The 54491-nt window shown below is 39.2% G+C and overlaps 5 protein-coding genes and 1 non-coding gene across 7 annotated transcripts; 1 reads left to right on the top strand and 5 right to left on the bottom strand.

Moving 5' to 3' along the window:
- Positions 1–1806: 1806 nt before the first annotated feature.
- LOC133996320 (synaptic vesicle glycoprotein 2A-like) lies at positions 1807–16534 on the bottom strand. 2 transcript variants are annotated; one of them, XM_062435867.1, is made up of 13 exons: positions 15925–16534; positions 14422–14602; positions 13140–13291; positions 12581–12714; positions 12348–12437; positions 11036–11143; positions 10392–10429; positions 9832–9891; positions 9568–9732; positions 9299–9432; positions 4265–4471; positions 4015–4174; positions 1807–1990 (listed from the first exon to the last, which is right to left on the bottom strand). In XM_062435867.1, the coding sequence occupies exons 1-13, from the start codon at positions 16532–16534 to the stop codon at positions 1807–1809; spliced, it is 2223 nt and encodes a 740-aa protein (XP_062291851.1). The 2 variants fall into 2 exon arrangements, with proteins under 2 accessions (XP_062291851.1, XP_062291852.1); XM_062435868.1 differs by lacking the exon at positions 10392–10429 and having other exon boundaries at positions 9832–9920.
- Positions 16535–23440: 6906 nt separating this feature from the next.
- Positions 23441–28166, bottom strand: sf3b4 (splicing factor 3b, subunit 4). The gene is made up of 6 exons (XM_062435971.1): positions 28111–28166; positions 26808–26936; positions 26168–26710; positions 24952–25113; positions 24563–24724; positions 23441–24076 (listed from the first exon to the last, which is right to left on the bottom strand). The coding sequence occupies exons 1-6, from the start codon at positions 28142–28144 to the stop codon at positions 23913–23915; spliced, it is 1194 nt and encodes a 397-aa protein (XP_062291955.1). The 5' UTR covers positions 28145–28166; the 3' UTR covers positions 23441–23912.
- A 1620-nt stretch (positions 28167–29786) lies between these two features.
- On the bottom strand, positions 29787–39445 carry lix1l (limb and CNS expressed 1 like). Its single transcript, XM_062435776.1, has 6 exons — positions 38937–39445; positions 35682–35845; positions 35403–35543; positions 34454–34549; positions 34188–34265; positions 29787–32869 (listed from the first exon to the last, which is right to left on the bottom strand). The coding sequence occupies exons 1-6, from the start codon at positions 39283–39285 to the stop codon at positions 32618–32620; spliced, it is 1080 nt and encodes a 359-aa protein (XP_062291760.1). The 5' UTR covers positions 39286–39445; the 3' UTR covers positions 29787–32617.
- A 4233-nt stretch (positions 39446–43678) lies between these two features.
- LOC133996996 (type-4 ice-structuring protein LS-12-like) lies at positions 43679–46940 on the top strand. The gene is made up of 4 exons (XM_062436527.1): positions 43679–43763; positions 45282–45351; positions 45453–45576; positions 46534–46940. The coding sequence occupies exons 2-4, from the start codon at positions 45303–45305 to the stop codon at positions 46745–46747; spliced, it is 387 nt and encodes a 128-aa protein (XP_062292511.1). The 5' UTR covers positions 43679–43763; positions 45282–45302; the 3' UTR covers positions 46748–46940.
- A 241-nt stretch (positions 46941–47181) lies between these two features.
- On the bottom strand, positions 47182–54256 carry LOC133996994 (polyadenylate-binding protein 1A-like). Its single transcript, XM_062436525.1, has 14 exons — positions 53479–54256; positions 51782–51975; positions 50858–50973; positions 50535–50674; positions 50289–50383; positions 50030–50167; positions 49529–49624; positions 49024–49390; positions 48810–48920; positions 48558–48703; positions 48373–48457; positions 48022–48152; positions 47810–47909; positions 47182–47600 (listed from the first exon to the last, which is right to left on the bottom strand). The coding sequence occupies exons 1-13, from the start codon at positions 53669–53671 to the stop codon at positions 47817–47819; spliced, it is 1905 nt and encodes a 634-aa protein (XP_062292509.1). The 5' UTR covers positions 53672–54256; the 3' UTR covers positions 47182–47600; positions 47810–47816.
- On the bottom strand, positions 49706–49842 carry LOC133997090 (small nucleolar RNA SNORA5). Its single transcript, XR_009927244.1, has one exon. It is a non-coding gene; the product is annotated as a small nucleolar RNA SNORA5 (small nucleolar RNA).
- Positions 54257–54491: the final 235 nt, after the last annotated feature.

Below are 54491 nucleotides of genomic sequence, written 5' to 3'. Positions count from 1 at the left end.
CTTTAAGAGTGCTTGAGTCCAATTTAGATTAAAGTCACAATAAGTGCTTTTGTAAAACTGCTTTTAAACTACTCATGTTGCCGTTGGCGACAGTAAAGCATCATTACACTGCTGAGTACAATAAGTAGTAAATTTTCATTTTTTGGGGCACAAATGGATGCAGTGAAGGAATGACTGAACAGGAGCCCTTAAAATTAAATTAGACCAGTGATTTGTAATCTCTGTTTGTGCCACACGGCCTAATCAATAGGAGTCTCTTTTTTTACTGCTTCTGATTTGTGCTTGTGAGTATAATTTAGTCATATCAGGACTTTCAAGGGGCATAAAACACAAATTGAAGAAAGTACCGAAGACAGCACAAACAGAAAAAAGCAATTCCTAGACAATAAAAGGCAAAAATAATCAACTTGTTTTGTGACTTGCTTTCATTTTAAGGCTACTGCAGCTATGCATTTGGTATGACGCCAGACCCGAAATATCAGAATATGATCCTGTATGTGCAATAATTTGGTGCAGTGGTGCTAAAATATAATACCAACTGTAAACATAGTCTAAGCATTTCATCACACCTGAGCTACTGCATGATCTAATGTATGTGATAATTAATTAGACTTAAAATGTGTGACTGCTGCTTCATGCATTCTGCTGTTGGATCAATAAAATCCCCAATGATTGGATAGTATGGTCTACATGGCTGCAAGGAAATAAATCAGACTCATTCTCTCTTCTTCACACACTCGCACACATGCAATCACACACAAGCACACACTCACATGCTCACACAGCTAATTTAGGCAAATATTACACAACAGTATTGGCTCTCGCGTTAGCACTTGACCAAAATCCGTCCCACAAAAGTCCCAGTGTTGCAGACACCATCACACTGTCATAGCTTTACTGTTTAACTACAGGGAGGGAGAAACATTAGTTTGGACGTTTAACACCGAACACTCAGGAACTGGATCAAACTATTACCATTTACAACGGAGAATCCTGTGAAATGTATCTCCTCCTGTCTCTTTTTTGAGGAGTAGACCGGCTTAACGCAGGGACAACAAATCTGTGAAGTTAACTCTCTGTTTCTGGATTAAATTCAGCCAGCCTCACTGGAGTGTTTTCATGTCCTAGCAGCTCTCACCGGGTCTGGCTTTCAGTAGGCAGTGATCAACAGTCATGGGCGCTAAATATATATTAATATACTAAAAATATATTCATCCTGAAAATCATAGTATGATATTTTCAAAAGAAACTGAACTGTTGCAGTGACGTCACAGCAAATTAAAAAGCACCACTGTAAGTCATTCAGTGAGTACAGACGAGAAAGAAAAACACTGCAGTCATATTTGAAAACTGACAACATACACAGACTGAAAATTTTCACTTGATCCCCCAGTTGTGGCTTTTTTTTCCAGTTCTCATTTCTTCATTTGAACGCTCTTGTCTTTTCACTGGGCTGTATATCTGTAGGAATTTTAACAAGTTATCCTAACTGCACATTTCCATTTCTAACGCAAAAAACACTGTGCATGTACTCTTTTGTAAAAGATCTGATATTTTTACAGCACGGATAAACTGTTATCCTTCAGATGTGTTATTTATTTCTACGTCTGTGTGCTCTTCTGGTAATCACTGTGTGTCTATAAAGACTTTGAATGATGCAATCCATATTTCAAAGGATTCTGGGCTTACAATGGGGATGGCAGTCTTGTTGTCTGACGGGCAGCGCTGAAGCTCTCAGGGATGTTCGGCTCTGGTTTTATACACACACTCCAGCGGTGTTCTGCTGCCCACTGCTGGTCGTCTGTTTTACTGCAACACTTGGCCTCGTGTTTCAGGCAACTTCGTCGCAAGGAAACTACCTGCAGCAAGCGCGCCAGAGGCAAATAAGATGGGTACTGCCTTGGTGATGCCAACAAACGACTGGAAGATGCTGATGCCCAGGACGGCCGCTAGTTTACAGAGAGCGTTAAGGAAGCCAAACGCTGTGGTTCTGAACACAAGAAGAGAGGAACAAACATTTAATTCATTCATTCATTCATTAAATGATACACTGACACAACTGTACATATACTTACAAAAAATGAGTCAAAACAGGAGGTAAAACACTGTTATTTGTTGATTTAAATGTCAATTTGTACAATTATTTTGAATATATAATAATGAATAATATGCTGCTGTTATTTGTGCATATACTGCACTGCTGGTAATACTGATAGTACTTCTATCAAAATGCCAAAAAATGCTGTTGCAGTGATGAAACAAAACTTGTGCATTGCATTTCAAACAAAGGGTTTTGTTTCCCTTCACAGACTCCACATATAAAAATGGACACAAAAGAAGGGTTCCCTTCCAAAAACCACAACTCAATTAGTTTTTTAATACTCATCAAAGCAAGAGAAGTCATTATAGATGAAGAATATTTTACTGAATGGCCTTTAAACCGTAATATAACCAAGAACATATACATGAAATGGACTTCATCTTCTGTCTAACCCAAACCAGACAACAAACAAAGCCTTTTCTCTTCAGGGAAACCATCAAACCTTCCTGTTTCTATAGCTGAAGACGGCGTCCCTGATTGTACATTTTTCTTCACATAATGTTCAACACTACGGTAGGAAGTAAGAGACAACAGGCTCGTAATTTAAGTTTGGAAAACAACATCTTCAACATCGTATTTCTTATCTTATATGCCAACACATAATCTGCCTTAAGTGAATGTTTAATAATGTAAGTATAATGATTAATAAAACTAAATTAAGTTTACAAATCATACTTGAAAGTACTTTAACTAACTCCTCATGCAACAAATCACTTTTGATTGAGAAAATGTGGCTGTGAGTGCAACATGTTTTGTAAATTACTCTGTGTCTTCTCTTTATCATTACGTTACAACTAACTTTACTTTATTACAGCTACAGAGGCCCTTAAAGTGGACTCACACTAGACTCACACTAGGCAATCGTACCGTGCCCAAGCACTTTTGCCCCCTAAAATCCGGATTATTTGGCTAGTGTCATTGCAAGTGTACCGTGCTTGAGTATGGTAGTACGGTATTGTATAATACAAATCTGCATTATATAAACTAACGAAATTCGTTAAAGTAAGTCATTAGGCGACTTCTAAGTCATTAAACTAAGTCTTACTTTTACTGGCGTAAAGAGTTGAATCAGTACGTCTGCTTTTACTAGAGTCTTTTTTACACAAGTATCTAGTACTGCATACTACACAGGTATGACTCAGAAGAACAAGCTTGCACTTTTTAATCATAATGCGTTGTGTTAAATGACTGGCTGTGTTGTGTTTTACCGGCGCACAGCACGCAAACACACACCTGTGCATGTTTTATGAGAGTAAACTGTCTATATGTTTTTGCGCAATGTGTGGGAGGTAACCGTGCTTGAGTACGGTACGGTTGGGATAATGTGAGTGCAGGCCAGCGGGGGACAGGGGAGGGGGGACATCCGTGCTTCAGCACGGTACAGAACAACTGGCCCTAGAGGGATTACAACTTGAATTGGTATAAATTTGAAAGAGGAAACAGATGTGCTTCTCCTGCACTGAAATTCAGTTGAGTACCCCACAAAAGAAAAAACAAACAAACAATGTCTGTATTTTCTATAACAGCAACGTCAGAAAAAAGGTGGCACTGAAGAGAAAGAGTCACCTCATGTGTTGATCTTTTGGGTAAATGTCTTTTGTGTATTTGCAGCATGAAGTCTTCAGATAATGCAATAATCTCTTTTTAAAAGGACACATCATGTGATCACCAATCAACAGAAACAACTGCACCTGTACAGCTGCAGGAAGATCCTCCACTCACCCACAAAAATAATAAATAAGATCTATTATATATTGTCAGGAAAACATGTCATCACTGGCTTTAAATAATACAGATGTCTGTGACCAGCTGTACTTTGTTATTTGTTGGTTGATGACATGGAGGCCAGCTGTGCTCTCTTCACCATAAAACAAAAACACATACATCAGTGAAAACAGCTCCTCTCGTGTTACCTTTTATCCGAAGGGTAGAGCTCCACCGTTATCACATCCAGGGCGTTCCAGGAGGCGATGCTGATGCCGCCAAACAGACACAAGAGGGCGATCATCCCTGACTCACTGTTGCCAAACATCAGGAAGAAACAGCTGATACAAGAGATGACACTGGATCCCGCTGTTTGCAGAGAGGAGTCAAGAATTACATTAAGTTAAAACAGACTCAACAGTCATGAGTGCATTATCTGCACTGATTAGATTTACCTACCCAGCATCCTCAAACGCCCGATTTTGTCCATTAATAGAGCTGAAACGATGTTGCCAGGCAACACCGCAAGCGTGCCAAGGAAGTTAACAAAGTATATCATGTAGGCATTGTTGAAGTCGTCGCTGAAGTCCAGCATGCAGCCCTCCTTGTTGTGGAGAAACGTGCTGTTCGCCAGTTTACAGTTGACAAACCTGTATTTGAACAAATCTGAGGAGAGAAACAGTGAGAAAGGGGTGTGAATGCTTTGTGATGTTTGAATCCTTGAGGAGTTGAACATGAATATAAGGGTTTCATTTTAACAGAGGATGGGAGGAACCTGCCATCCTCAGTTTTAACAGTGTTATTTCCTCACTAAAATTTCTATAAACCATGTTCCCTGACTGCACAGCTGCCAAAATTCCAAGAGAGGACGTGTCAAAAAAATCCCGTATGTATTTAAATCGGCTTCAATTGTTACAGTACGCTGGTAGCAATGAGCTTACAAGCAGCAGTAAGGGATTTACATGTATATTTAGTCATTTGGCAGTCGCTTCTAGGGAGAGCGATTTACAAACCAGGCAAGACAATCAAGCATTAGAGGACAGTGACGCAAAAGAGCTGCGGTACAAATTCTCAAGTTGCTGACCAGGTTCAAGTGCAATGAGAAAGAAGGTAGTAGAAAGTTAAAAAGTAGTTAAGAAATACTCTACGCAACAAAGTGGTAAAAAGTTTAAGGGGCTCAGGTGTCGAGGTGTTAATTTGCTCTGGATTTCTCCTCTCGATCAACATGCAGCTTGGAGGATGTTGGAGCTCTAAACAGCCTGAGAGGAAGACTGCAGACACTCCTCAGTGGAAAAATACTCTCAACTCCTCTGCATGATTTCCCAGAAAAGAAAAAGTAAAAATAATGGGAATTATTTATGGCAAAGCTCCAAATAAAGACAGTAAAGAGCAGTAAGATTCTGTAGAAGATGCTGTAGAAAAAGATATGTTATTTATCATATCAGGTGTCTGTCAATGACACAAAACATGATTTTAACAGTTATATTATTAATGATAAAAAAAAGATTTACATAGCTATACTATCTGATTTTGACTTCATTGTATTTCCCTCACTGCCAGGCCTGGACTGGCCATTGGGGCCACCGGGAGTTTTCCTGGTGGGCCGTTCAATAATGGGCCGGCAGTGGCTGCCCTTTTTTTTTTCTTTTTTTTTTTTCTGCGTCTCGCAATGGTAATTCTCACACATCAAATGCATACTGATGCCCAGTGGCTTGTGTCTTGTCTGTCTACCTGGCTGGCCCAATGATGGGCTACACAGGCCCAGGAGTCCCACCCATGCACGTTCTAGACCCCCCCCCCCCCCCCCCCCCCCCCCCCCTCATCCAATCAGCTTTAATGATGACCAATTGTTATGACAGGTAGAGAAAAAGACAGAGATAAATAGCGCAGCACAACACGCACGCAAAATGGAGAAAAAACGAAAAGGTGGTGCCGAAAAATTGCGAGAAAAAAAGAAAAAAGCACTAGCTCAAGATGCCGCGAAGAGTGGTAATATTTTAAATATGTTCGCTGCGCGGGCCGGCGTCGCCTCAGGGTCTACAGCTGCAGCTGCGGGTCCCTCTCATCAGGAAGAGGAGGAGGGAGAAAGTGAGGCTCCTGCTGCCATGGTGCTAGAGGAGCTTAGTGGTGGTGATGGCAGGTGTGTGCTAGGCTAACACGTTGTGGATAAACAATTAACACCGTTAATTGTAATAAACATTACTTGACACAATCGCAAACTCTGCATAGCGTGGAGTGTTAGTGTACAACTACATCTAGTTATCTAAAGTATGGGAAAATGATAACCATATTCATATGATTAATTGACGCGTTTATTAACCACTATTTTATATTAGATGTGGTTTGAGCATGTATAAATGCTATTTTCACAATTTGTAACCTATAATTACATTCCCCAAATCAGAATTAAAGTGTTTTATGTATCATCATGCACCTTTCTTCTGTACACAGTCCAATTTGGTCAGGATATGTGATACAATAAAAAGTATATACAGTATTATTGAGATATTAAATATATTGCAATATACTGTGATTCCTTGGGATTTTAACTGTAAATTATGTATCAAAATTAAAACTTTAACAATAAGATAAGCTCAAATGTCTGATAATCTATTTTAATTTTTATTGATGGACAATTGTAAAGCAAACATATGCTCATGAAAAGTCATGACAAACTGAGCTATTTGTGTTAAATACAGTACCAAAAAGTTACAAAAGTAATATGTATAGTCATGTAAAATATTAACAATACTATTACAAAATTATAAGTATTTCCTCTTCTGTCATACTTGTCAGTATGTTGAGCTATAAAAAGTGTTAATTGTTCAGAATCAGAATCATTATACTATTATTTTCCTTACTTTAGTCAACTAGCTAAAGTTCTCTTTGCATTCAGACTCATTATTTGGACTTATTCCACACTATTTCTCTACTCTTCATGTCCAGGTTTGACAGCAGCAGTCCCGGTAGATCATCTCCTGTGGAGATGAGCTTACCAGAGACCCCAAGCCCACCTGTAGATTATTTCAGTGTTAATAGTGTTAATAAGGGCTTGTGTGTTTAAATGTACATCAATTGGGCGAGTCGGCATGGTATCTGCGCACGGATTGTAGTGGGCCACTCTGGTCCAGGGTCCAGGGCCGAATTTTTGTCCCAGTCCAGGCCTGCTCACTGCTGTAACCTAACCTATGCCCCTGCATAAATGATTACATTTCCTAAAACAAGTGGAAAAAAGCAGTTCAATGATCTCTCAGCAAAAGAAGCCAGGACATTTATGCAGTCACCACAAAACCAAATCCTCCGTCAGCTGCTGTTTTTGATCAAAATTCCCCTTTTAAGGCAGCATTTAAACATAAAAACTGATTCCAACACAAGCATTTTTGTCCTGCAAAACATCTTAAAATATACAGTAAAATCTCCTTGACTTTACAAGACCCCGCTACTTTATTCTCTGTTTATACTTTGCTGTCTGCAGCTGCACAAACACAATCATATTTTCTGAAGACACTGCTGAAATTGCTTCCATACCAATAACCAATAACAGCTTTATGAAAAGTACTTGGGGCATAAGAGTGCTGAATGGTCATAAAATTTTAGATGCACAAATGACATAAAGATAAAAGTATGTGTCATTGGCTTCGGGGATCAGAAGATGTTGTTGCTGTAAAAGCTGCCAAGACAGTTACTGTGATGTTGATGAATCTCAAACTAACTGTCACAGCTCAGCATCTAATAGATCATTATATACGCAGAGAAGCAGCTTCTCTAGTTTTCTCAGACATGGATCAGTGATCAGAAATCAAAACCAGACACAGGCAGCTACAGCAATAACCCACCACGGACAGTTTTCTTATAACCGAATGGAGTTTAAAATTATTTCAACATACAGATAAAATAGAGCAGCAATGTGTTTGTTTCTGATTAACGAGTAAACACATTTTTCAATCTGTTTTCCTTGAATCACAGAGCACTGTTTGACATGTAGCTGTCATCAAGCCATCTGGATGGAGGGCTGGATTTGTTTACGTTGCTACGGTAACACTTCTGCTGCAGTGTAACCATGGGAGACCGGCAACAGATGTTTCTATGGTTGCAGTTCTGCTGAAAATAAGGTTTATCTTTTTTAGGTGTGTGTGTGTTTTTTGTGCTATTACCACTTTTGGCTGCAATGAAATAATCCAAAATTCAGATTTCATCACTTATTATTTTAGTAACTTGCTGAGCTGCTGTATCATAGTGATCATAACACAACAGATTGATTAAAACTAGCTCTAAAAGATCATTTGATTAGTTGATTTCGGCAACAGGTTAGATAATTCATTCATTTTTTAAGACATTTACAATCTTGTAATCTTACAATTTCATTTAGCAGATGCTTTATTAGTCCCCCACTGTGGGACTAATAAAGGATTATTTTAAAGGATTATCTTTATCCAAAGCAAAAATACACATGAGAGTTAATACACAAGCAAGGAGCTAGTCAGGAGAGAACAATGTGAGTAAATGGTATAAAGCTGAGTTCAGGTCCAAAAGGCAGTGCATTGAGTGCCTAGAAGCAGATCATTGATTTGGGGTTTTTTTTTATCATAAATATCCATCAGGTGTGGGGGTGTTTGTTGAAGAACTCAGTCTTTAGCTCTTTCTTAAAGATCCATTAAAAAGCAACTATTCCAAACATGCTCCAGTTCTTCAAAGGTGCAGATTTGCTCCTTTCTCTGTTTTATATCACTTTAAAGCTCCTCTAATCAATATCAACCCATATCAACAATAGATCAAATATAATAGATGAAAAAGTGTAATGTGAAGGATTCACGGGTAGCAAGACAATTATAACCGACTCTGTGATTTCCCCTCAGCTCGACAGAGCATTTTAGCATCTTTTAGCTCAGCGTTTTGGTTTTACAGCCTGCAAACTCAGTGTTCGGATTCACTGACTGCTCTCATAGCGTAATTTCCAGCCAGAGCTGGGAGCTATTTTCCTGCAAAAAAGCTCTGACAAAACCCACTGTGCACTAACTGCCCAACACTAAACAGCAAACAGTCACAGTTAGAGACTGGCAGATGAACATAGTGGAGTATTTAGTACCTACAGAGACCGATATTTGCCTCAGGAGTTAAAACGAAAGTGAACATTGGACATACATTTGTCAATTTGCCAGGAATACGACTCCAACTGATTGTTAATGTTTTAGTGAAAGAAACTGTTCATCATATCAAATTTGCTGCCCAAAAATAGCCCCCCCCCAAAAAAAAAAAAAAAAATTTAAAGCAGGTTTAAATTGACTATTTGGCCAATTATGGGATAAAACAAGCAGGTTCAAGACTTGGGCTCTTTGAGGTTGTGACATGTATTATTCTTGACATTAAATAATTCAAAAATAATTGCAACATTAATCAATAATTAAAGTAATCATTAGGTGCAGGCTCACCATGACACTGACCACCTGTTGCACATCAGAACTGAACACACAGTTGATTTCTGATTATATTTACCTGTGTTATAAAACAAACTTGCAATGAAGGTGCAGTTTTTGAAGACAGTGTGTATGGAGGTGATGTCCTCGAAGTAGCACTCCTCAAACACAGAGTCTTCAAACACCATGGATTTCATCTTCAGGTTGAGGAATCTGGGAAACAGGTTGTATATATTTTCAGTTTTTGGTTTCAAATCATTCAGTATTCTTCTATTCTTGTCATTTATTATTAATATTGTCAGTACTGTATTAAACTACTCAAAAACTGCAGCTCGCACTAGCACTTACTTATCATTGAAGTAGTATCCTTCGCGATGCACTTGGTTTTCCAGGGTGAAGTTAAAAGTGACGTGCTCCACTCGTTCCTTGGTGAAGGTCTTTGTGCGGGATTCATATTCCTGCTTCTGGATGTACTTGATCATGTCGGGGAACCACACCGTCAGGCCGTAATAGCTGCAAGGTTGTGAGAGTCGTGACAGATGAGATAAACCTCTAAAGTGACCGTGATTCAGCATACAGTAACACTTGAGGTTATGTGAGTCTTTAGTTTACCTGAAAGACATGGTAAACCAAACAGCCATGAGCATGAAAGTCGTCCGTTTATATTCTGGGCTGAAGCAGGCAAGAATGTTATTCTTCATCTGCAACATGTGAACAAGAAAACACACAATTTTTTGATGAGGAAATCTCGGGAGACCAGATTTAAACTCATCATAAGGGTCTCAATCCGTTAATTTCTGTCAAATCAAATGACAGGATTCTGGCACAAATTGCATATGCTCAAACTTTTCACCTTTGACTGTTTAAACGTGCATTGTGTAAATGAGGAGGAGATGAATCTTGGATACGACATGACAGCAACCAGACAGGTTTTCCTGAAGCAGTGAGGTGGTGCAGACTATCCTTTAACTAACAACTTAAGTCTCCAACAGAGCAGTGCTTCAACTTCAAGAGGGGGAGACTCTCAGTGAGCATTAAGAAGAAACAGACTCAGAAGAAGATGGAGGGTGTAGGCGTCTATGTGAAGCAGAACGTAGGCTGAGGGCAAATTAAAATCAGGCACAAAGCTGGAGAGCAGTGGTGCTGCAACAATGTGCAACATAATGAGAAACAAGTTGAAACACATGAAAGCAAAATACAAATATAAAATCTGTCTCACTGATTTAGCCACTAATGCAATAAAAAACAGGAAAAAACACCATATCTTAAGGAGTTTGTTACACCAAATTCAAATATAGAGGACAAAAAGCAGCAGAGAAAGTCTGCATGTGGATATGGCTGAAAAGACTTGAGGCATTTAGTTTATGTTCTACATAAATCAGCCATCAAATCAGACCCAGGTCAAGAGGATAAAATAATTAGTAAGGATGTAAGCTGGCGTTGTAAACCTTGTAGCTACCATGACGCCTACGCTTCCATTCACGCTGTCCACGTTCCCACTGAGGACTTTTACAGCCAGCCCGAGCTATGAAAGACCTCAGCCATACTCTTGTATAACGAGTGTAATTCTGAAGCTTTTAAGAAGCAAAGATCGTAGATATGATCTCCCTGGTGGTTTCATGCTTTCAAAATCTGGTTACAGGCATTTGGTTACAGTGTTGGTCCGTAAGTGCCTGCATTACAAATCTTGCTGTTCAAATGAACCCCAGAGAGGGCCTCAAAGCCACTTCCCTTTCAATTATCTGAAACTGAATAGATTGCGTGTATAGGAATAATATTTTTAAGCACAAGATTTTTTCCAGTCAACTTCACTCACCTGTTGGGAGAGGCTCATAATCTTCAGCCTGTAGCGTTGCCAGACCGGAGTGTCGGTGCCAGTGTCCACCAGCTCATCCATCTGTTTCACCGTCTTGATTGTGGTGACCTTGGAAGGAAAAGATGCAAGTCATCCAGAGACTTCAGCCAGACATCACTGACTGAATTTTGATGGTCGTCACAGTTTTCTAAAGACTACAAGCTGCTTTTCTTATGGGATTCTTCCTGCGCCAGAGAAGGCTGTCAGATAGTTTTCAAAATCCTGTTTTTGTCCACCAGTTTCCGGTTTGGTTTACTTGCTAATATCTCTGAAACAAAGTCTTCTGAGAGAGTGAGAAAAGAAGAATTGATTCCAAAAAACAACATGTTGCAACCATTCTGCAAAGTAATCTTTACAAGCAGCAGCAGAGTGCTTTGCAAGCTTTTTTTGCACTGATTTTCGTCTCCCGGGCCACATAGAGGAGGACAGCAGTTGCTACTCAGTGCTTGTAAAAAATAACACCTCTGACGAACTTTTGGGTCATAAAGGAAATCATTTATATCTTTATTTATTGTCCGTGTTCTCCTTATACGATGCTAGAATTGAACTATAAAAGAAAGGGCAGTAAAGTGTGTATCTATCACAAAGTCTATACGTATAAACCAAACATATGTCCTTGGAAATAACAATGGTACTTTTTCCCTTTACACTAGAAAGCAACAGCATCATTTAACAGCATTTATTGTTTACCTGTCAAAGATTTCTGGAGATTAAAACATTTCTTAATTAAAGTTTGGGATTTATTGACACAGTGGGCCGAACCTGCGTTTTTTCACAATCTGCTGGAAATGTGCTACATTTGGTACCTTTAACAGCATGTTGTTGTTTTTTTCAGGTTTTCAATTGTAGATAAATTTAGAAAAGACATTTGGAGGCACATTTTGTTGCTTGAATGATGCTTGGAGATCATTTGTCTGTTCTCCTGACTGTAACATTCATTATCAGATACATTTTCTAAGTCATAAGTTCAGTTCCTTTTTCACTCCATCAAACAGCAGCCAGCAGGCTTAAGTACCTACCATAAAACAGCATCACAGTGTGCTGGAAAAGAGTGTGATCATAGCTTTAAAAGGCTCGGCCTGATTCATGTCTAAGTTTTAAATCTTTTGCAGCTGACAAAAATAAAACTGTGTTTGAATTTCTTTCTGTGAAGGTCAGTCATTGCTAAATGACTTTAAGGGGAATACATTAAGTAACAGGTCTATTTGATTGTCTGCCGAGGTGACCATGTGAGCGCTGGCTGTTTTTCTCACAGATACTGTTTGATACTCACAGAAAACACCTTCTCTGGGTATCCCTTTGCTCGCATGTTAGTATCGTGAACTTGCTTCAGAATCATCCAGCCTTCATCATGTTTACCATTCTGTTTAGGGAAAAAAAGTAAGGGTCATGTTGTGCACAACCGCTCTGTGTGTGAGGTCCCCATCAATGTTCAGAAGAAGCATCACATTCATATACATGTATGGGTGAAACCAGCCAGCACTGTCATAAAGCACATCTGCTAACCTCTAAGTAGAAGCGTGGGCTCTCTGGCATGGCACTGAGGGCAGCGATGGCTGCAACAGAAGGAAACGCACAGACTAACACAAACACACGCCAGCTATGGAACTGATACGCCGAGCCCATCTGGAAACTCCATCCTGGAAAGACAAAAAACAAACCAACAGGAGGAAATGAGCTCACACCTTTCCTCACACTTTTTTTTTACAAGTTTTCTATATAAATGTGCAAGTTCATCAGACAATATAGGAGTATGTATGTATGTATCTACTATATAGAGCAGAGTTTGGATTATATTTAATTTGATGTGGCACAATATGAACCATGCTCTTCCCTCTTCTTTCCTCCAGGGAAGTTAGAGGTCAGCTGCACTGCAGCGTCTCTGGGAAGATGCTTTCTAGCAGAACAGCTTGAACCTACATTTCTCTACCAACCAGTCACCCTGCTACCAAACCAAGCCTTCACTCTGTGTTCCTTCTTTGTTTGCTGCAAATATCGACATTTAAGTGTAAATCAAAATGAGGATGATTGACTAGCATGGGTAGTTCAGATACTGTTTACTCACCATAATGTGGGATTATAGCCCAGGCCATTGCAGATGCATATATTCCCCCAATCATCCAGAACATGCAGAGCCAACTGAGGTGCTCGCCACGCTTCTCTTGGGACAGGAATTCAGAGTAGTAGGAAAACACGATGGGGATAGAGCCGCCAATCCTGCAAAGATCAGAAACCAACTGAGCCCAGAGCTGAACAGTCCGTGTGTTTAATTGCAGGGATCCGGTTTAGACTGTGAGAATAACAGCATTTTGTACTTAGAAATAAGAGGCAAATTTATTTATTTCACATTAAATATCCTGCCAGTGCCACTTGTTTACTTTAAACAACTGTATGATGAACTTGACAAGCATGATAAAAGAGTAGAAATGATGACTTCAAACTCCTGTATATAAGAATAGAGCAACTGAACTGTTTGCAAGTGAAGGCAACACAGTTGGACCTTTAATTTACTGATTTTACTAATTTACTAATTAACTTTAGTTTGTTTTGTTTGGTCACTAAAGCTTTAACAGGATTTTCTATCTGTCTATGCTCCTATTGCTTCTTCATCGCAGTGCGAAACTAACTCTTAAAAGTTCGGTGGGAAAGTGACGAATTTGAGCACTAAAGGAAATGATTTCAGCATCTCAATTTGCCAATTCACTAAACCAGAGAAACTGCTGTTTTTAATGTTTTCAAGACTCTGCTGCCATAAAAGCAGGAGCTTTGTTACAAGCTGACAAGGGTGAGTGGATAGTAGCAAAATATATCCATAGTCAGTTATAATAATCCATCTACTGTTTAACTCTATATGGTGCGGTCAGATGTAAAATGCTGCGTAGCTTTTATTTACACTTTTACAATCTTCCACTGCTAGCTAAAGATGACGGTTTTTGGCAGGAAAATGCAATTGATTTTGTGAAATACACACTGAAAACAGATATATGTTTTGATATTTTTATATAGGTACTCATTTTTCATTTTTTCATTGATAGTTACTCGATTTCATAAGTGTGTTAGTTAATAAAAAGAGTTTACACTACAAACGGAGAATCCTACTTTTATTAAACTAATATTTCACCACAAATTTTCATTCTTTAAGAGTCTTTATAATGTAATTATATTTAAGTGATTATGAAATGACTTTTAAAACAGATTATTGACCTTTTGTGAAGTCCTTGGACCGGCCAGATTGTACACTGAACATTACTCTATGTAACCTCAAACATATCCAGTGCTACAGTAAAGCAATTAATACATCAGATAAGAACAAGATTTAAAAGAAAAAAAGTTATGTTTGCAATTACCCGACACCTGAGAGGAGCCGGCAAAACAAAAATGTGCTGTAGCCCTGGACGAAGGAAGAGAAGAAGGAAAAGACACTGTTGATGGAGAGAGAGATGAGGAGAGACTGCCGACGTCCTATCCGGTCAGCCATAGCTCCCCAGAGGAACGCCCCGACCATCATCCCAAAATATACAATCAGACCTGAAGAAAGAAGAGCATGTGAAGTGATCATCTAAAAGTCTAAAAATGTCAGTTTGTATGAAAACAGATGATTTTAAAAACATTTTAATGTAGATTTTCACAAGTACTGCCACAGATGTGAGTCTGTCCTATTTTTTTAGACTCCTACTGTGAGATTTTGGGCTTGGCAGGCTCGTGATAACTCTAGCTGCTTTCTCAACAAGGGTAGATGGGAGCTTAAATATGAAGTGTGACGCAGCTCTCTTTTTGTAGTAATGTTAAGTAAGACATTATTATATATATTTCTAATCATCAACATATTTCATTATAACACCAAAACCAACTATATATTAGTCCATTTCATAATACTTTCAGACTTCCCTGTCCTGTGTGACCACTGTAGTTTTTTAGCAAAGATTATTCGAACAGGAAAAAACTGAGCATTTGTGGGTGGCTATTTTCAGCAGTGGATTAACACACAGTTGGTGTTGAATTGGGTACTTCAGCAGTACTGTATTTGTGGGATAGTGAAGGAACATGTCTCACTGATATGCTTTTAAAGGATACAGCTGGTGATTTACTATATTTTTCTTGCTATCAACCAATTTCATGTGCAGAGCCAAACCAAAATTTAATCAATTTAACATTCAAGTATTGTGTTTGTACCCAAAGTCTGATATTTCATATTTATCTGTGCTGTAGACCTCCATTGTTGACTAAACATTATTAAAAACACGTCTGTGAGCCACACTGCCGCACTGGTTGACATGTTACCTTGCCCTGAAGATTACAGTCAAATTACTTTGTTTTGAAATGGTGGCAAAGACTAATAACCACAATCATGTTTTCAGTCTCCAAAGAGTAGTTCTGTGTACGACAGACACCACTGCACATAAGTGGGAATAAACACAACACACAAGCTCTTGACTTTGTGCTGAAGTTCTTTGAAAAATTAACCATATAATACAAAGCCAAGTGGTTGTGATATGTAGCACATCAAGCTAGCCTTTTCCTACACCAAACTACTCTCAAGAGACTGAAAATGTGATGCTGTTATTAGTCTTGGGAGTCTTTTCTAAACACATTAACATGACTGTAATCTTCATGGCAAAAGATAAAGCCATATCCTATAATAGTTTTTTAACAATGGGTCGTACAGCACAGAAAAATCAAGTTATGGGTGATAATAGTTAGTAGGGTCATGTCATCGTTGGTTTTAGTCTTCTCATGAAATGTTTTTTTAGAAAATATAAAATTATCCTTCGAACCAAATAACTTGTGACACAGTACAGCCAGAACCTCTACAATAGAGGGAGGAGACTCAACCTGTAAAAGAGTCTTACCTAGCATGCTTTTGTTAGGTTCAGACAGGCACATATCCTTCTCAGCGCTGGGGAGGACGAACCCGACCACAAAGATCTCCACACCATCTGCCATGAGCGCCAGCCCCAGCACGAAGTACAGGGTCCACTGGAATTTCCCGTGGCCACACTCTTGTAAAATGGTCTCATACTGTTGAGCCAGCTCTTCCTGGTCCTTCCTCCTCTCCGCCTCGGACACCCCAATATCTCTGAACTGCTGAGCACCGGCCCCCACTGAGCCTGGACCTCCAGCCAGACTGCCCTTGCCTGAGTCAGCTCTGGGGATTCCTTGGTATTCGCCCTCGTAGATCTCATCATCCTCATCGTGTCCCTCTGTGGAATCACTGTGGCCGCCCTCGTCGTCATTGGCTGCCTGACTGTCTCCACGGTAGTAGCCTCCGTCTTGGCTCCCCTGCGTGGGGTAATCATCATCATCATCCTCTTCAAATCGGTTGTAGGAGCGCTTGCTGTACTCATCGCTCACCCGATCCACTGAACGGCCGACCTTCTTTGAGGCTTGCCGCTTGACTTCTTTGGCAATGTCTTTGGCACCTTTTATAAAGGCAGTCCGGTTTTGATAGCCGTCCTCCATTTTAAAGAAGTTCAGAAGTGGTCAAAGATTTAGCAGAGAGGCCACCTGAACGTGTTGGAGCGTCAGTTTGTTCAAGATACACCTCACAGATTTTAAAGAGTGGACTCCAGTCCACCTAACTAAGAACAGGCTCTTCCTATGTCTGGAAAGAAAATAGACATTGAAATTAGCCAATCTGTTCTTTTTCATAATCATTCAGACATGTGTGGGTAGGATTCCACACATGTCAGGATTTGAACTGATTAGCTCTTTCTTTCATTTAGTTTACTAAACCAACTAACCAGCCTTTATGGTGTGTTTCCAGACTACACCTGTTGCATTACTATATCTGCCCAGCATGCGCTCTCTGCTGAGTCACAGGCAGACCTGAGCTGCAATTACAGGGTGGGACGCTGAGTCTTGAACAGTGAGACTGATTTTTAATGGTTGTTTCCTGCCCTAGATGGCTCAGTTCGTGGTTAAGAGCAACAGTGCGTGACCATGACTCAAATGTAATGTGGTGTGAAGATAATGCTCCAAAGGATCAGACACTTAGAGGGAATTCCTGTAAGGTCTACAATGTCTATCTGGACATCCCATAACACACATTAACACCACAGTCAGTTTAGCCATCTTTACAAAACCCTGTACTAAAGGGTCAATTCTTGAATAGTTTGTTGTATTTTGCATGATTGAATGTCAAGTTTGTCAATAAAACATTAATGATACTGAGGAAAACTAATAAAGTATACATCAGGGATTAATCAATGATAACATTTCTTAATGGAAAAACTGAACAGCTGCTGATTCAGAGGCACTGCGTGGGAAAACAAATGAGGCTTGAAATTGACAAAAAGAAAATTGATGTCCATTCTGCCTGTCTGCCGCAGTATCACATCTTCTTTAAAAGAACATTTATAAGGCGCAGTCTCGTGATGTTAATTAATGATACCCCTGGTCCATATGTTTCTGTACGAAGAGACACTGCATCTTGAGGTCAGCGTGCAATAAAACAACATGTCACTTTGAATTTGTGGTGCGGATACGCTTGCTGAAACAACAGACAGCGAATGAGAGACATCCCCACGACACTCACTTTGACCCCTTTTTCACAAATAAGCTCTGACAGGTAATAACGGACTGATGTAGCAGGTATGCAGTAAAGGGAGGGCTGTAGACTCAACAGCAAAAATTTTGACTGCATGGCCACCAAAACAGTCTGTGAAGTGATCTGTTTATATTGTATTGTTAATTGTTTGTGTGCCTATATTTTCTGTAAATATTTTATTCCTACAACATGTTAAACATGCTGCAATTCTGGGGGAGAAAAACTAAATTCCTTCATTATCTTCATTCATTTTAACAATTAAATTGCCTAAAAACAGTCAAATATAAATGTATTTAGTGTAAAAAAAATATATATATTTAATCAAAATCTCATGTAAACTTCTCTTTAGGTTGTTAAAATCCCTGAATTCCTAGTACAAGTAGGAATAGTGAGTGAAGATATGAACTCTGTGTCCTCAATGATAAATGCAGCTCTGAGCAAACATAAGCTACTCTAGATATTTCTTCTATTATTTGGCAAAAAAAACCTGCTAGTTCCTGTAGATCAGTATGTTAAGTAGATAAGTTAGGCAATACTAAGCATCAATTATAGGAAATGTTCATGACTAAGGTTTATGGAGATATATTGTTTTAGTTTATTGATCAGTGCATCTTTATCTGGCACCTGGCTTGTTTATTCAAGCTTATTTTATGTATGCTTATTTATTCAAAATCCCTATTTATATCCAGGTTTGACATGCTGCTACAATATGGTGCAATATTTCCTTCCAACTGCTGCTCCACTTCTTAATTAGACGTGCTGTAAATAATTGTTGTAAATGATGTAATCTCTGTCAGACCTTCGTTTGAATTATGGAAATGTAGTTGTTTTCTTTAAAAACCTGACTGAGTGAACCCCACAATAATTCTTATGTCTTTGCAAAAGGTGGTAAAGTCTCTCAAATCATGAATCTATATATATATATATATATATATACAATATATATATGTCCTGCTCAGAGTTCAAACTGATCATGTTCATTGTTTTAATGTTTCTTAAATTTCATTGAAACATCCAAAGTCTCCAGTCATCAGCCTGCAGATCCGTCACTGTCAGCATGACGAACATATTTACTGGCACGGATCAAAGGAACCCCACCAGGGCCTGGTCAGCCAGGCTAAACTGTAGGACGCTAACCTAATAATATCTTGGACTGAAGCACTTACAGGCCTCTAATCACTGCAAACCCATATCAAAACACGAGCCTGTATAAAATCATGTCAGGCTGTGGAGCCAGAAGTAAACAACCAAACAACAGAGCTTTTTTTAAAGCCCCTAATCTACCTGCACAGGTGTTTTCACTTCATTTGTCTGATAAGTTCTCTCCTCGTGACAGTGTGATGGACACCTTCTTCACTCTCCTGTCAGTAAGCCCCTTTCATTTCAATAACACATTCAGAAAAGCACAGATGTTAACGCTAAATTTCATTTAGCTGCTTTAGTTTCAGGGTCCTGGTATTGTGCATGCTGACGCACTGGGACAACAGAACAGAACCATCATTAATGTTATTAGTAACACCTGTGCTGGTAGTTGTAGCGTCTGCTGTGAAAATAGTCTTATTGTTCAACCTGTTCACGAAGCTTTGCTGAAAGTTCAGTAAGAAAAATCTTGCCCCTCACGTTCTGCCTTTACTCATCTACAGCTGAATTTTTACTTTTTTCCCCTTTTTCAATCTTCTCTCTCACCTCCATTTTTACACGCTGCCAAAATCCTTACATTTAAAATTCTGACATGAATCTTTCTGACCATAATCCTCAGGCCCAGACCAACTATTACATAACCCACCTCCTCCCCATCACCACTGCTGGTCCTATCTCCTATCTTCACATGGTCCTACACCTACTGATGCGTCACATCAATGGCGTCTAATCGCCACAATTCTTCCTCTATTCATAACCTCAATATAGTTTTACATTTCAAATTGACTTCTCCTCTCTGGCCTCACTTAATTCCTATCGTTCCCCAGCACAGCTCCACGTAACATGAGCCTGAGCAGAGGTCTAATAAACCTTTTTACCAGCTGACATTTAAACTGGTCATATAGGAAAAGGACATGTGCTGCTAATATTATTAACGATGACTCTGTTCAGTGTCAGTAAGCCAGCATGCACAAGACCACCAACATGAAAGTGAAGCAGCTAAATGAAATTCCACCATCATTAATTTCGTTATTTACACCTGTGCTTTTCCTGCTGCGACATGTAACGATGTCTTCCAGGGGGAAAAAACCTATTAACAAGAATAACTTACAAGCTGCTCATGTCAAATTTGACCCATTTTTACATTTGAGAGCAATTAAAAAACACACTGAACACCTTTCTTTTCTTTCTTTTTTTAGCCTGAATTGTTATAACCCCTTTAAAAAAATGGAAATCTTTTTTTTTTTCTGTGCAGCTGATACACATGTTTGTACATGTACTACAGCTTAAAATTGGCACATATTCTTTCAGAAATTCACCATTCAAAACTGTTCACATTCAATAAAATCCATTGAAATAATGATGGCTGTTATGTTCTCTTATTTTAGATAACATAGGGCCATGCAATGCAATGTTAAATTCTCCATAAAAACAACCGGTAAATGATATACTCTTTCTGCTTTCTGAAAGCTTCACTAACGATGTGGTATCTATGAATTAAAAAATAGATTTGATCCAGAAATTTTGCGTAGAGACTAATTATGAGGTCAGTATGAAACAGTATGAAAGGGTTAAACTGCCTGCACACACGTGCATGAAGATAACAGCCTCTGTAGGAATATTATAGAAATAGACACCTCAATAAATCAACCTTCAGATAGATATATAGATAGAAACTGATTCATTTATGCAACAGGTAATTAGCTACAGATGAACTACTTTATTTGGTCCCTGTCATTAACTTGACATCATTTCTACATGCAGCCCTGTCAGTGGAAAAGAAGAGGAAGGCCTAAGGATGATGATGGTGAGGATGAGGAGTATATTCTACTCCCTGCATGGTTTGAGCAACCCTTTTATATATTTATTTATTTAGTCTTTTTTTCACCCCCTCCTCCCTTTTAAAAATCAATCAACATCAGATTCCTTGCGAAGACGAGCAGAGCAGATAGCCATCACATCATCACATGCAGGCAGGTCTTATGAAAATGAAGCACTGTCTGTCAGTGCTCAAGTGTCGCGATGAATAATCTGAACACTTGAAGATTAGGCTGGACGATGGCCAAAGAAATCCCTAAATATTACGCTCTATAATTACGCCTATAATATCATCCTCATGCATGCAGGCCTATTTCCAAAAGGTTTTTAACATTTGTGCTTTCAGTTTTCTTGCAGGATTGTTATTTTTCACAAGCAGCAATTGGGTGAAAGGGCAGCAGCAATTGAGAACCAAGACTCTGATTAAATATGTGCAAATTTAAGCCTCCAGTCCATCATAGATGTCTTCACTGATGTTAAGAGGGATAAAAAAAAATGGCCTTAGCGCTAAACGGGCCAATTTACACATCCTACAAATACGGTTGGATTAAAAATACAAATCTGTCACATATACCAGCTCGCCTGCATCCCCACATCTGCGCTGACATTTGGATATCTCGCTGCCAGCGGCTCGTCACGACTTGGATCGGATTAAAGGCCCTCAATTCACAAAATCGATCTTAATTGCTTGTGTGAAGAAAATGGTTGGAGAACACGCCCATCGTCTCTCCCTCGTGATTTCTCATTGTAAAACATAATAATAATAATAGTAGTACATCCAGTCAACATCAGCTCCCAAATGTCAAATATTCATGGTAAATTCAAGCTTACCTCCTTTTTCCTGTGATGTGGTCCCTCTTCAGCGACGGAGATGGTGAGGATGAGGAACGAGGGTGAGGAGGATGAGGATGCGCACGAAGCTGTTGCTGTGAACCGAGTGGTGATGCTGTGCTGTGCTGCTCGGAGGAGGAGGAGAGGAGCCCACGCCATCCATCCATCCACACACACTCAGTGATACGCAGGGGTCCCCTCCCCCCATGCGAGCACCTCGCGCGCGCACGAGCACATTATTAACGCCTTCATACCCGGAGGGGTTTTGGCGCATATCTGCACACAATCTGCGCTCTTTTTCCTCCAGCTTTGCATCGGCTGTTGCGCCTTTAAACTCGTATAATGTACACGTTTCCATATAAAACCAATGCAGCTAATTATACGTTTTATTCATGAAATGCTTAAAACACTCGACACATTTTAAATACACTGTATCCTCACACGCATGCGCGCAAAAACGCCTTCTTTCTATCCATCTGCTTTTTTAAATTTTACAAACAGATGATGATAATAATAATTGTTTTAACACATTTATGTCAAAAAACGCACACGTGCAAGCACACCTGACTCCTGTTACCATGCCAACCATTTGCCAATTCTTGATCCCCCCCCTCCTCCTTTTTTTTTTTTACTGCATCAAGACCCTCCATGAAGAAACGTGAGCATACACACACATGCACGAGGCTGTGAGGCTGAATGATCAATAATGTGAAAATGATGAGATTTTAAAAAAAATAAAATAAAATAAAAATGTTCATCAATTATTTCTACTCCTGAGAAAGAAGACATATCTCTATTTTGTAGAGTGTGTGTGTAGGGTGATTGTCCTAAACTCCAGGCTTGTGAGGTAGGTAATAAAGGCATCATTTTTAATTTAGAAATGTCTCATTTTGGAGAGCCTCATATAAACTTTATTGGAGTAAAACAAACTGCCGGTGCTCCTTATACTTAACCTCGTGGTTGGTGATAAAAAGCAGTTAAAGCAAAATGATTTCACATTAACTCACTGTAAGATACCTAATGGTTTAACTGTCCAATTAAATATCAATTAATAAATGTTTTATAACCGTTTTCGTGACACCTGTGGTCCTCTGTAGTAGTAAAAGTTGTATGCAGTGTAAAAATACTGTCACAAGTAGCAGTCCATTCATTCATAATGTTACAAATGTGTCTATGTATTACCTAAATATATTTAAAACAAGTAGAATAGCTTGTTTTGATTAACACGCAGGCAGCTTTTTAAGTTGCATCTACATGGTGATACTAATTAGACTACATGGCCACTTTATTTACTGTTGAATAAACTTCACAAACTTGCAACACAACCGAGCTGCATGTATAATTTCACACTTTTGTTCAGTATATCTTCTTTTTGAATGAGCAAAAGTGACCAATGGCTACGGGGCCTCTTTGCTATGAAATTTGGCATAAATATTAATCGTCTTCAGAACTTGATTGCTCCTGCTTTTGGTGACCCTCCCCTGACTGTTCTCCATCACCACCATCAGGCCAAAACATCCACCTATACACAAGAATTATCAGCACCTACAGGCTTTTCTCAACAAATGGCATTTCCACTGGTAGTAAACACAATTTAGAGTCATATACGTCTGCCACCAGACAGCCGACAGATGGCCAGTTTTCTCTTCCTGAGGCAAACTCTCATTTCCCTAAACGCACTGTAATATACAGAGCAATGAAAACATGGACTTCTTCACCACTGTTACTGACTACATAACATAGACATCAATGTTTAAAAGGCAAATAAGGAAACTCCTAGAACATATTTATACAATGCTATACATATACTGATTCATAGTTTTTGGCAGTGTAAGTTTTACTCATACATATTAATGTTATTCTCTAATATATACCCTATTTTTGCCAAGTTGACTAATATTTAATGTATGTTTTTTAGGAAGACAAGCTGTGCTTTAGGAAACGGTTAATGGGGATCCTAAATCTTATCCTATAGCAGTAAAGGCACAAATTGAACAATAAACATTATTTATTAGCCTGCAGCGACACAACTGGCACACCTCAATGAAATATAGTTATTATCCAATGTTAGAAATGAACATAGTAATTTAACTCTCCACATAAAATGAGCCCTTTTATTTTGAATAAACTGCTGGGCCATGTATATGGTGTCTTGGCACAGACTCCATAACTACCCCTGAGTCTCACAGCAAAGGCTACATTTCTGCTATGTCAGCTTTTCCTTGAACGTTTTAATATTTAACACTTCTATACCAAAGTGGACACATCTGAACCATAATGAGTTACAACTAATTATTACAAATTATTTAGAAAAACATCCAAAAGTTGTACTAAAAGGTTTATTTGTCAAAAAGGTCTTTCGTCTGTACAGTGACCCAAAAAAATACAAACATGTGGTTAAATTAGTCTCACAATTTACGAACTTGAGTAGATCTAAAGATGTTTAAAAAATAAAAAAAGAAGAAAGAAAAATGAGAGCCCATTTTTGGAGTCTGAGAAAGATTACGGTGGCATTGGGGCCCTCATAGGAACCCTGGGTGGGGCACCGGGGGGCCTTGGGGGCATGAGGGGACCTCTCTGGAAGCCAAAGGGAGGAGGACGAGGAGCACCATAGCCAGGTGGAGGCATAGGAGGAGGCCCTCTCATACCTGGAGGCACAGGGTGACCTGAGAGAGAGAAAGTGGACTCATTATGTGATAAAAACTTCCAATTTTGACGATGTTCTATCACTGTGTGCAAAGAAAAGTGAGCTTAAAATTCATGAGGTGCAGTATTTTAGCAATTTGAACAACAGGTTTTACATGTTTTTTATTTAATTTTTTTCCCTTTATTCTTTTTTTCAGTTCTGTTAATACATGCTTGTGATGTTCTGGGTTAATGGTGAAAGATTAATAAAAAAGTAGTAAAAAATACCACAAATCTGTTTTGAATTTTGTTCAGACTGACTTCAGCACTGTTTGATATAATGAAGGGAATGATGTGTATATGTGTTTTATTGTGTTAACACTTCAGTTGTTGTTTTACAGCTTATAGTGGTCAATTATTTAGGGAAAAAAAACAGCATTTTCCCCTCAAATAACAGAGGTATTGTTTGTGAGCTGAAGAGGTTTTTATTTGACAGCAAAGATGTGAGGTGATGCCACAGTTCTTACCCATGGGAGGTCCATACGGTGCTCTGGGTGGCATGCCCATAGGTGGGGGTGGGGGCATGCCGGGGGGCGGCGGTGCCCGTGACTGATTTGATCCTGGAGGCGCAGGAGGTGGAGGCACCATGCCAGGAGGAGCAGGAGGTGGCATGCCCATCTGAGCCATACCTGTGTGACAAAAACAAACAAACGTGCTTGAGCAAATTTGTCTTGTCTCACAGAGTTTAGATGTACTGATACTGAATGTGAATGTTTACACTGTTTTTTAAAATCTGATTAGTTAGCGAGGACAAAAATGTCTACAACATACTTTAAAACTTGGCCACTATATTGAGTATTGTGTTTTCTACATGCAGGCTTTGTGGGAACATGTTTTAAGTTTAACAAGCCATTACCTGGATGCATGTTGCCAGGAGGGAAAGGCGGTGGTCCAGGTGGAGGTCCACCACCCTGTTGTGGGTTCCCTGCGTTTGGAGGCATGGCCATGTTCGGGGGCATCGAAGGAGGCATCGAGCCCGGAGGGGGAACAGGAGGGAAAGCACCAGGAGGCGGCATGCCTGCACAGAGACAGGTTGGATTTACAAGTTATTATTTCATGTTCGGCGAGTACACAAAATCAGACTGTTGAATTAGTTCAATAAAATTTTACATTCATTATATTCGATTGTAGTATTATGTAATTGTATTAGTATATTTTCAAAAACCAATTCACAGCTGTGCAAGATTAAAATCAAATCAATGTCATTCTCACCCAGCTGATAAAATATGCAGAGCAGCACATTCACATTCCAAAAAGGATTGTGCTTCATCTCGAAGCCAGTAATGAAATCCGTTATCTACTCTCCTGGCAGGCACAACATTTAACTACTCAAACTGCAACTATCTGCAATTATTCAGAGGTAGCTACTGCGTGTGGATTGTGGCTGTGAATTTCACAAGAGAAAAAACACACCAACACCGCTAATTGTAGCTCAGAGAGACAGTAATTAAAGACAAGAAGTCCAATTCGGAAAACTGCAGATGTGCAACCATATTACTAACTAGGGTGTTTACACCATGACATACAGCTGCAGAGAGGCCTCTTGTAGTTGCACTAATTCACAATTTTTGAAAAACTTTTTTTTTTTTATAATGGGACTCCTTATGACACTATCGTAAAGCTTAGACCTTCCCCTTTTCAGCGGTCATTGCCATTTTATGATATTCTTTATGACAAAGTAAAAGGCATGTATGGCTATCAGCCAGACTAAAAACCAAGCGTACCTATCTTTTTATATGTAAAAGAGTTTCAAGTGGTGCCTGCGCAGCAACAATTTTTACATTTTGAGTTAATCGGGTATACTGAAGGAAAGAAATGTAACAGATGAGAATGGTAGAAGCCCAACAGAGCTAGTAGTACAGCTGCTATTTTGCTTTGGAGTAAAAATTATATAAAATAAAGATATATATTATATTGTATTATGTTCTCTGTCAGTCTATGACCTGAAATCATCATCTATTTTTCCAATCAGCTCATGAATATGTTCTGCAATACACCACAACTGTGTGAGTTAAGGATGTATTGTATCCTTCAGTATCTACTGCATTTAAACCAAAGTATGTCATCCGTACCAGGCATCTGCATCCCAGCTCCCAGTGTGGTCAGGACCGGTGGCGGAGCGCTCGGTGGTGGCGGTGCATCTGCAAACAGCTGATGTGGCCTGTCTGCCTGGGACAGAGGGTTTTGGGCTGCCAGGAGTCGCTCTGCGGCCGAGCCGTGACGTTCTCCTTTGGAATCCTTCTTGAAGGCGTAAGACACTGTAATGGGCCGGTTGCAGAGGTACTGGCCGTTCATGGCCTCGATGGCGGCGTCTGATGCATCAAAGCTGGCGAAATTGATAAAAGCGTAACCCTTGGAGTTGCCGGTGTCTGGGTCTCGCATGATTTTTGGTGTTTGGAGGATCACCCCGAAGGCACTGAATGTGTCGTAGAGAAGTTTCTCATCGATCTCTGGGTCGAGGTTACCGATGAAGATGTTTGCGCCCACATCCAGGTTTTTGTTGTGTGCTGAGGCCTTATTAACTCGAATCGGCTTGCCATAGAGCTTAATCATGTTCATGATTTTGATGGCGTAATCAGCATCCTCTTCACTGAGGAACTCCACAAACCCATATCCTGAGGAAGAGTGAAAAAGTTAGCCTCATAGCCATGATAGAGATTCTTGTAGGTGTGATTTCTCCGTAGAGTGACATGTATACTAGCTGATACTCACCTTGATGTTGGCCTGTGACCCTGTCTTTGGGCATGTGTGTGTTGACCACAGGACCAGCCTGCAAAAACAGCTCCCATAGTAACGGCTCAGACACCTTCTCATCTAAGCCGCCAACATACACAGTGGCATCTGAAATAAGAAATGAGAGAGGAGTCCAAATTAGACCAAATGTAGGATGAAGTGAAGTCAAATGGCAGGGGAATGGAGATGCTTAATGTCGGATTGCTGTGGATTAACCATTAATCACATTTAAACACCAAATATTTGCTTGTTTTTCAAATTTACTGAATTGCCAAATATTTCCAAATTATATTTTTGTTTGTTATTGTGTCTAAACAAGTCTCGGATAAGGAGAAGCCTGATTCTGAAATCCTGCAAGAGTCGAGCTGTTAAACAATAATAATAAATAATCAGGTAGGACTTTGAAATCTTTTAGGTAACAGTAAACTACTACTTGAACATTGAGACATGTTTTTCTTGCTGTACTCATCCCTCCTGTTCATGTTCTGAGGAAAACCGTTTTCAGTTTTCATATGGCCACCTGACTGTTGTTTTAAGACAGACTTGATAAATTGTTTACCTATCCTTTAAACTTTACTTTAATATTACAATCCCCCTTACAACAAACTGGCTGATTATGACTGTACGCTTTTGATATTTTAGTTGTTTGGAAGATAAAGTTAGCTAGCTGAAGTCTGACACAATAGTACCCGAAATATTTTCATATACTGGAGCTAAAATAGTGACTGTCTTTGTTTTAACTCATTAGAGTCACATGATACATGTTTTGAGCCATTTAGACAGTTCTTGAGGTTAAATGGATTCATATATTCTCAGACTGTATCTCCTCCTCTTGGCTTCATTAACAACTATACAAAAACATCCTCATCAGTCTTGTCACATATGTTGAAACTCACTTCTGCCGCAGACTCCATGTTAGCTATATAGCTTGCTAGGCTAGCTTTAGCTGTTAGCTAACAGGATATACCTCCTCCTAATACACCAACAACAGCCGCCACAGTAATTAAATCAATGACAAAAACACCGCCACACCTGCGCTTATATACAGCAAGCAGTTTAAAGACATTAAAGTACATATAACTGGACTTTAGTGAATGAATTAGCGACAAGCGAAGCTAACGATACCTGCACACTTCCATGTGATCGACCGGTTATTAACACAAAATATTAGTTAACCAGGCTCAGCAAAGACAAAATTAACTGTGTGAAGTGTAGAGCACACACCGATTTATGACTGACCGAAATGAAATGGTTGAAATAGGTGTTATAATGATGTTGTTACCTTGATTTCTTTCAGAAATTGGTCCCGCTGCCATGTTGAATGAACAACGGAGGGCAAGCGTCCTGAGCGGAAATCCCGCCTCTTCCTACGCTCAGAGACGGAAGTAACAAAATAAAATAAAATGTAGTTCAAATTAATTTAAAAATAAAATAAAAATGAAATAATTAATGTATTTTAAACAAAATAAGAAATATTTATAATTTAAAAAAATATATATATATTAAATTAAATTAAATCAAATTAAAATCAAAGTTAAATTAAACTCAATTTAATTTTATTTAATGTAATTGCATTTAATAAAAGAATTTCTGAAAAATTGTACTTAATCATATAAAAGACTATTGGCTTTCCTAACATTTTCTTGAGAGCTGCAAAAATTAGCTGATTAATCAATTATTGTCAGCTATTAAATGAATGGCCAACTATTTGGATTATCAATAAATAATTTTGAGTAAAATACGTCCAAATTCAGAGTACCCTGTAGCCGAGTGGTTACAGTGCATGCCATATACCTGTCATGTCATACCATTCTCTCTCTCTCCCCTTGTTTCCAGTTGGCCTCTATGCCACTAACTATCTACTAATAAAGGCAAAAAAATGCCCAAAAAAATAATGTTAAAAAAAGTCTAAATTCTCTGATTTCAGCTTCTCAGCTTTGAATATTCTTTGGTTTCTTTCGTCCTCCATGACAGTAAACTGAATACTTTTGGGTTGTGGATATTTAAGGAAGTCATCTTGGGATGTCATTGGCATGTTTCACCCTTTTCTGAAATTGTATCAACCAAACAACTAACTGATTTATTAAGAAGAAAACCAACACATTAGTTGATAATGAAAATTATCATAGTAGCAGGCCTAATTTTCTTACAACACTAAGTAACTGGAGAAATTTGAATTTATTTTAAATAAAGGAGATGAAATATTTTTTGTCTGTGTCTGGGCTCACAGTTTACCACATTCATTTCAGGCCTTGGTATTCATATTCTGCATTACAATAACAGTTGTGCCTCTGCCCATTTGGCTAAAGGAGTGAGTTCATTTTTATAACACTGATGAGGTGAGAGATAAAATTGTAACTCATACCTACAATTCTTTGTTATTCTGAATTTAAAATAGAAATGAACATAGATTTCATGCGCACAGCCATAACAAAGCTACATTACATTTAGATAACTTTTTCATCTCCATCACAAAAGTTAAAAAAGTGGATTTAAAGTTTGAATAGCTTTCCATTCTTTAAAAATAAGCCTTTAAAATGAATTCATATAGTCATAACATTCATATGATAAAATGTTGCCTATATCAATACCAAGGATAGTGATATTTCTTCTTTTTTTTACACTTTTGTCAGCAATGTGCAGTTACTGTCACAGACACACAGGTCTACTTTAATCCAGATGTGCTATACTTAAATAATACTATCAGTATTCACTGCATTCAATGTGCATTCTTTGTAATACCTCTAGGAAAAATTGTGTTATTTATTAATGACAGCCATGTAGTACCTCTTTACTTGGTCCTGATTATATGTTCAGTTTATCACCCGTATTAAACAGTGAAACAAGCGACAAATCAATGAACATTTGTATCAGCCAATTTATCACATCATATAAATCTACTAAAAGTATAAACATGGAATACAAAATGTTCATAGAAAATACATACAATATGGGCCTTGAGGAACACTTATAAAACAATACTGTATATAATATGAAACATATAAAAACAGAACTTAATCAACACATCATGCATCAAAGCCAAAAGATGAAGAGCCCAAGTATTTATATATAAAATGGATAGCAAAAACACATTGTTTAAAAAAAAGCCTTCATTAACAATGATCACAAAGAAATGTCAAAGGCATTTATAAGAGGAGAGCTCAGAGATTAATGGCTTGTGGTCAAAAGTCACATAATAAGCATCTAAATTAGGAGAAAAACACAAAATACACAAAATTCAAGATCTCCGGCCTCATTCCTATAACAAGCTCATTGAAATACCTTTTTTTCTCCGTTTTTCTCAATGAATACATTTCAGCTTTAGCGTGACTGCACTGGCAGTACAGTAAGTTCCCAAGTTGGACATGAAATTGGTTCAAAGGACGATACAGACAGTGATGAATTCAGATAACGTATCTGCAGCTGAGATTTTGGGAGCTGTAGTGTTCAATACGTAAAATGAAGTAAACACAAGTTACAAGGAAAATGTGAGATAATGGAGCTGCAGAATAGTGAGGTCATTTTACCAGTTAAATGGTCTGTTACTAATGGGGAAAGAAAGAATAGAAAAACACTTCAAATAGACTTTTTTTTTTTTTTTAATTGTGGCAATTAGAAAAGTCTATTTGTAATGATGTCCTTGTCTTTCTTTTCCATTATCTGCTACTTTAAAGATCTAGCACCCAGTTTTCATGGCAGATTGTGAGTTGAGCATGTTGCAATGTATTTTTTAAGAATTGTTATCAGTGGGGCTATTTTAACATTTCAGTATTTAATAAGAGGTGCAGGGTTGTTTTTTTAAAATTACTTGCAAACATTTTTTTTACAGGTGCCGCACACAGATTTTGCAAGCCGAGTACCAAACCAACGCTATATAAAGATTATAAATGTATAACAAAGGTAGTAAGATTTATTAAATCCTTCATAATCTAATGTCGTGTAACATATTAAGGTACTGTAACAATATAGCATGTGATCTATAACATTACCTTTACATAAAATGACAAAAGACTTTGTAAAATTGAGTATAGGCGTCTTTTAAAGACCCCATTAAATGAAATGAAACCTCTGAGGATTCTTTTTAACGTGTCTTAATATTGCATGCTACCAATTTTAATAAAGGCACGATGATCCCGTGGAAGAGATACAGCAATAAAACAATAAAATTGGTCTGGCTTTAATCATTCTTCTTTCAAAATTCTTTGTTTTTTTTATTTGCCGTCTCCTCATATTTTGTGTAATGAGTTTCTGATGTTGATAATCCAGCACTCAGCAGCAGCGTGATCCCTCCTGCTGTTTAACTTGCATAACGCTGCCCCACATTTCCTTCCACCCAGAGCCACACATTACGATTCAAACTCTCACTTTCAACGCATGGGGTCTTTAAAAGGCTACTCACTGAAATGCCTTCATCCTTAATGAATGCATTAAAGTACATTTTAGATAGACAGAGAAATAAAAAGATATCACATTTACAGTATGAATGAAATCAGGTCCTTCAACATAAAAATATTTGGAAGGTGTTAAGTGCAACTTACATACTATTGTTTTTAGCCCATGAATGTACACTAGCACTGCTCACAACCAATCACTGCTTCTAGTATCTCCAAAAAACTCCAACATAAACCACAAGTGCTGTTATGTATCGACTGCAATGAGTCACACACAATGAATCAACTTCATTTTAACAGAAAGGTTCTTCAACTCACAATCGTGCAGCTTGGACTTTCTGTTGACATCTCCTTCTACCTTTTAGTCTACGGTTCCTTCTAGCTGAAGCACATGACAAACACAATCAGGAGTAATTCAATAGTCTAAATGTTTAACAGCGTCACTTTTTAGGTCCTTTTAGCTGAGAGCGCACTGAAAAGAAATATACATTCTGCGAGTGTCATGCTCGCCGAGCGCACGACGAATGCTGAGATAGTTTTCAGAAGCCTTCACACACACACACACACACACACACACAAAATAAGATAGAAAACAGAGCGATGGTCCGATGTTTGAGATACCTGAGCTGCTGTCAGAGCGGTCAGTCACCTGCTGACATCTTTGCCAAGTACCCACAAATTATTACACAAGCCAATAAGTGTTTCTATTCGCACTGAAATTCTGAAGTTATTAGATGCTTCAATTTCCAAACACAATATTCTTTGTACAACAGGCTTAACATGACCTGATCGAGTTGTGTTCATATTCAGTAAGATCCTTTATCCAAGTCATTGAAGTTTTTGCAGTTTATGTAGTATTATATTTAGTTATTTGCTCTATTAATAGACACAGGGTCCATTATTTTCACCATCATGAGTCCAGAATACTAGATGTAAGTATAAACACACACAAAAACATTAATGAAACACGCTTGTCTGACTTCAGAATGATTAATCCTTAAATCTGGTTTGGTTTGATGGGTCATATGTCCCTTACATTCACCAATGAAAGGCAGGCTTTGTTTCTGTAGGTCTACTTTGAGGAAATAGATATGTAACCATGAAAAAAAAAAAACAGTCAGCTGGTATGCCGAGTGTATGTACAGGTAATTTGAAAGAAGCACTGACATCCTGTATTCACTAGGCACAAAGAGGTAACGGCTATGGCGGCAAGTGCTTGTTTTTACGGACGGACGTGCATACTGTAAATCAAGGCCTGATTACCTGGACCTCATAACAACACACGAGATATAAAACGTATAAGTTCAGAAGAATCACCTTTATATCTATGACGCGATCAATACTGTTACCAGGAATCCTACGGAGTGTGAAGGCATGTTTCCGCAACGGACGGCGTGTTTAGTGTGAGGGCAGAGTGGCAGTGTTGGCTGCATTGAGTTGGCCCACAGCTAACATCAGGATGTCTTTCTTCTCCTTGTAAAAACGCAGTTCTCTGCCCGCCAGTCTGGCCTCCTCCAGTTCTCGCTCTGTGGAGGCCAGCTCCTGGCCGACTGCGCCCGCGACGCTCTGTTCCCGGTTCACCCAGTCGGCAGCCATCTGAGTGCGCATGTCATCATCCAGAGCCCGGTGGGAATAGTGAGCCAGCACTTCCTGTGAGTAAAATGAGAGTCATAGGTCAAGTTTTTTGATACTGTAAAGCTCTTTTCTTTCATAAAATACTGTCAGTTTTCTGCACTGGATGCTAACGAGGAAGCATTTGAAACTTCTGTAAATCTTTAGCTGCACCTCTAATGGGCATTAGGGTTAGGGTTAGGGTGAGTGGCAACAGTGTCAGAAAAAGAGCTTAAAGCATCAAATATCCCATCTGAAGGTGTGTCGATATGCTTCACGTGTCAGCCAACCAGTAGGATAAATTGTCAGACGAATAGAAAGTATTTTTGAAACTGCTTTTCAGTACTATGAACGTTTCCATGGGAGTGAACTGAAAAACATATATGCAGTTAAAGAGTGTCTCAGATCAATGATTCACAGTAAGACTGCCATAGTCCCGAGACATCCCATCGTAAATGATCTAAAACAGGGCAGTTCACATCAAAGACAACACAGACAACTGTTTCCATAGAAACGATGCATTGCCATACTTCTGGGTCGATAGACTGTATTGAGCAGATTAGCAGGATTTCTGTTTGTGTTTATCCGGCAAGAATTAAAATGAAATGGATGATAGTGGCGGTGTTTTGTTTGCTAACATTAGCTAACGTAACCACTTAACTCACCAAACATACCCACGGACACATGCAATTGAGCAAAGAGCATTGTTTTTGTTTATTTTACTGGAATATGTTTTAGAGCTACAATTGTGAACTGTGAAAAGTGAATGCTGCCTTTCAAAAAAGTTGGATGAGCTCTCTTCTGTCCAGAAATCCGTCATGTTTTCATACTGGCCTGTGCCGTTTCCTGATTGGCTGAGGAGATATAGCTGCGATCTTACCTTCTAAAACTGCACTTGGCAATGTAACATGTTCGGTATTTAGAGACCCCAGGAAACAGCTTCAGAGTCTGCAACTAACTCATTCACATGGCTGCAATTCTCTCTGCGATACTCTAAAACTGCTTCATTTCATTACGAATCATTGATTTGAACTTTTACTTCCCAGATCTTGTAAAATAAATCCTGCACTCAATGAGAGTTCCTGTATAAACAAGTAAATAACTTGCTAACTAAATGTCATATTTTGCTTTTTGCACTTCCTCTGTGGTATTCTTATTTTCCAGCTTGCTGCTGCTCTCAAACATTACTGACACAAGATGAAAACGTCTCATTCATCCTGAATAATGATGTCATAAGATATAGGATTTGACAGAGGATTTGTTTGTGTAGGAAATACTTCATGTGAAAAATGAAAACCACTGCCGAGCCTGGATAATCAAACCCATCTGTGAGATGGGCCTGTATATTAAACCGTACCTGTCGGGAACACTGTCGTTCTCTCATGGCTTTCAGGCTTCCGTTCCAGTGCAGAAGCTGGAAAACAGTCATCAGCTCCTGAAGAAAAACACAACCAACACAGCAGGAATAAGAGACTCAACCTTTGCCTCACATATCTGCAGACTCTCAGTCATATTAGTCGACAGTTTTCAGCATTCAAACTCAACATCACCAGTGCTATTTTCACACTACCCTCATGCATTAGATGGTACTTGACACAACACAGTCAAACATATTTTACGCACCTGAAACTCCAGCATTGATTTTCCTTTGTTGGACTCGAGCATGAAGCGAAATGCCCCTATCCCTGTGTTAGGATTGTCCGCCTCTTCTCTGTTTCCCTGTGAATGACAGAGAGCAGTTAATGCAAGTGTGCTGCTCTGCTTCAAACTGCAGCTTGACATGAACTGGATTTTTGGGGTAAACATAATAAAGAGAGCAGGGTGAGGGTAACAGAAGACATCTTAGCAAAAGTCTGATTTTAGAAGCCAGTTCAGGTGATTTTCCTCAGTTTCCTTTTCAAATCATCAGTAATAGGTGAATACATTGTGCAAAATACATGTTGCCAACTGCATTACACATACATACAGTACATGTAAATAATATACTGTACCTCTACATGTACCTCACGTGTCTTTATCTGTCCTTTTTACTAGAGCTAGAGTCCAATAACTGTTTAACTCATTTTTAAGCAAAAATACCAAACATTTGGGAGCACCCTGGTGATCGAGTGGTTAGAGTGCATGACATATAATCGCAGCGTCCCTGGTTCGAATCTGGCCAAGGACCAATGCTGCAGGTCATTCCCCTCTTTTTTCCTGTTTCCTGTCAGCCTCTCTGCCAGACTGTCTGAATAGAGGGCATAAAAAGCCCAAAAATAAACCAAACATTTGCTGCTTTCAGCTTCTCAAATGTAACAATTAGATACTTTTCTTGTCATACATGATAGTAAACTCAACATCTTTCTGTTTTTAACTGTTGCTAAGACAAAACAAGACATTTGGAGATGTCACCTTCATCTTTGGTGAATTATAATGGCCATTTTTTGACATTTTACAGACAGAATAATTAATCGACTTATCATTAATGAAAATCATCATTAGTTGCAGCTCTGTTCTTCAGTTTTATTGCAGATAAACTGTGACTTTGCTTCCTACTGACAAAACCTTCAGCAGTTTAAAACATATAACTTACATTGAAGGAGGCCAGAGCCTCACTGACGCTCTTCTCGATGAAGTCGTCTGTGATGCGACGAGAGGGATGCTCATTGAAAACAGAGTTCATGAGAGCAATCTTGGCAGCGCTGCGTCTTGCCTCTGCCTTGGTGGGACAGAACTGTCAAATAGCGAAGAATTCAGGCGTTAGCTTTCGCATGCAATCGGAAACACACACACACACACACACACAAATATAAAAACCCAAGTGGGTCCAGTTAGGTCCAGCAGTCACACTAACAAACTGCAGATGCTGTACCTGGAAACTTCCAAAGCAGCTGCCTCCTGGAAGACTAACATAGCAAACATACGGTGGGCTGTTGGATGGGACCATTTCATAAACAACGAGAGCTCCGTTCCGCAAGTCGGCCCCTCTGGTCAGCTTCATCTGCCAAAACTCCTGTAAAGCTTCCACCACGTTTACTGTAGGGCACAGACAGAAAAGAAGTCTAATCACACTGCGGTACTGTGTATCAACTGTTTGTCATAGTTGACATTAAAAATACTGGAGTTTCCAGAAGTCTGAGTACATTTTGTGATTAGTTTGTATTTAAAGTTACAGGCTGTTGATTAGTTACTGGCCGTGCTCTGCGACATCCTCTCTAAACAAAACAAATGAAAGGGTGGGGGGAAGGTTATCTGAAAGATGCCAAGGCTTTTTCCTGCTGGTGGCTGCTTAGAGGAAACTACATCAACTCAGAGGAGCTGCTTAAAGCAACACTCACTCAGCTCTACACTTCGTTTTCGCTCATGATGGGAAGTTAGATCCCCCCCCCCCCAGTAAGGGAAAAAACAACAAAGAAAACCAGTAAAATTTGCAACTGAGTCATGAGCGATTCTTCGGGTTTGGTTCTGTGGGGAGGTTTGAGTGCAGCCAACATTATCCAAAGCTCTTTGACTTCTGTTACCTCACAGCTCTTTCCCGCTGAGCTCTCGCTGTTTGATATGAGGACAGACAGTCTGCTTCTGGCTCGCGCATACAGTCTGGAGCCTGATCAGTGCGTTTTAGAGGTGCAGCCGTGCCAACTATTGAGGCTTCTGTAAACAAGCTCTGAGGTTTATTCTGTCATCAGATAGATAAGTGTTAAGATACACTGTAATCCAAATCATTTTGTCATCGCTCTCTGTGTGTGAAAGTCAAATCCTCTGTATTAACTCTGCTGTTATTGTTAGCCTATGATTAAATTATAACTGATGTGATTCAAGAACTACTTACCAATATCTGATGGGAAAGCTGTACTCTCATTATTCATATTGGTCTATAATATAGTCCGTCTAAATCATTACACATCTTATTATTTATCATGGGTATTCTTTAAATGATAGAAGATGGATTGTAAGTAACACATTGCTGGCAGTTTTTGCTGGCAGTTTTTTCTCAAAAAACAACTACGTCCAACAAACCAAATTCAGACCCCAACAAAGTTTGTTTGTGAGACTCCAAAAAGAATAAAGGATTCAGGACAGTAATAAGCTTGGTCTGTTTTCTATCTGTTTTTTAATGTTTCCAAAACAATGAAAAGGGACCATTGAGAGAATATTGGGACAATGTGACAGTTAGATGGCGGATAAATGAGTCCACTGATGCACCAGGACCACCCAGCTTCCACATTGTCATTATAAACATCTGTCTTGAATAAAAAGTCCAAACATTTAATAATAATATAATGAATCGTGTTACGTGATCAAAATGACTAGTACGGCATCTTCCAATGATGCGCATGGCTCTTAATCTTCCATATTTGGACCTAAAAATATGCATATGCGCCACAAGCTTAAGTAAACATACACTACCACCTCATAGACTATGGATATTATATAAAATAATGCAGAAATTATGTCTGTTTAAATCATGGCTGAGCACATTATTTGATTTTTGTATCTTTTATGGGAGCCAAAAAGAGTCTTTCTTACTCAATTGAGTTTCATAATGAAAATGAATTATTTTTTATACCCTGGTAATGGCATAATGACAATTATATCAAAGGAAAAATGTAGAAAGGCTTCAATAACATGGGAGAAATTATTATTGCAGTGCCAAAATATAATATACATTTTCCTTTAAATGTTCTGTTCTGCGATATTCACTTAAAACCTTTCTTCCCTGAGAATAAGTCACAAAATTGGAGCAACATTAAGAACAAAAATATATCCCTAATAAAAAAGCCTTCATATTGCTGGCAAAGCTCACGGTGTTAAGTAGCCTAAATGGGATAAATGAGAGAAGAAGCACAGAGCACAGAGGGACAATCTTTGAGAAATAAATCCTATTACCACCAGACAGGCACACTTGTATTAGCTGCCAACTGCCAACATTACTGCAGCTTTTGGTGTAATGTTATAAGAACGGCCTCTGCCAGGGAGATGTACTGTAGTGATAAATAAAAAGGTGAACATCCATCCATCAGGAGGCAAACAGCAATCAGAATGAGCACTAATCAATCATATGTTCAGAAAATCTACCATGTCTTTTTCTGTTAAAATCTCCTGTCACTGTACAGTATATCAGTGCGGTGCTACTCACTGTAATATGATGTATAGTTTAAATTTAACATAAATATTTTGGCCAACTCTACAAAGATGGATAAAATCTTTTTTTATTATTAACTAAAAGGGGGATGGTTTTCAATTTTACCCACTATATCTGCTCTTATTGACAATATCAAAAACAGCTTTTTGTTAATGTTGTTAATATTTTTCAGTTTACATCAAAGGACCAGATACGTCTGAGTGATATGGACAAAATCAAATATCTCAATATTGTTGACCAAAAACCTCAATATCGATATTGCAACAATATTGTAGAGATGATTATTGGTGCTTTCACAAAATATTTACAGTAATTTTTGATAATAATCATCAGTGATGTGGATATAACAATTAAGTGTGTAAAGGCAAATACTAGAAGGAGTAGAGAGGTCTGGTAAATTCATAAAATTGTGCAGCCTTTAAAACCAGGAAAAGACAAATAACATTTATGCCATATTATTATACCCAAAATCTAAGAGGACATGTAGTCTCATATCACAATATTGATATAATATCGATATATTTCCCAGCCCTGGGGCCAGTATTACACCTTGTCTCATGTAAAACTGTTTTACTATGGCTAATTTAAAGGTATAAAATCTTATTGTTCTTTAATAATCCCCCCGAGTTGTTGTAGTTAATCCTGTAATGAATTGTGACTGAAGCCTGCATTACTGGAGGCGTGTAAATATCAAAGGAAAACTTTTTAACTGCACACAGAAACATTATGGTGATGTTACAATAGTTTAAAAATTAGCAGAGTACAGTGTAAAGTCAGTGTAAAGTCTGTGTGTTTGACACTGTGCAGAAAAACATAAATATTACAGGAATGTGGCTCAGTGCTTTTTCCGTCTCTAATCCACTTCCAAACAAATGGCGCAGCTAAAAGTGTCTCTCTGCCCCTCTAAACTCCCCGAGTACAAACTGAGGTACATTAACACCATCATCTCCACATAAACTGAGTTTTAACCCCTATGCATGTTACCTCTGCCGTAGCCCTGCGTGTGTTTAGCGAAGCTGCGGACCACAGCCTCCACCGCCTCCTTCAGCACCGCCGGGTTCCCCGGGTTGCAGTGGCCGCCGGCCCCCGGCCCCAGCCCGGCGCCGATGCCGATGCCTCCGTACAGGCTGTGGAGCTGCAGCGGTGGCGGAGGAGGAGGAGGCCCGGAGGAGGCGGCCAAGGAGGCCGGGGAGGGCAGCAGTGGCGCGATGGGGACCGTAACCCCGGGCCGGAGAGAGGAGGAGCGGAGGGTCCCGGTCGGTACTGAACCGAATCCAATCCCCGGCTGCAGCCTCTGAGGGCGGATACTGTCCTGGATCACGTTAGACTCCATTGTCCCAGCGTCACGTCTGTGTAGTCCGGGTCTGGTTCAAATCTGTGACGGGTTCAGGCTCAGAAAACGGGCTTTGAGGGCTGAAAGCACAAAGTGTCGTTGGTTTTTATCAATCAGAGCCGAAAGAAGTAGTCAGCCGAGGTTCAGTCGACACATCACAGTGCTGCTATGCATCCTCACTCTCTGGATTAACTGCTGCGTTCATTGACACCTCGTAATCTGCAGCCTCAGAGATAAAGGACCAACACACCAATGTTTATCAACAGGGTTGGGAAGGTTACTTTGGAAATGTAATAGGTTACAGATTACTAGTTACCCTATTTAAAATGCAATTACTTCATCAAAGTGATGTCACTTATTACATTTGATTACATTTTGATTACTTTTCTAACAGATGTTTTCCACTGTTAGGGTAAGTGTACCCATTAAACTCACCAAAATCTAAATTCAGGTGTTTTTGATGGATACTGACATGATGTATAAGGGATATCATTTTCTTATGAAGCAAGATGTATCTCTCATTTGAAAATGTATTCATTAGTTGACGTAGATTTTGGAATATAAAATAAAGATTTTTCAAAAAAGTCAAAATTCTGGCATGGTCTTAATTGATACTGTGACACAATTTAAACCCAAATGTGTCCCAAATAAGGTCCATGTCATGATTTATTTACAAATTGTAAAAAATATTGATTTCAAAGAATTAAAATAAGCAATATATGTATTCAGTTACATGTTAAATATTTTATATTAGAAAAAACACTACTGAGCAAAATCTTAAAGGTTTGACTTCAGATGTTACCCCCTTTGTAATCATCAACATTTTCATAAGTTGTAATTTAATTACGCATTTGTTTCTCAGTAACTGTAACAGATATCAGTTACATTTATTTTGTAATTAAATTACATAACACGTTTACATGTAACTATTTCCTCCCCAACACTGCACAACATCTATATACAGGTGAAACTATTTCTGTGAACTGTAAACAGAGTACAAATAATGCAAAGAAGTGAGGAGCTCACGGTTTGCTGAGATAAATATTAAATGGTTAAAAAAAAGTGGTCAGATGTAATGTTCAGTATATACAGCCTGTTCAAATATACGGTAATGAATGAATGAATCTCTGTGAGCAATTATTTTCAATGTGTTTCTTTATTGTGACATGCCAAAGTAATTTATGCACAAAGTCCTATAATCCAAAACTATTTCTCTTATGGGAAGTAATAGAAGTAACAATGACCTTGATATCACACTGATCTGATTTTAAGTTTAATTATTTTTTTATTTCCTTATTATAGATACTCAATTTAGTTAGCTGAATCTTTAATTGCATTCACTGTTTTACCTTTTTACCTCATTGTTTTTGTATCTATAACGGTCAGAGTCAGAGAAATGTTGATTCTTGACATGTTCGTCATTTTTGAGGCCACATAGTGTTGTGTTGGCTTGAGTTACACAATATTGTAAGATTGTTTTAGTTTGAGCACCACTATTTACATACATGATGCTGAGGGGATATTATAAACACTCACTGACAAATGATGAAGATGTAATGCTATGAATAGATGACATAACAAAGCTGGATATTACAGGTTTCTGATTTCTGCTGGATGCTTGTTTGTAATGATAGTATGTTAATCTCTCATTTTTAAATCTGTGAATTTGTCATTTGCAAAGTCTTTTAGAATTTACTTGTCGCTAGAATGTTGTTTAGTCCATGTACTATTGAAATAGTCAAATGGAACAAAGCTTAGGTTGCGATAGTCAAGAAGAAGGTAAAAATGCTGTATTTATCAAGTTTGAATACAACCCTAAATGTCACATTTCAGTAACTCAAGCATCAAAAAAATGCATTTTTTCCCCCCTGGCATTAAGTATGCAGGTTGTACAGTTCTGTGCAAACTGGTGTCATAATTTCCATGTTTTCTGCAGGACTTGAATGCACCACTGGAAAGTCAGAGAAATATCAAGCCAAGAAATCTGAGCCTCCTCTGTTCTCTGGCACCAGCAAAGCACAACTGCACTGTGGGCTTACAGCTCCAGCTCTGGAGCAAGGAGCATGTGATTAAAACTTGGAAGCAGAGTAATTCAGTTTTACTCGATAAGGGGCCGAACAAAATGACGTTACGTCTTTCACAGACAGCCAAGCAGATTTCCTAATGCCAGTTTTTAAGATACTGGGTTTAACTTTGAGTTACTGGACCACCAAGTTTGTGCAGAACAAAGAGTCAAAGAGGAAATGGGACCTCCTCTTGTGCTTCCTAGAGGGTTTTTTATGACTTTCTGGGCCTTGTATAATTTTTCATTCTTTCTGTGGTCTGAGAAGAGGCCAGGGAGGTTCAGAGGAGGAACCAAGGAGCATCTCTTATAAAACTGAATCTGCATTAGAGTAAATATTCACACCATTTAAAACAAATTAGCACAGACTGAGAGACTGTGCGAATCTCACTAAAACCAAGAAATAATGTGTGAAGTCTGATGTCGAGATGCAGCCTGTTGACATTGTTTACTTGACACATCGGAAGAGGGAAACACAACAGTCATATATCACAGCTGTAATGAGTGTTTGGCTCACTGGAGGGCGTACTCTCATTACATCAGTTAATAACCTCAGCTATGCAGTTTACTGGCTTATGTTTAGTTCCTGTGATATTTGGATGTTGATGTTGTGAAATTGTTTTCTAATGCTGAGTTTGTTTAAGCTCCTGTGTGTTTTTGCTGCGGACCGAGCTCCTCTGAACTAAATACTGAATGTTCTTTTTCAAAGTTTTTCAAGTTTTTGTGCTTCCCTTTTTTCAATCAAAGTCTCAATTAAAGTTCAGCATAACTACCTACATCGCTTTATGTTTCCTCATTTTGCTCAGCTAAAATGTTCTTACCACTCATTTCTGCCACACATTTGTATAGTACTCAGGTCTGTTTTATCTTCGCATGCCTCGCATACCACAGCAAAGATGATCCCATGTCTTGAACCTTTTTTTCATTTTTAGAGGATGAGACATAAACAACCTAAGCCATTTCCACCAGGGGAGACCAGGCCAGTGGCGAGCAGCCGCTGGACAGTGAGAACAATCTCTGCTTAAAAACATGGTCCACATTCCCACATCTGGTTTTAATCAAAGCCTTATAGTCGAAATCTGACTTTTAAAAAAATCTTCCAGGGTTTTCTCACTAGAGGCTCATAGGACTGTCATCCAGGCGCATGTTGTTCATGTCCACTGCTCACATACTGTATCTTCTGTGTCAAATTGTTTATTAGTGACCTGGGTGGAGTGCGGTTGACAATTAATTACTTTACAACAACCATAAAGATAGAAAGTTAGCAACAAGACCTTGCTGGATGTAAACCAAAGGTAGAAGGTTTACATTAGGGTGGCCAAAAGAAACATTTCTAGAGAGCATATTACTTAAAATACTCAATTTATTACTTTCTTGCCTGTAATTTCCTGTGTCAAACGTTGTGTATTAGTCTACAACTCAGAGGCAAGAAAAATTGTATTTACTTTTGTATATCTACTCACTTAACGCCTGTTTAGACTGACATAAATCTTTACATTGAAACTTCACAACATGCATCATAGTCTTAGAATACTTTTTTAGAATATAATCATTTTTCACTTTGTTTTTTTTAATGCTTTAATGCTGTTATAATGTCTCATGATGATCAATTATGGGTTGCCATAGATTAATTTAACAGTAAATCTAGGTTAACATCAGTTACATTTATTTATTTATTCATTCAGTGTTTATTTTTATTAAGAGTAGTAGCACAGATTGATGACACTTACATCATAATTTATAGCCTAAATTGCTGTAGCTAGCGATTTACAGATGGACCTTTGTACAAATACAAAACATAATAAATGTCACAGAGTACATCTATCAATGAACTCATCAGTGCAATAAAAATACCATAAAAACAGACTGATACCTTTCAAAAAAGGGGGGAAATAACTAAAAGGTACCTACTTAACGCTGGATTCTAATAATTATAATAAACTTTATTTATAGGCCATTTCTCTTAACAAAATTACAAACTTCTTAACAACATGAAGACAAAACCGACAACCACAATAATGTAATTAAATGATACAAACTCAAACAACACATCCTGTCACTTATCTTATCTGTTATCATTTCTCTCGAAGCTGATGTGGCAATATCAAGTGCTCAACCAAACGTGGCCTCAGTGACAAAAAGCAGATGTGGTGATTAAGTGTTTTATTTCATCAATATGATAAGATGCACACTCATGCATACAGTCAGCAGAGGGACTATTGGACTTTGGTTCAGTTTGTCTAGGTGGCAAACTGAACAGCAAGGGTCAACACTTAAACGTCCAATGATGCTTTGCCATTTTATCTTGTCCAATCAGAGTCACATCCCAGCAGGGCTGAAGCACCATGCTGGACTATAAGAGGTGTGACAGCACTGCAGGAAGGCACCATCCGGTCTAAATTCTTCTGCCATACAGGTGAGTTTCACTCCGTTTGTCTCCTCTTCTTGTGGGCTTTTGATGCACTTTCTGAACCTCGCTATTTTTACTTAACTTATACTGAAACTTAACTGTGAGTCTGTAAAAGTGCATTCCTGATCTTTGAAATCAATCAACCTGCACCTGTAATCTTTATTCAATGTCCACTTACACATTTTTTCAGAGCTTTCTAGTGCATCTTGTAGGAATGTCAGGAATTTTTCTCATTTAAAAGCAAATGTATGTCAGTCTTTAGATGGGTGAAGGCAGCACATTGCATTTAAATGATACTACAAAATTACTCTTATACTGTACAGTTAAATCCTATGTGTATTTTAAGAGAGCACTGAAGTCAAGTAATAGTGCAGAAAACACTTCAAAACAACCTAATATATTGTTATTTGTATGATTTGCTCTTTAAAAATAGGAAACATTTAATCAGATTTTTCTTGCTGTAATTATTCCTCCTGTTAATACTGGCAATTAGAAGATCCCTTCATAATGCACTTACAATGTAAATGATGGAGGCCAAAATCCACAGTGCAAAAATGGTTTTAATAGTTTATTATTTAAAGCTAATATAACACTTCAGCCATCCAAATGAGTCAAATCAAGTAAATATCTTTTAATGTTACAGTCTTTTTAGTGTGAAAGTTCCCCCTTTTGTTACTATACTAAGAAGCCTGTAAATGTGGCAGATATCCATGTGAAATTGTGCAAAATTGTGAACCTATTCTTCAAAGGTGTTGAGTTTTAGGAATCATATTATCTACTTATACTATCTACAAGTTTTGAATGTTATGAATTCACAAAAAGTCTGGCAAAAATCTTGAGATGATGAAGTTAATTCAGAGCAGCATAACAATATTCAGTACTGTTTAAATTAACACAAAACCAAAAGAAGTGATTCTGACTCTTCTAAATTCACAAAAGATGTTTCTAACCATCATTTTGAGCGTAGCAGCTTAAAATCATGTACATTTTGCCGCTCTTGAATAAAAGCAGTTGAACATCACCTGCTGTATGTTTGAGCATGTGTGAAAAAATTGACCTTGTGTGATTAATTATTCCACATGTACATGTTGACATGTTTTCTCTGATAAGCCAGATAAAGTTTATAAGTTCATGTGTGGGAGTTACAACAAACACGTGGTGACAAACAATATTTATCTTACTACTTCCTCGTAAAAAGCCTGGCTGTGATTCATAGAAAGTGTGACAACTTATGATCAGTGAGTCATCAGATTGAGCAACAGGAGTCCTTCCTATGTCCAACATGTGAAAAACAAACCTCACAAAGTGTCCTAATAGCTCCACTCACAGCATGCCACTTTGGGTTTAAACAAATTGTAAAATTTAAATATTCATCCCAAATTTCAGGGACTATTGACTTTCAGTTGACTTTCAGTCAATAGTGCAAAAGAATGAAAAGAAACATACAACATATTAATATCAGGTAATATCATCCTGGACAATATAGAGGAATTAAATATTGCTCCTTTTTTAATTTTTTTATAGGTCCTCACCCAGTCAGCAGCCATGAAATTCACCCTCATCGCAACCATTGTCGTGCTCGCCCTGGCTCAGGGTACAGTATAACTTTCATACCATTTCTCTAAGTTCTCCATATTTAAATATTTAGTCTACATACTTATTGACTGACTTTTTTTTTTTTTTGGAAACCCACAGGTAGCTTTGCACAGGAGATGCCCGATCTGGAAAGACTCGGTCAGTACTTTGAGGAGATGAAGAACAAGATGACAATGGAGCTGACTGAGATGGTCCGCAACCAAGATCTGGCAAACCAGGCTCAGTAAGTATTGATTCCTCTCATTCACTCAGAGGTTTTAGTCACAGGTCTGCATAGAAAGACCTCTGCAAATACTACACAGCATTATCAATCAATGCTTTTTAAAATGGACTCAAGTACTGTGGTTGTGTACAAATTTGAGGTGCTTGTACTCTAGTATTTACATTTTAAGCCACTTTATACTTTTACTGCACTACATTTTACAGCTTTAGCTACTAGTGATGACAGGTTTATAAAATATGATGCACTTTTTTTCAATCATCCAGCAGTATAAAGTGATAATAATCATATAAGATGACATTGTAACATTTATTTTCTGTATTATGCATATTTTGGTTATTTAAATGAACATTTTGCAAATAGTTCCTTCCCTTAAGTGCCATTTTCATTTAGCTATCTGTTATGGAGCATAATTATATTGCAGTTATGCTATTTTTACTCCACTCAAATGTGTTTTACTCCATGTCAGTTCAGTTTAATGTTTGAACTTCACTGTGCAGAATGAATGTTTGTTTTCACATTGATCTGCCAGTTTCTCACGGAGCAGGATTTGTTAAATCACAACTAGTTTGGATCCAATTGTGGGTCCAGTCTATACTAATTACACCAGTGTGATGTAGACTCTTGAACATACTCTGAAAACTGACTTTTTCTGACATGGGAAATGAAACATATTCACAAATCATCATTCATGAGTGGAGTCATAAAACATGTCTGGAGGCTGTCTTTAAGTAAATTATCAGAACACTTCCTCCACCAGTGAGTAAATATAAATGTGGGAAGGAAGTACTTAAATTTATCTTCTCATTTTGGGGGTTTTCTGTGGTTTCTGGACTCACTTTGACTGTCAAGTGTTTCCAAACATAAAAAACAAACAAAATTCAGTCGCCTCGGACTCATTATAATAATAAAAGAGGCGTATTTGTACGAGGTGGCTCATCACGATCCTCTACCCTACAGGACCTTCCTGAGTGACAAGAAAACCGAGCTGGAGCCACTGGCCGCTCAGATCCAGGAGCAGCTGAAGTCCGTCTCTACCACCGTCGAGGAGCAGATCAAACCCCTGGCAGCCAGCGTGCAGGCCCAGATCGCCCCCATGGTTGAGGACTTCCAGAAGCAGATGGAGGCCATCCTCGTTCGTCTGACCGAGCAGACCAAGGCCATCGGCAACTAAAGCGCTCGTCCTTCCACAACGATGCAAACGTGCCACCAAACAGCATCTTTCTCCTCCCATCGAGGACTTAATGGACTTGTATCTGAAGGCTGGCCTGAAGCTGCAGGCAGAAGCCTAAGATGTGTTTCAGTGCTCGTTAACAAGGATATTTATTATCTAAGCGCCAAAGCACAATTAAAAACTTGAAACACAACTTCACAGTGTTAATCTCATTTTTTTTTTATGTGTCTCACTTCACCATTTTGGGTTCTGAACATATCTAGTGTTATACCTGATGTCTCTGTGTCTGATGAGGAGTGTGTTTGGTCTTAAATCATTGTGTCCTATTTCCACTGGAGCAAATTAAATTATAATTTTTACCACAATCACGTTCATAGGAATAGACATATGTTTGATAATCTATCATCTCTCCAGCAGCCGACAACACAGATACATCATTATTTTATAATTTTATTCAAGCAAGCAAAGGTTGAGGGGAAATTTCACAATAGCAGACTGTCCCTGTACTTCTACAGCCCGAACATTCAAACATTAAAAGGGATAAAATGGCAGAAAGGAATGCTTTCAATCATATTTTTGTCACAGAATTCTCCTCTAAAACCCCTCATAAATTGATCATTTTTTATTTTGACTTTTTTCTCTTTTTTTGTGGGTTTTTCTCTTTTAACTCAGCAAACCAGGCCCGGAGTTTCTGTTCATTAAAGGCCTGGCTGGAGACTTGTTTCCATTGTTTTGTTTTGTGTTTTTTTTAATATATTATTTGACTTCTTTTTACTTTGTTTTGTGTATTTTCACTTTTTCACTGTTAAATTTTTTTCTCCATCGGTGAAGCCAGTCACAAGGTTCTCCCTTCCTGTGAAAACACAAAAAAATTATGATCAGTCATCTTTTTTTCACAATTTACAAGCAAATATAAAATCCACATTCCACCACCAACCAAAACCAGAACTTTTGCACCAGTTGAGTGTTGAGTTCAATGTAAGAAGTGTAATCATGAGTTCTGTAACGTAAGCTCAACGCTGTCCTCTACATGTTAAAGCAGCTCTAAAGAACTAGTCATACCTTGGGTTCAGACACTTGGGACACCAGCTGAGTTTGTCACAGTCTTCTGGGCGGCCTCCTTTGCCTGGTGTGCCTGAAGCACAGCCACCGCCTCATCCACCTGCAAAGAAAATAGTTTAATGTTAGTCACGCTACAACATCATGGTGGGATCTCAAAAGTCCTCCGCTTCCTACTCTGCAAAGACAACCGAGGGACTTTGTCAAGTACTGACCTTCGAGCGGAGAGACTCAGGGGACTCCAGCATGTGGAGCAGCTCTGAGTTGTCAATCTCCAGCAGCATGCCAGTGATCTTCCCTGCCAGGCTCGGGTGCATGTTCTGGATCAGTGGAAACAGGCGCTCACCTGGCAGATGTACAGAAACAGATATTTTAAGAGAAGACATTATTAACACTCCAAGGGTCAATGGCTAAAACTAAATATGCTGTTTAAATCCAGCATTAAAAACACAGAGGTCTATACTGTATGGTCAAGACACAGTGGGGTATGGTTGTATTATCATTCCCACCAGAAAAAGTCTAAATTTGAAATAGTATTGTAATGCAGAGCTGCTGCTGAACCTTACCAAGCATCTGCTTCTGTTCCTGTGGTGGAGCGGCGGCCAGCATGGAGGCAGTCAGCGGCTCCTGTCCCTGAACATGAACAGCCGGCTGAGGGAAAAGAAACAATGAAAGAAAAGTCACTGTCAGACCTTTTTTCAGATGAGGTCAGCATGTTTCAGCTGACAGCGATGTGTACTGTCATCTGTACCTGCTGCATGTTGACCTGTGGCTGGGTGTTCATGTGCTGCTGGGGATTGCGGACTCCTGCAGCGTACTTGTACTGAGGGACTCCACGCACTGGAGCGGCTGCTGCAGCAGCTGCGGAGGCTGGTCGGGGACCCATATTCTGAGCAGCTGCAGGAGAAGACAACATTAGGACGGGAACATTAAGACACAAGTAGCAGATACACAGTTTGTATTTTCTGTGCAGTTAAGACTTAATGGAGTATAGACGACTAACCGACACGCTGGGTGGACATCATACGGGGCACCTGGGAGGTGGGCCGCATGGTACTGAAGGTCTGAGGGCGTGGAGCTGAGGGACGCATGGCACCTGGCATGTTCTGGAAGTCTATTTACACACAAACACACACATTTTGTCCACTGTGTCTTAAAGTGCTTTTGAAAATAAAAACTGAATTAAAGTAAATATTTGAGAGGGGCGAGATACTCACGCTGTGGTCGGACACCTCCTGTGGTCCAGCGTGGGCTTGGGCGGAGCTGAGCCATCTGGCCCGCAGCTGGGTAGTAAGCAGCTCTGTTCTGGGCCTGAGGTATGGCAGCCATGAAGTAGCCAGAGGGCGGCGCTGGCTGGTAGGGATTGATGACAGGGTTCGGTACAGCACGCACGCTGGCCATACGCTGCATGTACTGGTTAGTCAGGTGGGCTTGGCGCTCCTCCTTCCGCTGGGCCAAGGCCACATACAAAGGCTTGGTGGCAACAATGCGTCCGTTCATTTCCGTCACCGCTTTGGTGGCCTCCTCTGGGGACGAGAAGCAAACGAATCCAAAGCCTTTGCTGCGCCCCCCTTCCATCATCACCTGAGAGAGGGAGCCAAATTAATTAAAAAAATACTTCAAGTAGCACAGTACAGACTATATATTCAGCTAGAATGTGTACCAGTAAATGAAAGCAGCCATATGTTAATTACAGTAAGATAAGTAAACAGCTGAGGTTACCTTGGCACTGGTTATGGTGCCGAATGGCGAGAACTCCTTTCTCAGGCGTTCGTCGTCAATTCCATCATCGAGGTTCTTCACGTACAAATTGACACCCTGCAAAATAAATATAAAGACAAAAGTAGTGTTAACTTTTGGGTTATCATTTGAAAACACCACATTATGTTCATTTAATGGTTTTGTCTGTAGTACATATTTATCCCCAGAGCCCATGGTGAAGAAACGTGGGGCCCATGAACTACAGAGTCACTGTTGCAGCCATTTTGGCCGGTGCAACCTACTGAGGAGGGAGCACCGAATTTGACAAAGCTGCATTCTTTAGACTGACTCATTAGACTGAAGGCGATCAGGAACTTGATGACAAAGTTTGTCAAACTACATTGTTTCATTAAAAGACACTGCAGCCTAAAAACAGCTCATGATCTCTAAACTATTAATGTTAATTGTGGTATTTTGCTGTTAGACTGCGGTGAGTGTTTGTGAATTTGTGCTATAACGGACCTGGTAGCGAGTCATGCGGTCTTGCTTCATTTGCTCAAATTTGCGCTTGAGTTCTGTCTGTCGCTCCACCTTCTTCTGGGCACGGCCGACGTAGATCAGCTTACCGTTCATCTCCTTCCCGTTCATCTCATCCACTGCCTGTACAAAAAAAACAAAAAAACAAAAACAAAAACAACAACAATGTGAGCTCAACATGAGGCAGGAAATGGGGGAAACTTCCTCATGGTCACTGGTTAGTTCTTCCTGTTTCATTCTTCACCTTCTGGGCGTCCTCGTGCCTCTCAAAGCTAACAAAGCCGAAGCCTCGAGACTTTCCGCTGTCATCTGTCATGACACGGATACTCATGGCGTTTCCTAGGCAACAGAGAGATATAACCTTGAGTGAATATATTTTGCAGCATATGTTTTACTGCAGAGGATCAAACACTATATAAGCATACACAGGCACAGACTGAGTGTCACATAATTTTAAATGAAATGTTGAAATGTGGACACCCGGACTGACCGTATTTACTGAAGAGTTCACGCAGCTTCTCGTCGTCCATCTCGTCACCAAAGTTTTTAATGTAGACGTTTGTAAACTCCTTGGCTCGGGCACCCAGCTCAGCCTCGCGCTCCTTGCGAGATTTGAAGCGACCCACGAATCTGTATCAAAATGAAAATTAATCAAAATGTTATGATTACACCACAGCTACAAATTAAAGAGAAACTAAAAGAATGTTTTTGCTCATCACAACTTTGATGAAGATTATCTGAACAAAGAGAATCAGTTTGGTTTTTTCACACATTAGTATCCACTTCAACAAACCATTTAAAACATTCACTTACACTTTTCGGTCATTGAGCAGCATGCCATTCATTTTCTCAATGGCTCGCTCGGCTGCCTCCTGAGTCTCAAAATGCACAAAGCCGTAGCCTTTAGAGCCATTCTCGTCACAAACCACCTTAGAGAAAAGAAAACACATGCTGCACTTAAGCCACACACACATGCAGGAGCTGTATAGTAACCTGAACTGTGTGTTTAATCTCATATTATCATATTTGCCTGTCCTCTGACTATTTCTACCCATGAATTTAATTTATTTCAGTATTGTTTTGTGATGTAGTTTAATGTTGATATTCCTAATATAATAACAAATTAATTTTTGATTATTTCACCTGTAATGTCTGCAGCTACAAACACAATCTACGATCCATTACTTATTTCATCTTAATGTCTTTGTTAGTTGGGGGACGGGTCTCACACCTCTCTACAAACAACCGGAAGTCATATATGAGGCACACAGATGCAAATTATGCCTACACTCACGATGCAATGCTCCACCTCATCAGTAGTCCCTTTTTTACACAGCCTGTTCAAGGCAGGAATGTTGTGTTATTCTGTCTCGCCGTTTTGTATAAAAGGAGCGAACACGGAGTTGGGGGGGGCATTGTTGTTAAGCCATTAAGCCGGCGGCAGATGAAGTCATATTGCCGGATCAACGTCTGTGTAAAAAGGACAGCCAGCGTGGTGGGACTTCACACACTAGACGCTGACGCTGTTGGTTAAACGTCACACCTCCTCTTCGGCAACGCCAGCATGTGATCTAAAAATCACACACTAGGCTGGTTTTGCTTGGTTCAGTGTAAAAAAGCAAAACCAGCACAATGAGGAGTCTTCTTTACCGCAATATAACAGATTATGTGTAAATGAGGGCTACTGACGGACTCAGGTGAGATAAAACCAGGTGAAGACGACCACATGTCTTTTACCTTGCATGACAGGATGTTGCCAAAAGCAGAGAAGGTGTCGTACAGGGCCTTGTTGTCGATGGACTTGTCGAGGTTCTTGATGAAGATGTTTCCCACGCCGCTCTTTCTCAGTGAGGGATCCCGCTGTGACCACATGATGCGCACAGGCCGCCCCTTGATCACATCGAAGTTCATGGTGTCCAGAGCACGCTCGGCTGGGTGGAGAAACACAGGAGCAGGGGTTAGGGTTATTTATTTAAATTTAAGTGCTGTTTGGTGGGTTAGACATCTATTCTGTTTGTGTGTGGTGGGTAAGGGAAGGGAGGGGGCTGTTGATATGACAGCAGAATTAAAGGCGGGGTCATTAGTCTTAAGGGAGTTTCTAGTATTAAAAAGCTGGTCGGAACATGAACTGGATCTTCAGGTTTCTCCCGAGGTGATTTCTATTGAAAAAGAATGACGCCATCTTGCTGGTTAAGCATATTTACATCTTTTAAGTCTTGCAGGTGTCAGTTTTCCTTCAGCTCTTTGCTCCTGGGCAGCTTGACAGTAGGTGATGCTGAATCATCTACTTCCCCTTGTCCTAAGTTTCAAAAGAGGACCTCATAGTCACAAGTACCAATTTAGACTGACAAATTTAACAATTTGCAAATGTGCCTTTCATAGTGCCAGTTTTATGCACCCAAGACATCATTTTACTATTGATTTATTGAGGGTAACCTTACTTTAACTGTAGTACCTAGGGGTTAGTTTGACAATTATTTTCATTTCCAATTCATTATAATTATTTTCCTTTACAAGAGAGTTGATAAAATGTCAGAAAATGCGCATTTCAAATCCTGAATCCAAATCTTGTGGGGTTCTTTTTTTTATAACTACGACTCAAACCCCCCGATTTAATAAATATGATAGATTTTTTCATATAGACCATGGAAGCTACCCCTTTCATAGCTCTGGTAATATTAGGCATTAATTTATGGTATTAAAGTCGATTTCTCGATCACTGTGATGAAGTGCCTTTATCCAAGTTTCTTCCACTAAATTCATTAGTTGTATTTCATAAACTCTTTTGAAATTGAGTTTTTGGAAATGTTACCATATCATGTTATATACCAATACCATCCCTACTAACAGTTATATTAAGCTTCACCAGACTATATCTCAGTGAAAACACTGACACACACACCCAAAGCAAAATGCAGACCTGTGCTCTTATCACTGGAATGCAGACCATTTGTTTGCAGAGGGAAGATTGATATATGGTTTGGAGACCTGACACAAAGAAAAAAATCAATAATTGACAAGTTATATCCTAACAGATCGGGGACATACATTGATATCCACGTCAACAAAAAAAAGGAGTGGTAAACACTCTGCAGGGGGAGAGGTATTTAATCTTAAACTTTTGTGGAAATGCATGGCTAAGCAGGACAGTTGGGGTGTTATCTGGACAGAGCAGAGATAAAGATGCACTGAGGATTGGGTATCCACTGATACATGACCAGGGTGGGCAGGGCAGGGCTGGGTTGGGCTGAGTGGTGCTTTCTCACTGCTACCGCTAAGTTACGCCACTGCTGGGAGGTTCAAATGGGGAGACCCTGCTGACAATATGTCGGCCGCAGTCACGTGTAGTGGAAAAAAGGCTAACTCACACTTGTTGTCAGCGACATTTAGTATTTTTTACCATTTTAATTCTTTATTTTCATAAAGTTACCTACCGTCCGCTGGCTGTTGGAAGTTGACATAGGCGTAACCAAGGGAACGCCGGGTGATCATGTCCCTACAGACCCGGATCGACAAGATAGCTCCGGCAGGGCTGAATTTCTCGTACAGCATGGCCTCTGTCACATCTTGATGCAGATCTCCGACATACAGGGAGGCCATGGGGTAACTGGGAGCACTGGGGTTCATTTTTTTTTCGTCAGCTGTGGATAGACTTTCTCAACGAATAAAAAAAAAAGAAAAGTTTTCTACTGCTCTACTAATGCTGGCTTCTCTAACGGCCGCTGGCGTCACGTCAGCTCGGGGCAGAACGCTGATGGTAAACGTTAGCAACCGTTGGGCTTGTCAGTTACAATGATTTCGGCTATAATTTAGATTTTTTAAAAGATGACTACACTAAAAATGACACCATGTCGATGTTCTTATGTGAATAAAACTGTCATTCAAACGTGACACGCAAGGATAAAAGCAAAAAATCACACGTTACTTTGGCCTCTCGCTTCTTCACACCGGTAAAACACGTCGACTGAAAAAATGTGTCGTTGGAATTTTTTAACGTTAGGCAGCCCGTTCTTGTACGTTACCCGTCCGGTCCTCGTATGTCTACTCTTCACCGCTTCACCGACTTGTTACAAAAAAGGAAAAAAATAAAATAAATGATTTTTTGGTTTTTTATGTTTTGAATTTTTTTTGTATTTTTATTTTTTTATAGAATGTGTGCCGAGCGAGCTCAGGAGCACACACGCACTCACACAGCACTAACAGCCGGGGTTGAGGGGGAGGAGACATTAGGAGGCTGTGGTATATATACTAGTGGGCGCGTCACCGAAATGGGCCAATCAGCTTCCAGGATAGTTGAAAAAACGTCAACAAAGGGGCGTTAACCACCACTGGTACCCATGATGATGAAATCCTATAAAAACGTATTGCTAAAACCTAAAAATGACTTTACTGTATTGACAACAATGCTAAATTGTTCGGGAAGGATTTAACTTCCTCACATGTGTCG

The sequence above is a fragment of the Scomber scombrus genome, chromosome 16 (assembly GCF_963691925.1).
Source record: "Scomber scombrus chromosome 16, fScoSco1.1, whole genome shotgun sequence".
Classification (NCBI taxonomy): Eukaryota; Metazoa; Chordata; class Actinopteri; order Scombriformes; family Scombridae; genus Scomber; species Scomber scombrus.
The sequence above is the reverse complement of the archived record's forward strand: the minus strand, read 5'-3'. Positions and strand labels throughout refer to the sequence as shown.

Excerpts from the sequence above, each read along its gene's own strand:
- LOC133996320 (XM_062435867.1), bottom strand. The coding sequence starts at position 16,534 with ATGGAGGACGGCTATCAAAACCGGACTGCCTTTATAAAAGGTGCCAAA. Across the intron at positions 11,144-12,347 it reads ACCCAGAGAAGGTGTTTTCT|GTCACCACAATCAAGACGGT; the intron begins GTGAGTATCAAA and ends TTTCCTTCCAAG. Across the intron at positions 9,733-9,831 it reads TGGTTTACCATGTCTTTCAG|CTATTACGGCCTGACGGTGT; the intron begins GTAAACTAAAGA and ends ACAACCTTGCAG.
- sf3b4 (XM_062435971.1), bottom strand. The coding sequence starts at position 28,144 with ATGGCAGCGGGACCAATTTCTGAAAGAAATCAAG. Across the intron at positions 26,937-28,110 it reads AATTTCTGAAAGAAATCAAG|ATGCCACTGTGTATGTTGGC; the intron begins GTAACAACATCA and ends TTCTTATTTCAG. Across the intron at positions 24,725-24,951 it reads TCCTGGCAACATGCATCCAG|GTATGGCTCAGATGGGCATG; the intron begins GTAATGGCTTGT and ends TTTGTCACACAG.
- lix1l (XM_062435776.1), bottom strand. The coding sequence starts at position 39,285 with ATGGAGTCTAACGTGATCCAGGACAGTATCCGCCCTCAGAGGCTGCAG. Across the intron at positions 35,846-38,936 it reads CACGCAGGGCTACGGCAGAG|TAAACGTGGTGGAAGCTTTA; the intron begins GTAACATGCATA and ends TGTGCCCTACAG. Across the intron at positions 34,266-34,453 it reads AATCAATGCTGGAGTTTCAG|GAGCTGATGACTGTTTTCCA; the intron begins GTGCGTAAAATA and ends GTTTTTCTTCAG.
- LOC133996996 (XM_062436527.1), top strand. The coding sequence starts at position 45,303 with ATGAAATTCACCCTCATCGCAACCATTGTCGTGCTCGCCCTGGCTCAG. Across the intron at positions 45,352-45,452 it reads CGTGCTCGCCCTGGCTCAGG|GTAGCTTTGCACAGGAGATG; the intron begins GTACAGTATAAC and ends GGAAACCCACAG. Across the intron at positions 45,577-46,533 it reads GATCTGGCAAACCAGGCTCA|GACCTTCCTGAGTGACAAGA; the intron begins GTAAGTATTGAT and ends TCTACCCTACAG.
- LOC133996994 (XM_062436525.1), bottom strand. The coding sequence starts at position 53,671 with ATGAACCCCAGTGCTCCCAGTTACCCCATGGCCTCCCTGTATGTCGGA. Across the intron at positions 51,976-53,478 it reads CTTCCAACAGCCAGCGGACG|CCGAGCGTGCTCTGGACACC; the intron begins GTAGGTAACTTT and ends TTCTCCACCCAG. Across the intron at positions 48,704-48,809 it reads GATGTCCACCCAGCGTGTCG|CTGCTCAGAATATGGGTCCC; the intron begins GTTAGTCGTCTA and ends CTTCTCCTGCAG.